Source organism: Thamnophis sirtalis, unplaced genomic scaffold (genome assembly GCF_051295495.1).
Source record: "Thamnophis sirtalis isolate CommonGarterSnake01/CBP01778 unplaced genomic scaffold, rThaSir2_p1.2 scaffold_2, whole genome shotgun sequence".
NCBI classification, from domain to species: Eukaryota; Metazoa; Chordata; class Lepidosauria; order Squamata; family Natricidae; genus Thamnophis; species Thamnophis sirtalis.
This window is the reverse complement of record NW_028261382.1, coordinates 41,992,413-42,061,588: the sequence shown is the minus strand read 5'-3', so window position 1 is coordinate 42,061,588 and position 69,176 is coordinate 41,992,413. Positions and strand designations below refer to the sequence as shown.

General features: G+C 45.4%; 4 protein-coding genes across 4 annotated transcripts in view; all 4 read left to right on the top strand.

The window, feature by feature from the left end:
• ENTREP3 (endosomal transmembrane epsin interactor 3) overlaps positions 1–15,547 on the top strand; it is a 25,021-nt gene extending 9,474 nt beyond the window's left edge. The window contains exons 6-12 of the mRNA XM_087705129.1: positions 572–732; positions 3,068–3,167; positions 3,880–3,967; positions 5,145–5,666; positions 7,258–7,329; positions 8,439–8,689; positions 13,639–15,547. Of these exons, the coding sequence (XP_087561255.1) occupies positions 572–732; positions 3,068–3,167; positions 3,880–3,967; positions 5,145–5,666; positions 7,258–7,329; positions 8,439–8,689; positions 13,639–13,794 (1,350 nt within the window). The 3' untranslated portion in view covers positions 13,795–15,547. The remainder of the gene's footprint in view (positions 1–571; positions 733–3,067; positions 3,168–3,879; positions 3,968–5,144; positions 5,667–7,257; positions 7,330–8,438; positions 8,690–13,638) is intronic.
• Positions 15,548–26,486: 10,939 nt separating this feature from the next.
• Positions 26,487–43,087, top strand: LOC106551827 (lysosomal acid glucosylceramidase). The gene is made up of 11 exons (XM_087705130.1): positions 26,487–26,549; positions 28,056–28,190; positions 29,754–29,945; positions 31,087–31,233; positions 33,641–33,774; positions 33,985–34,157; positions 35,043–35,280; positions 36,538–36,765; positions 37,966–38,129; positions 40,010–40,135; positions 41,028–43,087. The coding sequence occupies exons 2-11, from the start codon at positions 28,124–28,126 to the stop codon at positions 41,128–41,130; spliced, it is 1,572 nt and encodes a 523-aa protein (XP_087561256.1). The 5' UTR covers positions 26,487–26,549; positions 28,056–28,123; the 3' UTR covers positions 41,131–43,087.
• A 5,965-nt stretch (positions 43,088–49,052) lies between these two features.
• LOC148048682 (lysosomal acid glucosylceramidase-like) lies at positions 49,053–58,012 on the top strand. Its single transcript, XM_087703702.1, has 10 exons — positions 49,053–49,116; positions 49,262–49,456; positions 49,559–49,708; positions 51,021–51,157; positions 52,143–52,315; positions 53,408–53,648; positions 54,731–54,955; positions 56,292–56,455; positions 57,406–57,531; positions 57,904–58,012. The coding sequence occupies exons 1-10, from the start codon at positions 49,053–49,055 to the stop codon at positions 58,010–58,012; spliced, it is 1,584 nt and encodes a 527-aa protein (XP_087559828.1).
• Positions 58,013–64,358: 6,346 nt separating this feature from the next.
• LOC106551828 (lysosomal acid glucosylceramidase-like) overlaps positions 64,359–69,176 on the top strand; it is a 10,908-nt gene continuing 6,090 nt past the window's right edge. The window contains exons 1-5 of the mRNA XM_087703700.1: positions 64,359–64,422; positions 64,558–64,752; positions 64,844–64,993; positions 66,358–66,494; positions 67,927–68,099. Of these exons, the coding sequence (XP_087559826.1) occupies positions 64,359–64,422; positions 64,558–64,752; positions 64,844–64,993; positions 66,358–66,494; positions 67,927–68,099 (719 nt within the window). The remainder of the gene's footprint in view (positions 64,423–64,557; positions 64,753–64,843; positions 64,994–66,357; positions 66,495–67,926; positions 68,100–69,176) is intronic.

Below are 69,176 nucleotides of genomic sequence, written 5' to 3'. Positions count from 1 at the left end.
TATCTACCATCTATCTATCTATCTATCTATCTATCTATCTATCTATCTATCTATCTATCTATCTTCTATCTATCTATCTATCTATCTATATCTATCATATTGGTTTATCTATCTATCCATCCATCCATCCATCCATCCTCTATATCTATCTATCTATCTATCTATCTATCTATCTATCTATCTATCTATCTATCTATCTATCTATCTATCTATCTATCTATCTATCTATCTATCTATCTTATCCTATCCTATCCTATCCTTCTATCTATCTATCTATCTATCTATCTATCTATCTATCTATCTATCTATCTATCTATCTATCTATCTATCTATCTATCTATCTATCATCTATCTGTCTATCATCTATCTATCTATCTATCTATCTATCTATCATTGATCTATCTATCATCTCTAATATCTATCTTACTGAGTCCTTATATGCTATTCTAGCTAAACATCCATAATATTTAGTAACAAATTTTTCCAATCCTCCTGATTTTTTTTTCTTTCTTTCTCACTGTTTCCTGCCGAGTTTCATATTTATTTATCCGGTTTTCTTTCCATTTTTCAGCTTTCTCCACCTCGGTCGAGTTCCGTCACGCTGGACTGTACTTCCCCTCCGGACACTTACTTACAACACATGCTGGATCTGGATGAGTTTGTGCCCCCCGTTCCACCTCCTCCTTACTACCCCCCGGAATATACCTGCAGTTCCGAAACGGATGCTCAGAGGTGAAATGGGCTAAAAATATGGATTGCAGGGCGTGTAAAATACATTTGGGATCAACAACAGGGGAAAAATATTCCAGGCCCTGTAAGAGGATCGGGGAGATTTTGCGGGCAGGGAGAGCTCAATTTGAAGAGAAAGAAAATGTAAGAAGAGGAAAGAAAGAAAGAGAGGGGCGGGGGGAGAAGAAATGAATGAATTAATAAATGAAAGAAAGAAAAAAAGAAATAGGGAATAAGAAGAGGAAGGAAGAAAGGAGAGTGAATGAGGAAGGAAGGAAGGAATGAAAAAAGAAAGTAAGAAATAGGGAAGAAGAAGAGAAGGAAGGAAGGAGAGTAAGCAAGGAAGGAAAAAAAGAATGAATGAATGAAAGAAAGAAATAGGGAAGAAGAGGAAGGAAGGTGAGCAAGGGAGGAAGGAAGGAAGAGAGAAAGAAAGGAGAAATGAATGAATGAATGAATAAATGAAAGAAAGAAATAGTGAAGAAGAAGAAGAAGAGGAAGGAAGGAGAATGAGCAAAGAAGGAAGAAAAAAGAAAAATGAAAGAATGAAAGAAATAGGGAAGAAGAAGAGGAAGGAGGGTGAGCAAGGAAGGAAGGAGGGTGAGCAAGGAAGGAAGGAAGAGAGAAAGGAGAAATGAATGATTAAATGAAAGAAAGAAAGAAAATAGTGAAGAAGAAGAGGAAGGAAGGGGAATAAGCAAAGAAGGAAGAAAAAAGAAAAATGAAAGAATGAAAGAAAGAAATAGGGGAAAAGAAGAGGAATGAAGGTGAGCAAGGAAGGAAGGAAGAGAGAAAGGAGAAATGAATGATTAAATGAAAGAAAGAAAGAAATAGTGAAGAAGAAGAGGAAGGAAGGGGAATAAGCAAAGAAGGAAGAAAAAAGAAAAATGAAAGAATGAAAGAAAGAAATAGGGGAAAAGAAGAGGAATGAAGGTGAGCAAGGAAGGAAGGAAGAGAGAAAGGAGAAATGAATGATTAAATGAAAGAAAGAAAGAAATAGTGAAGAAGAAGAGGAAGGAAGGGGAATAAGCAAAGAAGGAAGAAAAAAGAAAAATGAAAGAATGAAAGAAAGAAATAGGGGAAAAGAAGAGGAATGAAGGTGAGCAAGGAAGGAAGGAAGAGAGAAAGGAGAAATGAATGATTAAATGAAAGAAAGAAAGAAATAGTGAAGAAGAAGAGGAAGGAAGGGGAATAAGCAAAGAAGGAAGAAAAAAGAAAAATGAAAGAATGAAAGAAAGAAATAGGGGAAAAGAAGAGGAATGAAGGTGAGCAAGGAAGGAAGGAAGAGAGAAAGGAGAAATGAATGATTAAATGAAAGAAAGAAAGAAATAGTGAAGAAGAAGAGGAAGGAAGGGGAATAAGCAAAGAAGGAAGAAAAAAGAAAAATGAAAGAATGAAAGAAAGAAATAGGGGAAAAGAAGAGGAATGAAGGTGAGCAAGGAAGGAAGGAAGAGAGAAAGGAGAAATGAATGATTAAATGAAAGAAAGAAAGAAATAGTGAAGAAGAAGAGGAAGGAAGGGGAATAAGCAAAGAAGGAAGAAAAAAGAAAAATGAAAGAATGAAAGAAAGAAATAGGGGAAAAGAAGAGGAATGAAGGTGAGCAAGGAAGGAAGGAAGAGAGAAAGGAGAAATGAATGAATGAATAAATGAAAGAAAGAAATAGTGAAGAAGAAGAGGAAGGAAGGAGAATGAGCAAGCAAGGAAGGAAGAGAGAAATAAAGAAATAAAAAAGGGTGGGTGGGTGGGAGGAAGGAAAGAAAGAAAAAGAAAGAAATGAATGAAAGAAAGAGATAAAGAAAAAAGAAAGAAAGGAGGGTGGGAGGAAAGAAAGAAAAAGAAAGAAAGATGTAAACAATAAACCCTCCTTCATACAGGTAGTTCTCAACTTACAACAGTTCATTCAAAATTACAACAGTGGTAAAATGGGGCAAAAACTCCTCTGACAATCGTCTTGCTTAGCAACGGAAACATTGGGCTCGATGGTGGTGGTCATATATCGAGGATTGCTTATTAATTCATTGCCCAAACAACCTGTTTTCTGGGCTGCAAAATACGCCCTGCATTGGAAGCTCATTTCAATCAGCCAGTTTCCTGTGTGAAACTTCCCAATGAGATCAAAACATAAGCTTGAGTTATAACTGTCGTAACTTTGAACCGTTGCTAAGGGCCCGGGCGTAATTCGAGAACTTGCCTGTAAAATGGGGAAAGGCTGTGGAACTTACCTGTAAAATGAAATTTTGGGAAGCGGGTTTTAACTCTTCATTCCTTGTCGCAGTTTATTGGTTTAGCAATCCGTTTAACGGAGAATCTCTTCTTTCTTCTTTAATTGTGGTGTAGCATTACCTACAATGGCTCCATGGACAGCCCCATTCCCCTCTATCCCACCGACTTCCCTCCAAGTTATGAAGCTGTTATGGGGCTCCGTGGGGACAGCCAGGTACGGCCGTTTTGAGGTGTTGTTTTTTTTCCAATCAACGGGAGGAGAGAGCACCATGAAGCAGGTGCAAAGGGCGCATGTTGTGGTCCTGCGGAGCTGGCGGCAGAGTCAGACAGTGAGGAGGGTTGGGGAGGAACCTGGGCCAGTCCTGGGGTCTGAGGAAGGCTCTGAGGAGGGCTCTGTGTCAGAGGCAGAGAGGGGGCCAGAGCCGTCTGACAGTTATCAGCTGCCTTCAGAATCAGACATTAGTGAGGCGGAAGAACAGCTGGAGCCTGTTCCCAGTGTGCGCATGCACAGAGTTGCCGGACAGCTAAAGAACAGGGGTCGACTTGGGAGGAAGGCCACAGGTGGACGATGAATTCCCCACCTCCCAGAGGAAATAAAAGAGGAGCGACAGGGGAGTGGAGTTTGCAGGAAACAATTTATTCGTTCGGTCGTTAGATTTATTTCAGGAGTGTGAAGATCTGTCCGTGAATCTCAGAAACTCTGTGCCCAGAGTCTTTCCTTGCACAGCGCCACTTTTGGGAAATATTTATATGGCGTGCAGGCTGAAGAGGTATATAAGTCTTAAATGCTATTCCTAAGGCTATAAGAATAGATCCTGTGTTCAGTTGTTAGCTAGGCCCATTGTGGAGCCTCCAAAGACAGTAGCATATATCTTAAAAACTTCACGGTCGTTCTGTGAAGCTAAATGAAATCCCTGTCTCCGCAGGTAACGCTGTTTGACTCACAATTTACGGAAACATCGCATGGGCCGTGTTCCTGCAACCAAGTCCCTTCCGTTGTGCTCAGTGGTGAAGGTAAATACACACACAAACACACTTGTTTTAACGCACAATTTGAAAAAGTACTTTTGGAGTAGCTTTTCCTCCACAAACTCCCTCGCAGGACAAAAGAAGCATGTTCTAATTAAAGGTAAAGCTTCCCCTCGCACATACGTGCTAGTCGTTCCCGACTCTAGGGGGCGGTGCTCGTCTCCGTTTTAAAGCTGGAGAGCCAGCGCTGTCCGAAGACGTCTCCGGGGTCATGTGGCCGGCATGACTCAACTCCCGAAGCCGCACGGAACGCTGTTCCCTTCCCACCAAAGGTGGCTCCTATTTTTCTACTCGCATTTTTTACGGGCTTTCGAACTGCTAGGTTGGCAGAAGCTGGGACAAGGAATGGGAGCTTACTCTGTTACGCGGTGCTGGGGATTCGAACTGCCAAACTGCTGACCTTTTCTGATCGACAAAGCTCAGCGTCTTAGCCCCTGAGCGACCACGTCCTTCTTCTTCTAATTAGAGGATTGAAAAAAAACCCTCTAAATTTGCATTTAGTACACGGATCAAACTAGTTTAATGCCAATTCCCAGAAGTCTCTTCATGTTTCCACACCACCCTGGGGGTGGGGGACAGTCAGAAAGCAGCACAATAGTGGAATAGTCTCCCATCCTCAACTTATGGACCGCAATTGAGCCCCAGATTTCCCGTTGCTAAGTGAGATGGTTGTTAAGTGCATTTCGCCCCCCATATTACGACCTTCCTAGGCAGGTCGTAGATAGAGGTGGCGCTCTCGCCTCACAATCCGGAGGCCGTGTCTTTGATCCTAGGTAGAGGCAGTATTTCTCTCTCTCTGGGCACAATGAGAATATTACCTGCTGAACAAAACTCCATGCTCACAACAGGGGAGGGCATCCGGCCAGTAAAAAACTCTGTTAGCTCAATTCAGTTGCCCAGATTTCACCCCTGCAAGGATGAGGATGACAATCCAGCCCATAATATTTTGCCAACTTTAGAATATTGTTCCACGTTATTTAAAAAAAATGGCGTGAGACATATATACTCCATTTTATACGTACAAAACGAACTTAAAGCTTTCTAACAATATGTAGATCCACTTTTCTTTTTTAAAAAGGAAGAAGATCCATCCTAATCCATTAAACCGTATTTAAGTCACTCCCGGCGGCTCGTCTTCATTTTCGCTCTCGTTTCTCAACAGCGATTTCCGTGGATAGCAACTCGCTCATCATGTCGGAGATCGTCGACATTCCCGGGGACAGCAGTCCCTCCGAGGATTCGTGCCTGCTGGAAGGGAGCGGATCGGCCTGCTCGGTGGATTACGTCCTATTCCGCTCCATCCAGCGCAGCCGAGCGGATTACTGCCTGAGCGTCGACTGCGGGCACTGCGGGCTTCACCCGCAGGGCCCATTCGAAGACATCCCGCCGATGCGTCTGCGGGGCGAGCGCTCCTTCTCCTGCTCCACGCCCGGCACGGTGTATGACGGCCTGCTGGAGGTCAACAGTGCTCAGACCCACAGCTGCCACCGCCTGGAGGGTCTCGGCCACAACGTGGGTCCCTGTTTTCCCGAAGTCCGGATGAAGCCCAAGATGGCGGTATCGGCACGCAAAGAGCCCAGGCGGCCACGGCGGAGCAGCGAAACGTCTTGCCAGTCACCCGTCATCCGATGTCCCCTGCTGCGGTCCCACAGTGACCCTGGGATGGCTGTGTCCAGGGAGGCCGGTAGGTAGAACAGGGAGATGAGAGTTGGAAGGGACGAGGGAGGTCTTCTAGCCCAACCCACTGCAAGGCAGGCAGGCAGGCAGGCAGGCAGGCAGGCAGGCAGGCAGGCAGGCAGGCAGGCAGGCAGGCAGGAAGGAAGGAAGGAAGGAAGGAAGGAAGGAAGGAAGGAAGGAAGGAAGGAGTTAGAAGGGACCTTGAAGTTCTTCTAGTCTAACCTCCTGCAAATAAAGGAGGGAGGGAGGGAGGGAGGGAGGGAAGGAAGGAAGGAAGGAGTTGGAAGGTACCTTGGAGGTCTTCTAGTCTAACCTCCTGCGAAGGAAGGAAGGAAGGAAGGAGTTGGAAGGGACCTTGAAGTTCTTCTAGTCTAACCTCCTGCAAATAAAGGAGGGAGGGAGGGAGGGAGGGAGGGAGGGAAGGAAGGAAGGAAGGAAGGAAGGAAGGAAGGAAGGAGTTGGAAGGTACCTTGGAGGTCTTCTAGTCTAACCTCCTGCGAAGGAAGGAAGGAAGGAAGGAAGGAAGGAAGGAAGGAAGGAAGGAAGGAAGGAAGGAAGGAAGGAAGGAAGGAGTGAGTTGGAAGGGACCTTGAAGTTCTTCTAGTCTAACCTCCTGCAAATAAAGGAGGGAGGGAGGGAAGGAAGGAAGGAAGGAAGGAAGGAAGGAAGGAAGGAAGGAAGGAAGGAAGGAGTTGGAAGGTACCTTGGAGGTCTTCTAGTCTAACCTCCAGCAAAGGAAGGAAGGAATAACAGAATGAAAGAGTTGGAAGAGACCTTGGAGGTCTTCTACTCCAACCCCTGCTCAAGTAGGAGACCATATCAAATTACAGACCAATGTAATTTCTTCTGCCAATCTCTTCTTGAAAACCCCAGGTGATGGAGAAGGAAGGAAGGAAGGAAGGAAGGAAGGAAGGAAGGAAGGAAGGAAGGAAGGAAGGAAGGAAGGAGTTGGAAGGGACCTTGAAGTTCTTCTAGTCTAACCTCCTGCAAATAAAGGAGGGAAGGAAGTAAGGAAGGAGTTTGGAGGTACCTTGGAGGTCTTCTAGTCTAACCTCCAGCAAAGGAAGGAAGGAAGGAATAACAGAATAAACAAGTTGGAAGGGACCTTGGAGATCTTCTACTCCAACCCCTGCTCAAGTAGGAGACCATATCAAATTACAGACCAATGTAATTTCTTCTGCCAATCTCTTCTTGAAAACCCCAGGTGATGGAGAAGGAAGGAAGGAAGGAAGGAAGGAAGGAAGGAAGGAAGGAAGGAAGGAAATAACAGAATTGGAAGGGACCTTGGAGGTCTTCTAGTCCCACCCCTGCTCTGGCAGGAAGCCCTCTAACATTGCAGACAAATGCTGGTCCAATCTCCCCAGTGTTGGTGTACCCACAACTTCTGGAGACAAGCCACAGAAAAGTGGCCAACGCCTTTCCTGAACTGAACACAGGCCGAGGGAGCCACGGGGCCACGTAATGGCATTCTCTCTCACCTGACCATCGTTCCTGCCCCAAATCAAATCTTCTACCTTTTCAGGGTGTAACAAAAGCCCCAGATTTTCATTCTTTCCCTCCTGTCCTCCTCCTCCCCCCCACTCCCTTCCACCCCACAGAAACCGATGACCAGGAAGTATTTTGCACAAAAGGGTCTGGAGACGACGCTTCCAATTCCTCAGCGGAAACAGGTGAGGCCTCTGTGGTGATTTCATATTGTTGTGGCTGGCCAGCAGATTCGGAGAGTGAGGAGGGTTGGGGAGGAACCTGGGCCAGTCCTTTAGTCTGGGGGAGGCTCAGATGAGGGCTCTGTGTCGGAGGCAGAGAGCGGGACAGAGCCGTCCGACAGTTCTCAGCTGCCTTCGGAGTCAGGCATCAGTGAGGCAGAAGAACAGCTGGAGCCTGTTCCCAGTGTGCGCATGCGGAGAGTTGCCAGACGAAGGGAAGAGCTAAAGAACAGGGGTCGACTTGGGAGTTAAGGCCACAGGTGGACGGTGAATGGCCCCTCCCAGAGGGAATAAAAGAGGAGCGAAAGGGGAGTGGAGTTTGCAGGAGTCTATTAGTTCCCTTAATGGGTTCAGGACTCTCCGAGACTCCTGGCCAAGTTTTGCAGAGATCGGCCTGGCAGCTCTCCAAGCCTGATAAGGTCTGTGACCGTAAATCCTCCCTCGAAAGACTTTGCTGGATGGGAAGGAGCAGAATTAAATTAATCGAAGGGGTTTTGTAAGTTTGTACGTTTCCCTGAAAGTTTTCTTGAAAATTGTAATTGTAAGTTTCCCTGAAAGTTTTCTTGCAAATTGCAATTGTAAGTTTTCCTGAAAGTTTTCTTGCAAATTGCAATTGTAAGTTTTCCTGAAAACTTTCCTGAAAATTGTAAGTTTTCTTGAAAACTGTAATTATAAGTTTTCCTGAAAATTGTAAAACAATGATGGCTTCTGGCGAAACCATCCGAAATTGCGGCCGCAAGACCGCAGGGTACTACAAGAAGCTGTTTTGTGGAGGGGGGGGGGGCTGTTGTGAGTTGGCACTGTTTGAGCCGAGGTGGCGCAGTGGTTAAAATGCAGCACTGCAGGCTACTGCTACATCAGCAGTTCAGCGGTTCAAATCTCACCGGCTCAGGGTTGACTCAGCCTTCCATCCTTCTGAGGTGGGTAAAATGAGGACCCAGATTGTTGGGGGCGATATGCTGACTCTCTGTAAACCGCTTAGAGAGGGCTGAAAGCCCTATGAAGCGGTATATAAGTCTACTGCTATTGCTATTGCTGTTTGATCGCAACCCCCCCCCTCTCTCTCTTCGCAGGGCTGTGTTCGGAAATGTGCCCCTCGCACCCTTCGCTCTGCGACCCCCTCTTGCTGGCTCACGGGGCCGGCAAATCCAAGTTAGACCTGCCCGCCAAGGTGTCCCAAGACCTCTCGAAGACTATCACGCGGTCCCTGGGGGACCTCAAGGCGTGCCGGGGGTCTCGTGGGCTGATGGCCCGTTTCCTGCACCGCTCCAAGCGGAACCTGACGTTGCCGGGCGTGGAAATGAGTTCTCGCGGGAACAAGCAGGTACCTTTATGGGACAGTTACGGGACAGTTTGGGGCAATGAGGGTTTCCCCACATTCAGGTTTAATGTAGTAGGAAAAAGAAAGGATTTTAAAAATGGTTTGGGGTTTCTTTTTTTTCAAGAAGAGCCATTTGTCTGAAATGGGATAGGGTTTCCTGCTTGGGCAGGGGGCTGGACTAGAAGACCTCCAAGGTCCCTTCCAACTCTGTTATTCCCTTATTCTGCTATACTTTTTTCTCCCTTCCTTTTTTCCCCCTAGGGGTTGGACTAGAAGACCTCCAAGGTCCCTTCCAACTCTGTTATTCCCTTATTCTGCTATACTTTTTTCTCCCTTCCTTTTTTTTCCCCTAGGGGTTGGACTAGAAGACCTCCAAGGTCCCTTCCAACTCTGTTATTCCCTTATTCTGCTATACTTTTTTCTCCCTTCCTTTTTTTCCCCTAGGGGTTGGACTAGAAGACCTCCAAGGTCCCTTCCAACTCTGTTATTCCCTTATTCTGCTATACTTTTTTCTCCCTTCCTTTTTTCCCCTAGGGGTTGGACTAGAAGACCTCCAAGGTCCCTTCCAACTCTGTTATTCCCTTATTCTGCTATACTTTTTGCCTGCCATCCTTCCTTCTCCTTCCCTTCCCTTTCCTTCCTTCCTTCCTTCCTTCCTTCCTTCATTCCTTCCTTCCTTCCTTCCTTCCTCCCTCCCTCCCTCCCTCCCTCCCTCCCTCCCTCTTTCTTTCTTTCTTTCTTTCTTTCTTTCTTTCTTTCTTCTTTCCCATCACTGGGGGTTTTCAAGAAGAGATCGGACAACCCCTTATCCAGAATGCTACAAGGTTTCCTGCTTGAGCAGGGGGCTGGACTAGAAGACCTCTAAAGTCTCCTTCCAATCCAATTAACCTATCCTTCTGTTAATTAACTGCTTGCCTCCAGAGGTCGTGGGTGCTTCATCCACTGGAGTTTGTTTGTTTTTTTAAAAAAAGAAATTAGACAGCTTTTTGTCCAAGATGAGATAGGACTTCCTGCTTGAGCAGAGGGTTGGACTAGAGAACCTCGCGGGTCCCTTCTGCTCAGTTTGATTTTGTGGGGGGAAAAAATCTTGATTCATCCCCAAATGATGGCCAGTTCCTAATTTCCGGGAAGAGAATGTCAATGCCATCCTTGCCTCAATGCAGGGAATTTTCAGCAAATGGAATAGCCGGTGTCAATTACATAATTAGCATTATATGTATGTAATTATAACAGCCTAAATTGGTTTAAAGACTGCAGAGGCACCTTCATTCCCCTGTGTTAATTCCTATCCCTTTAATGTGTTATTTACATGAAAAAAATGGGCATAAGAACTGACTTCCCTCCAAGGAAGGAGGAAGTTAATAGTTTGTTGAATACGGCAGGAAATCAACACCGTGGATTTAATTGCTTTGCCAGAGAATTCGGTGGGAAGCTGGGAAAAGGCCTGAATCTGATGGGAATGAGGCATTACCAAACCTTTAATTTTAAACATTTCCCTTCCAGTGGCGGGTTTCAAATAATTTTGGAAGCTCTTCTATAGGTGTGGCCTGCTTTCTGGGTCCACTGGTGGAACCTCTTCTAACCGGTTCGTTAGATTTGACGAACCGGTTCTACCGAATAGGTGCAAACTGGTAGGAATCCACCTCTGTTCCCTTCCCTTCTTTCCCTCTTCTCCTTCCTCTGCTCGTCTCCTATTTTTCCTTCCTTCCTCTCTTCCTCCCTCTCATTATTTCTTTCCCTCCCTCTTTTCCTCTTATTTCCTTCCTCTGCTTGTCTATTTCCCCTCCCTCCCCTTTATTCTTCCTCCTTCCCTCCCCTCCTCCCTTTCCTTCATCCAACCAACCAATCCATCTTTCCTTCCTTCCCCTCCATCCCTCCCCTCCTTCCTTCCTCTTTCTCCTGCCATTCCTTTCCTTCCTTCTCCTCTCTCCTGTCATCCCTTTTCCTTCCTTTCTTCTTTCCTTCTTTCCCCTCCGTCCCTCCTTTTTCCTCTCCTTCCTTTTTGCTCTCTCTCCTCCCTCTTTTCCTTCCTTCCCCTCTCACTCCATTCCTCTTCTTTTCCTTCCTTCCTTTCCCTTTCTCCAGCCATCCCTTTTCCCTTCCTTCCTTTCTTTTTTCCTTCTTTCTCCTCCGTCCCTCTTTTTTCCTCTCCCTCCTTTTTGCTCTCTCTCCTCCCTCTTTTCCTTCCTTCCTTTCCCTTTCTCCTGCCATCCCTTTTCCGCCTTCCTTCCTTTCTTCTTTCCTTCTTTCCACTCTGTCCCTCCTTTTTTCCTTTCTCCCTCCCTTTTTTGCTTTCTCTCCTCCCTTCCTTTTCCTTCCTTCCCCTTACTCCATTCCTCTTCTCTTTTCCTTCCTTCCTTCCTCCCTCCCTTTTCCCCCTCCCTCTTCTTTTTTTCCTCCCTCCCTTTTTTCTTCCTTCCCTTGTTTCCTTTCCCCCGCCCTCCCTTTTTGCTCCTGATGAATGAAAACAGCAATGGAAACAAAAAAGGAAAAAAAGTAGTGAACATAAAGACAATAATTAAAGAAAGCAATTTGCCCTCAATCCAGTTTGTTCTATTGAGGCTGGAATGTTCCTTGCTTAACTAATTGCGATAGCTAATTAACACCTAATTACCCAGGGCCGCAGGAAATGAGAGGAAGACACAGGATTTAAATGATTGGAGTTTTACACGCCTTTCCTCCTGGTTGAAATTCAGGAGATGTTTGAGAAACTCTGTGTTTTTCACGGCGTCCGTCTCTAAAATAATTATTTGGTCTAAATTCTCCATCTTTGGAATTCTTTTCTCACCCACATCAGGTCAGTTCAGATGACCTGATCTTGGGTGTGTTCAGAAGCCATGGGTAGAAGGCAGTATTGCCTTTCCTTCCTTCCTTCCTTCCTTCCTTCCTTCCTTCCTTCCTTCCTTCCTTCCTTCCTTCCTTCCTTCCTTCCTTCCCTCCCTCCTTTCCTCCTTTCTTCCTTCCTCTTTCTTTCTTTCCTTCCCTCCCTCTTTCCTTCCTTCCTTCCTTCCTTCTTCCCTCCTTCCTTCGACTTTCCCAGACTTAAGAATGTAGCAGCGTGAAAGCTTCCAGTGTTAATATGGCTTCTAAAGCTGACACCTCCCTCCCTCCCTCCTTCCTTCTCTCCTTCCCTCTCTCCCTCCTTCCTTCCTCAATCCCTCCCTCCCTCCTATAATAAAATAAACAATAAAATGGACTTTAAAGATAGTCAAGATGGATAGGTTTATCTCGCCTCAGATAAAAGACAACTTCACCGCAAGATAATTATAATGGGGAGTAATTAACACTGGAATTAATTATCAGATTCCTGCAGTCGTGACCATGAGCTGTTTGCTTTGAGTGACAGTACAGACAATAGACAAACAATGCCTGCTGGGTCATCATTTCAAAGATATTTTCTTACTTAAACAGAGGGGGAAAAAATGATTTCAAGCGGGCAACGAAGCTGTGGGAACAGGAGTGACTTATGATTTCCTTCAGGCTTCCCCAGTGACTTTTCTTGTGGGAAGCTGCTGGCAGGAAGTACTGTAAATCAGTTGACTGTAGCAAGGGCAGGGATGCTAAAGTAGACGGCACTCTGCTAAAATATCCGTTGTAACCGATTTATTTTCAGTTGCCAACGAGAATAAAATACAAAAGAGACAAACAAAATTCGAACACTACCCCACCCCCCAAAAAAACCGAGTACAAAGAAAAATTCAAATGTTGAATAAATCTGATATTGAACATATTGAAGGCTGATAGATTAGATAGATAGAAAGATAGAAAGAAAGATTAGATAGATAGATAGATAGATAGATAGATAGATAGATAGATAGATGAGATGATAGATCGATATGAGATGATTGATAGATGATAGATAGAGAGATAGATAACTAGGATAGATAGATAGATAGATAGATAGATAGATAGATAGATGGATGGATGGATGGATGGATGGATGGATGGATGGATGGATGGATGGATAGATAGATAGATAGCAATAGCAGTTAGACATATACCGCTTCATAGGGCTTTCAGCCCTCTCTAAGCGGTTTACAGAGTCAGCCTCTTGCCCCCCAACAACAATCCGGGTCCTCAGTACTTCCTGCCAGATAGATAGATAGATAGATGATAGATAGATGATAGATAGATGATAGATAGATGATAGATCGATATGAGATGATTGATAGATGATAGATAGATAGATAACTAGGATAGATAGATAGATAGATGATAGATAGATGATAGATAGATAGATAGATAGATAGATGATAGATAGATGATAGATAGATGATAGATAGATGATAGATCGATATGAGATGATTGATAGATGATAGATAGATAGATAACTAGGATAGATAGATAGATAGATAGATAGATAGATAGATAGATAGATAGATGATAGATGAGATGATAGATCGATATGATAGATGATAGATATAGATGATAGATATAGATGATAGATGATAGATCGATATGATAGATGATAGATAGATATGATAGATGATAGATATAGATGATATAGATAGATGATAGAGATGATAGATAGATCAATATGATAGATGATAGATATAGATATAAAATAGATATAAATAAGAAAGATAAGAATAAATAGAAGAGAGAGAGAGAAAATAGATATAGATAGGTAGGCAGGCAGGTAGGTATGTAGATAGATATAGATAGAAGAGAGATAATAATAGAGAGAGATAGAAAATGGAGGGAGGGAGGGACAGAGAGAGAGAGAGAGAGAGAGAGAGAGAGAGAGAGAGAGAGAGAGAGAGAGAGAGAGAGAGAGAGAGAGAGAGAATTGTGATTGTGATTGTAGGTTGAGCATTACCTATGCTACCAAATTGTGCTTCCTATCCTGGGTACTCTTGGTTATTTTTCCTCATCCAAATCCCCCCTCTTTTTCTCTCTACTTATGACCTATCATTCTGAGCCGTTCTCAAGCGATTCCTTGGGTTTTTCAGGTGTTGAGGCTGGGGAGTCCGTCCAACGGCATCCATCTGCAGAGCTGCGGAGATCTGAACTCAACCTCCCCCTTACGGCGTCTGCTGTCCGGTCGCCGGCTGGACCAAAGACGTCCCTGCAGCCTGAGTGGACTTCTGCGAGAAAGCAATCTCTAAAAACCGGCTCCGATGCTTGCCCTCTGCGGAAGAGGAGTTGGAGTGAAAAACCCGCCATGATATGGGACATCTGGCGAATGTCCTTGCCGTACAATGTCCAGGAATGGCTCAACAGGTCGACCGACACTGTTGTTTGGGAATTATTCCGCCTCGCTCAGGATACATGCGAAACCAAAGCGGGGAGTGTCGTGCTCCTGCACGGCGATTCTCCAAAAATTCTTCAGCGGGGAACCACAAAACTTGAGTGGGGTCAAGGAAGGAGGGCTTGCTTGGCTGATGGCCCCCTGAAAGGACAGACACACTGACCCACGCTACCTAACACGACAATCGACACTCGCTTTTTAAGGGCTCTACCGACTCTCCTTCTGGAGTTCTGGTTATCCTCGTACGGAGATAATCTGGCGAGCTGATCTTAAACGAGCGATCCCTTTGAACGAGTTTCTTACGTCTCAATGGGAAAGACGGATCCAAAAGCTTGGATGCACCATTGAACCCATAATCCTTTCGTTTTATCCCAGATTCACTGCCTCTGAGAAGTTGTTCCTGTTATCCACGATACGTCTGCGGTGTCACGCTGCTCGTTTCCTTGTGCATTTGTCTCTCGCATTTGTCCCCTTTTTGTGGATACCTCACTTTAGCTCTGTGCCTTTTTGGGGTGCTTCCCTCGGAGAGGCCATCATGAACTGGGAGGGGACCCATTTGAATTCTGGGGAAGGGGCTAGAGGAGACGTCACAAAAGCAGGCTGTGATTCCCACTCGGCATCCCAAAATAGTTCGGGTCACGGTTTGAGGATACTCGTTTTCCTACAATAGACTGCTCCTCCCATTGGAGGCTTCACAGAGCCCTTAGAGTAAGAAATTATGACAATTCCAGGGCCTCGACCACTCCCTTGGAGTTAGTGGTACAGGTAGTCCTCAACTTATGACCACAATGGGGCCCCCAAATTTCTTTTGCTAAGCGAGACAGTTGCTGAGCGAGTTTTGCCCATTTTACAACCTTTCTTACAACAGTTGTTAATGTAGGAACATGGTTGTTAAGTGAATTCGGCTTCCCCATTGACTTGTTGGAAGGTCACAAAAGGGGTCGTGTGACCCCCGAGGCACTGCGTCCGTCGTAAGCCCAAGTCAGTCATCAAGAGTCTGAATTTTGATCATGCAACCACGGACATGCTGTGACGGTTTTTAAGTGTGAAATCGGTCCCAAGTCACTTTTTTCAGTACCGTTGTAACTTCGGTCGCTAAATGAGCTGTTGTAAGTTGGGGACTACCCGTAGTAAGAAATTTACGACAATTCTGGGGCCCAGAAGCTTCCTCGGATGAGAAAGAGTCAGCGGTAGTTCTAATCTCTCACTATTGCAAAATTCACATATTCCTAACATTTTGATTTCCCCCCCCAAATTTTTTTCCTGCCGTTGGACACGTCCACTTGTTACCCCCAAACCCAGTTTGGGCTCCCAGTTTTCGGAAGGCGCATGCGGTAAGATCTCGCCGACACCTTTCCCGACTTTCTCAATCTGGGGTGGCAGGGGGAGTTGGGGTGGTGGTGGTTGAGGATTGCCAACTCTCTCCCACCCCACCAGTGCCTCTGCTCTTTAACCAAGCCTGCATGTACAGAGATGCACCCCTTATAAAATCTCTCCGACATTTGGAAAGACGGAGGGTTCTCCGCACAGGGGAACAGTTGGAAACCTTCCTTGGCCGCGGCGGTTTTTGAGATGCACAAATGTCTCACTTGAGAACGAACAAATAAAGCCATATCTTAAATCGAGGATGAGAGTTGGTGACTGGGGGTGAGGGCTGCATGCTCCTTTGTTGTTGTTGTTATTATTATTATTATTTCTTCTTCTAATTCTTCTTCTTCTTCTCCTCCTCCTCCTCCATTATTATTATTATTTCTTCTTCTTCTTCTCCTCCTCCTCCTTGCTAAGAAGTGTCTTTTTCTCCTTGCTCAGAAGTTGTTTCTTCTTCTTCTTCTTCTTCTTCTTCTTCTTCTTCTTCTTCTTCTTCTTCTCCTCCTCCTCTATTATTTCTTCTTCTTCTTCTTCTTCTTCTTCTTCTTCTTCTTCTTCTTCTTCTTCTTCTTCTTCTTCTTCTTCTCCTCCTCCTCCTCCTTTATTATTTTTTCTTCTCCTCCTCCTCCTCATTATTTCTTCTTCTTCTCCTCCTCCTTCTCGCTCTCCTCTTCCTCTTCTCTTTTCTTCTTGTCCCCTCCTCCTCTTTCCTTCTCCTTCCTCTCCCTCTGCTCCTGCTCCTGCTCCTCCCCTCCTCTCCCTCTTTTCTTCTTGTCCTCCTCCTCCTCCTCCTCCTCATTATTTCTTCTTCTCCTCCTCCTCCTCCTCCTCCTTCTCGCTCTCCTCTTCCTCTTCTCTTTTCTTCTTGTCCCCTCCTCCTCTTTCCTTCTCCTTCCTCTCCCTCTCCTCCTGCTCCTCCCCCTCCTCTCCCTCTTTTCTTCTTGTCCTCCTCCTCCTCCCCTCCCCCTCCCCCTCTCTCCTTCTTGGAAATATATTTGTCACGTTTTTAGAAGAAAGAGGCAAAGATAAAACATAAGAAATCATTGGAGGCCACAGAAGGGAGAGAACAGGAAAGAATGGAAAAAGAAAGCAAAGCAGGAAGGAAGGAAGGAAAAGAAAGGGGGAGAAGGAGGGTGGGAGGTTTTTTCAAAAAAAAGAAGAAGAAAAGGGGAGGAGGGAAGGGAGCTGAGAAAAAGGAAAGAGAGAAAAAGAAAGAAAGGAAAAAAAGAAAAAGGGACAGAGGGAAATAAGAAAGAAGAAAGGGAGGAAGGAAGAGGAAAGGAGCTGAGAGAAAGAAAAAAAGAAAGAAAAAAGGGAGTGAGGGAAATAATGAAAAAGGGAAGGACGGAAGGGGAAGGGAGGTGAGAAAGAAAGGAAAGAAAAAAACAGAGAGAAGGAGGGAGATAAGAAAGAAAAAAGGGAGGAAGGGAAAGAAAGTGAAGAGAGACGAGAGAGAAAGGAGATAGGAAGGAAGGACCAGCACCTTGGTCACTAAACAAAGCCGTCATTAAGTGACACTGCAACCGTGCTTATGGTCCTACCTCACTTTTGCTTTACAGAAAGTTTTTCCATGCGCGGTTTGGTCGCCAAGTTATTTTTTTTGTTCTGTTTTTAAGGGTTAAAAAATTTTTTTTACAGTTTTTCCCCCATCTCCGTTGTAACTCTGAACGGTCGCTAAGCAAGCCGGTGGCTAAATGAAGGGCTCTCTGAATCAACCACGCTGTGCCAATGGAAACGTTCTCGCCACGCCGGAAGAAGCACCGTTGGAAAAATGAAACGCCAGGATTGCAGTCCTGGAGAGCCGAGGAGGAAAATCAGCTCCATCAAAGTTTCACAATTAATCCGGGATTACTCGTAAATTGTTATTTGTAGGTGTTTCGTACAAATAACGCCCTTTTCTAGGGCACACGTTGGTGACACGGGGAATCTTCGGAGCCTGGCACGTAAATAAAAGAGATATTTCCCCGCAGTAGCCCACGGGGACGCCTGCCACCTGCCAATCACCTGGTTCTGATTTCCTGATCTTACACAACACGCCGACAAGGCAGCCCAAACACCATTCCCAGCTGATGGCTTATACAAGTCCTTGCACACTTTGACACTACAGTTCTTCTCCTCCTCCTCCTTTATTATTATTATTTCTTCTTCTTCTTCTTCTCCTCTTCCTCCTCCTCCTCCTCTATTATTTTTCTTCTTCTCTCCTCCTCCTCCTCCTTTATTATTATCATTTCTTTTTCTTCTCCTCCTCCTCCTCCTCCTTTATTATTATTATTATTATTTCTTCTTCTTCTCCTCCTCTTCCTCCTTTATTATTATTATTTTTCTTCTTCTCCTCCTCCTTTATTATCATTTCTTCTTCTTCTTCTCCTCCTCCTTTATTATTTCTTCTTCTTGTTCTTGTTCTTCTTCTTTTCTCCTCTTCCTCCTTTATTATTATCATTTCTTCTTCTTCTTCTCCTCCTCCTCCTCCTCCTTTATTATTATTATTTCTTCTTCTTCTCCTCCTCTTCCTCCTTTATTATTATTATTTTTCTTCTCCTCCTCCTCCTCCTTTATTATCATTTCTTCTTCTTCTCCTCCTCCTTTATTATTTCTTCTTCTTGTTCTTGTTCTTCTTCTTCTTTTCTCCTCCTCTTCCTCCTTTATTATTATCATTTCTTCTTCTTCTTCTCCTCCTCCTCCTCCTCCTCCTTTATTATTATTTTTCTTCTCCTCCTCCTTTATTATTTCTTCTTCAAAAGAAATAACAGAAGGAGAATAATAACAGAAGGAGAAGGAAGGAAGGAGTCAAATGGGGGAGAGAAGAAAAAAGAATGGAAGAAGAGGAAGGAAGGAAGGAGACAAGGGAGGGAGGGAGGGAAGGAAGGGAGGGAAGGAAGGAAGAACATAACAGGAGAGGAGGAGGAAGGAAGGAGAGGAGGAAGGAAGAAAAAATGGAAGAGGAAGGAAGGAAGGAGTCAGATGGGGAAGGAACGAAGAAAAAAGAACAGAAGGAGAAGGAAGGAAGGAGTCAAATGGGGGAGAGAAGAAAAAAGAATGGAAGAAGAGGAAGGAAGGAAGGAGTCAGACGGAGGAAAAAAGAATAGCAGATTAACTGTTACAACTTCCTGTGTTTGTACATTCACAACTTCTCACTGTCTGTCAAACCACAAAAATCGAGATTTCTTCCATTTGATTACAATCGCTTTCTCCAACCGGAAACCTCAACAGCGACGCCTTTCTTTCAAACCACAAGGACACACAATTGCAGCCTCTTTCTTTCCTCCCTTCTTCTTTTCTTTTTCTCTTTTTCTTTCTTTCTCTCCCTCTCCCCCTCTCTTTTCCCTTCCCCTCTCCCACTTCTTCTTTTAGGTGACAGATTAACAGAGTTGGAAGGGACCTTGTGGGTCATCCAAACCAACCCCCACCCAAGCCTGCCTGCCTTGCCTTCTCCCCCTCCCTCCCTCTTTCTTTCATTCATTTCTCCTTTCTTTCTTTCTTTCTTTCTTTCTTTCTTTCTTTCTTTCTTTCTTTCTTTCTTTCTTTCTTTCTTTCTTCTTTCCAGCCCCCCCTGGTTGATCAAAGGGGCTTTCCTACCCCCCCCCCTTATTGGCAACCCGACCCTTCCCCTTTTTCCCACGTTTTTTTTGCAACCAAAGAAGGGAAAAGTTGGTGCCAACTTTCGTGCAACAACACGCGCGTCTTTTCCACACCCACTTCCCAGTCTCCGCCCCCCCTTTGCACGAGGCCTCCCACGTGACCGCCGATCAGCTGACTTCCCTTCCCCCCCCCCTGCTTCCCCCACCCCCATCCTCCTGCAGGGCAGGGGACCGGCGGCCAAGGCGCTAGTCCCTGCGAATCAGAGAGGGGTACGTTGCGGAGGCGGGTTTTAAAACAACAACCGGGCGGAGGAGAAAAGCGGTGTGGAGGTTGGGGGTCGCCCGTCTTTAGGTTACAGTCGTACTAGCGGTTTGCGTTGGGCTTCTGTGTGGTTAGAATGCGGAGGGGGGGGAGGGAGGAGTTCTCTTGCACTAAGGAGCCCCTTACTACACCTCCCTCCCTTCCCTTCCTTCCTTCCTTCCTTCTCCCTCTCCCCCTTCTGCTTCATCCCACCTTCCTTCCCTCTCTCCCCCTTCTGCTTCTTCCTTCCTTCCTTCCTTCCTTCCTTCTCCCTCTCCCCCTTCTCCTTCTTCCTTCCTTCTCCCCCTTCCCCTCCTTCTTTCCTTCCTTCCTTCCTTCCTTCCTTCTCCCTCTCCCCGTTTGCTCCTTCCTTCCTTCTCCCTCTTTCCTTCTGCTTCTTCCCTCCTTCCTTCCTTCCTTCTTTCCTTCTTTCCTTCCTTCCTTCCTTCTCCCTCTCCCCTTTCTGCTTCTTTCTTCCTTCTTCCCCTTCCCCTCCTTCTTTCCTTTCTTTCTTCCTTCCTTCCTTCCTTCCTTCCTTCCTTCCTTCCTTCTCCCTCTCGCCCTTCTGCTTCTTCCTTCCTTCTCCCACTCCTTCTCCTCCTTCCTTCCTTCTCCCCCTTCCCCTCCTTCTTTCCTTCCTTCCTTCCTTCCTTCCTTTTCCCTCTCCCCTTCTGCTTCTTCCTTCCTTCCTTCCTTCCTTCTCCCTCTCCCCTTCTGCTTCTTCCTTCCTTCTCCCCCTTCCCCTCCTTCTTTCCTTTCTTCCTTCCTTCCTTCCTTCCTTCTCCCTCTCCCCTTCTGCTTCTTCCTTCCTTCCCCCTCTCCCCCTTCTGCTTCTTCCCTCCTTCCTTCCTTCCCCCTCTCCCCCTTCTGCTCCTTCCTTTCTTCCTTCCTTCCTTCCTTCCTTCCTTCCTTCCCCTTCCCCTCCTTCCTTCCTTTTTAGATGACAGGTTAATAGAGTTGGAAGGAACCTTGTAGATTCAAACCAACCCCCACCTAAGCCTGCCTGCCTGCCTTGCCTTCTCCCCCTCCCTCTTTCTTTCTTCCTTTTTCTTTCTTTCTCTCTTTCCCTCTTTCTTTTTTTCTTTCTTTTTCTCTCTTTTCTCTTTCTTTCTTTTTCTTTTCTTTTTCTTTTTTCTTCTTTCTCTTTCTTTCTCTTTCTCTCCCTCTCGCTCTTTCTTTCTTTCTCTTTCTCCCTCTCCCTCTCCCCCCCTCTCTTTCTTTCTTTCCTTCAGTAAGGATTCCACCATTTGTAGAAATCATGAAATTTAGCTGCAGATGGAGAGAAAAAGTGTTGTTGGGCTCTTCGCTGCCTCCTCCTGGTTGAGTGAAGAATTGCTGTTTGCTTCTGGTAGCCCCCTTCTGACCCCAGGAAGCAATTTCTTTTTTCTTTAAAAGGTAAATATTTAGCCCACCTTTATAACTCAGGACAATGAACATATGTAATACACCTTCCTGCTCTTGAATCTTTTCTCCCACCACAACAACCCTGTGAGGTGGGTTCGGCTGAGAAGGATTGGCTCAAAAGTCCTTAGGTGGGACTAGAACTCCCAGTCTCCTGGTGATTGGCCCAAAGTCACCCAGCTGGCTTTTGTGCCTAAGGCGGGACTAGAACTCCCAGTCTCCTGGTGATTGGCCCAAAGTCACCCAGCTGGCTTTTGTGCCTAAGGCGGGACTAGAACTCCCAGTCTCCTGGTGATTGGCCCAAAGTCACCCAGCTGGCTTTTGTGCCTAAGGCGGGACTAGAACTCCCAGTCTCCTGGTGATTGGCCCAAAGTCACCCAGTTGACTTTCGTGCCTAAGGCGGGACTAGAACTCCCTTTCTCCTGGTGATTGGCCGAAAGTCACCCAGTTGGCTTTCGTGTCTAAGGCGGGACTAGAACTCCCCGTCTCCTGGTGATTAGCCCAAAGTCCCCCAGTTGACTTTCGTGCCTAAGGCGGGACTAGAACTCCCAGTCTCCTGGTGATTGGCCCAAAGTCACCCAGTTGGCTTTCGTGCCTAAGGCAGGACTAGAACTCCCAGTCTCCTGGTGATTGGCCCAAAGTCACCCAGTTGGCTTTCGTGCCTAAGGCGGGACTAGAACTCCCAGTCTCCTGGTGATTGGCCCAAAGTCACCCAGTTGCCTTTCTGTGCCTAAGGCGCGACTAGAACTCCCAGTCTCCTGGTGATTGGCCCAAAGTCACCCAGCTGGCTTTCGTGCTTAAGGCGCGACTAGAACTCCCCGTCTCCTGGTGATTGGCCCAAAGTCACCCAGCTGCCTTTCGTGCCTAAGGCAGGACTAGAACTCCCTTTCTCCTGGTGATTGACCCAAAGTCCCCCAGCTGCCTTTCGTGCCTAAGGCAGGACTAGAACTCTCCATCTCCTGGTGATTGGCCCAAAGTCACCTAGCTGCCTTTCGTGCCTAAGGCAGGACTAGAACTCCCTTTCTCCTGGTGATTGGCCCAAAGTCACCCAGTTGACCTTCGTGCCTAAGGCGGGACTAGAACTCTCCATCTCCCTGGTGATTGGCCCAAAGTCACCCAGCTGCCTTTCGTGCCTAAGGCGGGACTAGAACTCCCTTTCTTCTGGTGATTGGCCCAAAGTCACCCAGTTGGCTTTCGTGCCTAAGGCGGGACTAGAACTCTCCGTCTCCTGGTGATTGGCCCAAAGTCACCTAACTGCCTTTCGTGCCTAAGGCGGGACTAGAACTCCCAGTCTCCTGGTGATTGGCCCAAAGTCACCCAGCCAGTTTTCATGCTTAAGGTGGGACTAGAACTCCCAGTCTCCTGGTGATTGACCCAAAGTCACCCAGCTGGCTTTCGTGCCTAAGGCAGGACTAGAACTCCCAGTCTCCTGGTTTTTAGCTTCTAGTGCCTTCATCACTAGACCAAACTGAGTTGCTTATTTCTTTTGTTTTTGCAAGAAAAGGCATGAATTGGGAAATATACAAGGAACACCTGGGCTAGGCGTAGTAGTCCTAGAGTAGGGATTAAGGGACTAGTCCTCTTGATCTCCCTTTGCATCACCCTGTCACATCAGCTCTAACCCAGCTCTTGCAATTGGACGGCTATCAGAACCACGCGGGGCCTTGAGATGCCCTGCGGGAATCTCGCCCGAACACGCTGAACCTGGGCACGGTGGGGTCAACAGGGTGCCAACGCTGAACGCCCAGTGGAGAGGACGGGCGCAAAACGGGAGTTGTCAGAACGATACGGAACAGGCTTAGAACCGGCTTTGCGCCCCCAGCTCGGTGGTAGAGCCGGATTTTGATTGTTCCGCAAAACGAGGAAACGGGGACGTTGGAGGCCAGGTTCCTGTTTTGGTGCTTGGCCAAGTTGACAACTGCTGAATCGGGGTATAATCATGTGCCAAGGAGTTCCTTTTGAGATGCTGCAATGATTTGATCCCATCGTAGGATTTAAACCCTTCCAAATCCTTTTCGCAATTGACCGATGGGGGATTATGGCAATGCCGGCAACGTTGTTATTATGGGTTTCTGGCCCAGTCAGCCCAAGGATCGGGGAGAGGCAGATATTGCCGTTGAATGGTGTTAAAGGCCCCATCGCAGGATTTCAGCTGATCTGAGTCTGGTTGCCTATGGCAATTGACCGTTGGGATTGTGTCAATGCCACTGGTGTTCGATTGCTATGATTGTGGCCCATCACAACTGTCGGGCGGATGTTTCGACTGGATTTGGCGTTTCTTTTTCTTCGATCAAGGCCTTCCCAAGGATCTGGGAGGGGCCAAATGTGGATATTAAAGAATTAAAGACTATTAACGCGTCATTGCAGGCTGTCAGCTCTTCCGAGTCCAGCTGCCTTTGGCAATTGACCGATGGGGATTATGTCAATGCCAACAGCATTATGATTATGGTTCCTGGCATAGTCAGGTGTTTAGACTGGATTTGGCATTTTTATCACTCGATCAAGTCCTTCGCAAGGATCAGGGAGAGGAGTTGTAGTTCTAGTTCTTCTTCTTCTTCTTCTTCTTCTTCTTCTTTCTTTCTTTCTTTCTTTCTTTCTTTCTTTCTTTCTTTCTTTCTTTCTTTCTGTTATAATTTTGCACCAGTGAGGTTAAAACCAATTTTGTTGTATTTAAGTACAATGACAATAAAGATTATACTTCTCCTCCTCCTCCTCCCCTCTTGCTCTTCTCCTCCTTCTCCTTCTACCCCTCTTTCTTCTTTCTTCTCTCCTTTCTTTTTCTCCTTCATCTCTCTTCCTCCTCTTCTCCTCCTCCTCTTTCTTCTTTCTTCTCCTATCCTTCTTCCTTCTCCTCCTTCCTCTTTCCTCCTCCTCCTCTTTCTTCTCCCTCTCCTTCTCCTCCTCCTTCCTCTCTCCTCCTCCTCCCTCCTCTCCTCCTCTTTCTTCTTCTCCCTCTTCTTCTTTTCTCCTTCCTTTCCTCTTCCTATTCTTCTTTCTTCTCCCTCTCCTTCTTTCTCCTCCTCCTCCTCCTTTTTCTTCTTCTCCCTCTTCTACTTTTCTCCTCCTTCCTTTCCTCCTCCTCCTCCTCCTCTTTTCCCCTCTCCAACCAAAAGGAAAGTCTTCCCCATTTTAGGCCATGTAACTATGTAAACTTCCTCATCCGAAAGTTTGAAGGCACCTGGCCAAACCATAACTGCTCCCCAGGAATGAGATCAGCCTCACCCATAATATTTGAGGGTTGCTTTCTTCCTTCCCAGGCTGAGTAAGAGTAAAAAATTGGCCCTTTCGGCAAAGAACTCGTTGTTCTTTCTGTACTATCATACGCCTGGTTCCTCCCTTGGGGCTAGAGAGACAGAGAGAGAGAGAAGAGAGAGAGAGAGAAGAGAGAGAGACAGACAGAGAGAGAGAGAGAAGAGAGACAGAGAGAGACACAGAGAGAGAAGAGAGACAGAGAGACAGAGACAGAGAGAGAGAAGAGACGGAGAGAGGAGAGAGACAGAGAGAGAGACAGAGAGAGAGAGGAGACAGACAGAGACAGAGAGAGAGGAGAGAGAGAGAGAGGAGAGAGACAGAGAGACAGACAGAGAGAGAGGAGAGAGGAGAGAGAGAGACAGAGAGAGAAGAGAGAGGAGAGAGAAGAGAGAGAGGAGAGGAGAGAGAGACAGAGAGAGAGAGAGAGAGAGAGAGAGAGAGAAACCAACTTGCTGGTTTTTCCTGCAACAATTCTCTATCTCTGACCAAAACCTCATTGCCTGCTACAGCTTGTGCCAGCTCCTGCCCGTAAGATACGCGCCTTTTACTCAGTGGCGCTGCTTCTCCAAGGCTGCAAGGAATGGGTCGGTTAGGGTGTGTGCAGGGTTCAAACCTCTGGCGCTGGGCAGTCAGCATCCAGCGAATCAAGGTGGAGAGGCGAAAACACCGTAGGCCTTGAATGACATCCACAAAAGGGACTGGAATATCCGTCGGTAACCAAAGCATTTCAGTGAGCCGTGCTTGATTTTGCGACCTGTTTTTTTTGGGGGGTGGGGGGTGCTTGCTACCGTTGTTAAGCGAACCACTCAGGGGTCGTATTCACTCCCCTTCTCTGTCCGTGCGTGCGCTTTGGCTAAAAAAAGAGAGCACTTAAATGGCGTAGAGAGGGAAAGCGCGTGTGCAGAATATATTCTTTTTTACATTCGTCGTTCTTATATATTTGTCATTCCGTTTACAGGGTTTATAACACAACATTTGGGGTGCTTTGATTACCATCCCTTGTCTGTTTTGACACCATCTTCTTTCCCCTTTCTTTTCTCCCTCCCTCCCTTCTCTACTTTCTTCCTTCCTCCTTTCCCTTCCTTCCTTCCTTCCCTTACCTCTCCACTACTCCTCTCTTCCCCTTCCTACCCTCTCTCCTTCTCCCATCTTCCTCTCCTTTCCTCCCTCTTCCTTCTCTCCCCTTTCCTCTCCTCTCCTGCTCTCTTCCTTTCTTTCTTCCCTTGCCTTTCCCCTACTCCTCTCTTCTTCCTCTTCCCCTTCCTACCCTCTCTCCTCCTCCTTCTCCCTTCCATCTTCCTCTCCTCACCTCTATCTTCTCTTCCCTTTCCTCTCCTGCTCTCTTCCTTTCTTTCTTCCCTTGCCTTTCCCCTACTCCTCTCTTCCTCTTCCTCTTCCCCTTCCTGCCCTCTCTCCTTCTCATTCTCCTTCCATCTTCCTTTCCTTCCTCTTCTTTCTCTCCACTCTCCTCTCCTGCTCTCTTCCCTTCCTTCTTCCCTTGCCTCTCCCCTACTCCTCTCTTCCTCTTCCCCTTCCTATCCTCTCTCCTTCTTCCTTCCATCTTCCTTTCCTTTCCTCCCTCTTCCTTCTCTTCCCTCTCCTCTCCTCTCTTTCTTTCCTTCTTCTCTTGCCTTTCCCCTACTCCTCTCTTCTTTCTCTTCCCTTCCTGCTGTTTCTCCTTCTCTCCTTCTCTCTTCCATCTTCCTCTCTCCTCTATCTTCCTTCTCTCCCCTTTCCTCTCCTGCTCTCTTCCTTTCCTTCTTCCCTTGCCTCTCCCCTACTCCTCTCTTTCTCTTCCTCTTCCCTTCCTATCCTCTCTCCTCTCCCTTCCATCTTCCTTTCCTTTCCTCCCTCTTCCTTCTCTTCCCTCTCCTCTCCTCTCTTTCTTTCCTTCTTCCCTTGCCTTTCCCTACTCCTCTCTTCTTCCTCTTCCCCTTCCTGCCCTCTCTCCTTCTCATTCTCCCTTCCATCTTCCTTTTCTCCCTCTTCTTTCTCTCCACTCTCCTCTCCTGCTCTCTTCCCTTCCTTCCCTTGCCTCTCCCCTACTTCTCTCTTCCCCTTCCTATCCTCTCTCCTTCTCCCTTCCATCTTCCTTTCCTTTCCTCCCTCTTCCTTCTCTTCCCTCTCCTCTCCTCTCCTCTCTTTCTTTCCTTCTTCCCTTGCCTTTCCCCTACTCCTCTCTTCTTTCTCTTCCCCTTCCTGCCCTTTCTCCTTCTCTCCTTCTCTCTTCCATCTTCCTCTCCTCCTCTATCTTCCTTCTCTCCCCTTTCCTCTCCTGCTCTCTTCCTTTCCCTTCTTCCCTTGCCTCTCCCCTACTCCTCTCTTCTTCCTCTTCCCCTTCCTGCCCTCTCTCCTTCTCCTTTCTCCCTTCCATCTTCCTTTCTCTTCCTTTCCTCTTCCCTCCTTCCTCCCTCTCTCCTTCCTCATTCTCCCTTCCTCTTCCTTTCCTCCTCTTCCTTTCCTCCTCCCTCTCCTTTCCTCTCCTCTTACTCCTCTCTTCCCCTTCCCCTTCTCCCCACATTCTTTGTCACCAAAAGAACAGTTTGCCAGTCCGGCGACCTGTATATTCCCCGAGTCAACCAGGTGGCATCGAATTTATGCGGTGTAACCTGTTTCCTAGGTATTTATTATTATTTCCTCATCCTTTCAGGTGAGCGTCAGCCTCCACGCCGAGCTGCTAAAAAAGACAACAATTTCATCCCGGCTTCCCAGGTGAGAGCAGCTGGATTTGGGTATCGGGAGCTGTTCTTTTAAAAAATATATATTTCCAATATATTTGGCATCATCCCATTGAAAAGTGGCATGATATTTAAACGAACCTCAACGATGAGAAACGTCGGCTGAGGATGGCATCCTTTTATTCATGAATTTCTTGGAATCGAGGCGGCGCGAAGGACGTCCAGAATGGAGTTGTTGTTGTTGTTGTTGTTATTTTGTATTGTTTTCGTAAAGGAGGCCTCTTTCAAAAAAGAATTGGAGTGGGGGGAAAATGGATGGATGATAACTTTTCTCTCCATCTCCCCTCTTCTCTTCTCCTTCTTTCTGTCTCTCCCTTCCTCTCATCTTTTCTTCATTCCTCCCCTTCTTCCTCTCCTTCTTTTCTCTCCCCTCCTTTTCTTCTTTCCTCTCTTCTTCTCTTCTTTCCTCCCCTCCCTCCTCGTCTTCTTTCCTTCTTTCCTCTCCCCTCCTTTTCTTCTTCCTCTCTTCTTTCCTTCTTTCCTCCCTCCCTTCCTCTGCTCTTCTTATTTCCTCTCTTCTCATCTTTCTTCTTTCCTCTTCTCCCTTCTCTTCTTTTCTTCTTTCCTCCCTTCTTTTACTTTCATCTTTTCCCCTCTCTCTTTCCCTCTCCTTCTTTTCTCTTCTCTCCTTTTCTTCTTTCCTTTCTTCTTTCCCTTCTTTCCTCCCCTCCCTCCTCTTCTTCTTTCCTTCTTTCCTCTCCCCTCCTTTTCTTCTTTCTTCTTTCCTCCCCTCCCTTTTCTGCTTTTCTTATTTCCTCTCTTCTCGTCTTTCTTCTTTCCTCTCCTCCTCTTCTTCTTTTCTTCTTTCCTCCCTTCTCTTCTTTTTTCTTTCATCTCTTCCCCTCTCTTCCCCTCTCCTCTCTTTCTTTCCTCCTCTCCTTTTTCTTTCTTTCTTTCTTCTGTCCTCCTTTCCTCCCTTCCCTCCTCTTCTTCTTTCCTTCTTTCCTCTCCCCTCCTTTTCTTCTTTCCTTCTTTCCTCCCCTCCCTTCTCTGCTCTTCTTATTTCCTCTCTTCTCATCTTTCTTCTTTCCTCTCCTCCCTTCTCTTTCTTTTTTCTTTCATCTCCTCTCTCCTTTCTCTCCTTCTTTCCTCTTCTCCTTTTCTTCTTTCCTCCCCTCCCCTCCCCTTTTCTTTTTTCTTTTCTTTCTCTTTCTCCTTTCTATTTTAAAACTTTCTATTTTATCTCAAAACAGCTCAATAAAGTTTAATAATTTTGTTTTTAAAAAAAGGGAATTTTGAACAGGGTGTTCATGCAATCTAAAAACAACCATACAAGTAGCGATGTTTAAAATTGCTTGGCGATTCCTTTCCCCCAGATTTGGGTTATTTGCTGCGGGATAAATCACTTGTCCTTGTGAATATTTAAGGCTCGGGTTAGGAAAGTCTGCGGACGATGTAAAAATTTTATTTCGGTTTGCTACTTGATTTGAATAGGTAGCTTAAGCTATTTAAAAATCGGAATTTCCTGTCCTTGTTTCAGGAGTTTCGCAGCTTCGAAGGAGGGTGGAGGGGATCCCTGATCCCTGATTCTGCAATACTGGGGGGATTATGGCGTCGGTGACAATCTATGTTCTCGTTTTGGTCTTCATTTTGGCTGTAGCCAAGACATCAACAGGTGAGTTTTGGGGGAAATTTCCTTTTGTCTTCTTACAAATTTCTTTCACCCTGCGTGCAGCTTCATCCTATTTGGCTTTTTGTGAGGGTTTTTATTTGGCTGGGTTTAAAAAAGGAAACCAGGGGGGGGGGAGAGTTTGCGGTAAATCTCCGCGGCGGTAGAACCTCCCTGTGGAAAGGCAGTCTACCTTTAAAGGAAGGATTTCAGCTGCTGCTGTGGTGGGGCCATTCCCGAGACAGGCTGCCCTTGTTTGTAAACTAAAAAACACGAGGGGAAAGAAGGTGGATCCTTCATTTAATCCAGAAATTCCTGCCTTTTTTAAAATTTTATTTTGATGAGGGATGTTGCGTGGAAGGCGAAGGGATTTGGTTTTCTCTTTCACAATTTAAGATTAGCCGGGTGTGGTAAGAAAGAATCGGAATTCAAGCACAGCTATTTGCCCTTTTTAAAAAAGAGGGAAAGAGAGAGATGGTAGGTAGGTAGATAGATAAGATAGATAGATAGATAGATAGATAGATAGATAGATAAGATAGATAGATAGATAGATAGATAGATAGATAGATAGATAGATAGATAGAGATAGATAGAGAAGGATAGATAGAGAAGGATAGATAGATAGATGATAGATAGATAGATAGATAGATAGATAGATAGATAGATAGATAGAGATAGATAGATAGATAGATAGATAGATAGAGATAAATAGATGATAGAAAGATAGATAATGGATAGATAGATAGATAGATAGATGATAGATAGATAGATAAATAAGTTAGATAATAGAAAGACAGATAACAGATATAGAGATAGAAAGATGGATATCACATAGATAGATAGAAATATAGATGATAGATAGCTAGATAAATAAGTTAGATAATAGAAAGATAGATAATATAGAGATAGAAAGATAGATAACAGATAGAAAGATAAATAGCTAGATAAATAAGTTAGATAATAGATAGATAACAGATGTAGAGATAGAAAGATAGATAATAGATAGATAGAAAGATAGATGATATAGATAGATAAATGTTAGATAATAGATAATATAGAGATAGAAAGATAGATAATAGATAGAAAGATAATGATAGATAGATAAATAAGCTAGATAATAGATGATAGAGATAAATAATAGAGAGAGAAAGATAATAGCTAGAGAGAGATAGAAAAAATAGATAAGATAGAGATAGATAGTTAATAGATGATAGAGATAGATAGATAAAAGATAGAGATAGAAAAAGATAATAGAGAGAGAGAAAGAGAGAGAGAAGATAGAAAGATAGAGAATAGAGAGATAGAATTAGAGAGATAGATAAGAGAGAGAGAGTTAGAAAGATAGACAATAGATAGATAGGGATAGAGAAATAGAGAGAGATAGTAGAGAGAGAGGTATAGAAAGATAGATAATAGAGAGAGAGAGAGTAATTCTGCACCGTTGTAACTTTGAACCGTCACTAAAATGAACTGTTGTACATCAAGGCCCCCTACCTGTATATTCTTCATGCATCCCACCCATATATTCTAGACAGATTTTCCTAAAAACGGTTCCCCTTCTCCATTCAGGAAGCAGAGCCTGCAATCGGAAGTATTTTGGCGTGGACGCAATTGTGTGTGTTTGTAACAGTACCTATTGCGATACCCAGGATCCTGTCCATCTCCCTCCCTTGGGTCAGTTCGTCGTGTACGAAAGCAGCAAATCCGGGAACCGACTGGAACGCAGAGAAGGTCATTTCCAGAACAAAACGACCAATCCAGGTATCTCTCCCTCGGCTGTGTCAGGACTACAAGTCCCATCTCCCCAAGTCCCAAGGGGCCGGCCAACTGCGGAAGGAAGCGGAGAGACAATTCCACCTTCTGGAGGAGACGGGCGGTGTTTATTATTATTATTCTTGCTGTTGTTATTTCAAGTTTAATGAATAAAAGAAATAACAACAACAACAATAATTTAAACTGTTACGTTTTTCCAGTCCCAGACTGTGAATTGAATTGAACATTAACCAATAATAATAATGATAATGATAATAATGATGAAACTGTTGATCACATACTCAGCTGCTGTAAAAAAAATAACGCAGACTGATTATAAATTGCGGCACAATTCAGTAGCACAAATGATCCATTGGAATTTGTGCAAAAATTATAATATTAAAACAGCAACAAACTGGTTGGGAACATCAGCCTGAAAAAGTCACCGAAAATCAGATGGTCAAGATCTTGTGGGATTTCCGTATACAAACCGACAAAATACTGGCGCATAATACACCAGACATCACACTGGTTGAGAAAAACAAGGTCACAATCATCATAGACATCGCAATACCCGGTGATAGCAGGGTCGACGAGAAGGAACATGAAAAAAATCGCAAGATACCAGGACTTAAAAATCGAAATTCAACGACTATGGCACAAACCAGCAGTGGTAATTCCAGTGGTAATTGGCACACTGGGTGCTATTCCAAAAGCACCGGAATTACATTTAAAACAGTTAAAAATTGACAAAATCCCCACCAGTCAAATGCAAAAAGCCGCACTGCTTGGATCTGCACGCATATTACGAAAATACGTTACGACGTCCTAGGCCCCTGGGTGGGGCTCGACTAGTAACCAATGCCAAATCCGGCGAAACAACTGGCCGCTGTGATACAATTGTATAATAATAATAATAATGATTATTATTATTATTAACCACATAATAATAATAACTTGAACTGTTAATTTTTTACCAGTCTCAGACTGAATCGAATTGAAGATTAACTAACAATCATAATTCCACTACATGCTTCCAGCTGTAATATTCTACCTGTGGTTTTTTTAATTTTATGTATTAATTTATAAAACGTACAGGCCACCTGTTTCCCCTGTGTGACTCTTCCTTCCCCATCCTTCCTTTTCTTAGGCATCCTCCTGATTTTGGAGTCGGCCCAGCGGTATCAGAGTATAAAAGGATTTGGGGGCTCTGTCACTGATTCTGCCTCCATCAACATCCTGGCTTTGTCGCCGAATGCCCAGAGAAATTTACTACGCTCTTACTTCTCGGAGGAAGGTAAACGTCACGGCGAGGGGTTTAGGGACTAAGGAGGGATCTGGAAGGAATTGCGCTCGGAAGGGAATCAAGGTGGGCGTGCATTTTGTGCTAGGTGATAGCTACGTGATAGATGATAGATAGATAGATAGATAGATAGATAGATAGATAGATAGATAGATAGATAGATAGATGATAGATAGATAGATGATAGATAGATAGATAGATAGATAGATAGATAGATGATAGATAGATGATTGATAGATAGATAGATAGATAGATAGATGATAGATAGATAGATAGATAGATAGATAGATAGATGATAGATAGATAGATAGATGATAGATAGATAGATAGATAGATAGATAGATAGATAGATAGATAGATGATAGATAGATAGATAGATGATAGATAGATAGATAGATAGATAGATGATAGATAGATAGATAGATAGATAGATAGATGATAGATAGATAGATGATATAGATAGATAGATAGATAGATAGATAGATGATAGATAGATAGATGATAGATAGATAGATGATAGATAGATAGATGATAGATAGATAGATAGATAGATAGATGATAGATAGATAGATAGATAGATGATAGATAGATAGATAGATAGATAGATAGATGATAGATAGATAGATAGATAGATAGATAGATAGATAGATAGATTAGATAGATAGATAGATTAGATAGATAGATAGATGATAGATAGATAGATAGATAGATAGATAGATAGATAGATGATAGATAGATAGATAGATGATAGATAGATAGATAGATAGATTAGATAGATAGATAGATAGATAGATAGATAGATAGATGATAGATAGATTAGATAGATAGATAGATAGATAGATGATTGATAGATAGATAGATAGATAGATAGATAGATAGATAGATAGATAGATAGATAGATAGATAGATAGATTAGATAGATAGCCGCCCGGAGTCCTACGGGATTGGGTGGCATACAAATCTATTAAATTACTAAATTACTAGATGATGGGTGTGTGTGTGTGTGAGAGAGAGAGAGACAGACAGACAGATGGGGCGGGGAGAGAGAGAGATTGCCTGGATTGGACAAATTGGGATTGCAAGAACAAGAATTTAAAGAGAATATAGCAATAGCAATAGCAGTAGACTTATATATCGCTTCATAGGGCTTTCAGCCCTCTCTAAGCGGTTTACAGAGAGTCAGCATATTGCCCCCACAGTCTGGGTCCTCATTTTACCCACCTCGGAAGGATGGAAGGCTGAGTCAACCCTGAGCCGGTGAGATTTGAACCGCTGAACTGCTGATCTAGCAGTAGCCTGCAGTGCTGCATTTAACCACTGCGCCACCTCGGCTCTCATGGTCTCTCTCTCATATGACTCATGGTTAAATGCGTCAGAACTGCAATCCATTTTCTCCTCTTATTTTTGTTTTTAATTTAAAAGGGTGGAGGGTAGCATGTTCCTCTTTCATAATGGGGACCCATTTCAGGAAACGCGGCAGCCACGCAAAGGCATAAACATCAGCTTCCATGTTCATAATTAACAAACCTCAAATTACTTCCCTGTCCTTCCATTGCCACAGTCGCAGAAGGCAGAATTGCTGCATTGTGCCCATCGCGGAAACTCACGTTGCTGAGACTTGCTGAGAACTAGGCACTTAAGATTGCCTTTTTGGGGGGTGCCAGTTAGCACAGACACCTAGTCCTTGACTTAGAACCACAATCGAGCCCAATATTTCTGGGAGGTGTTTTTTGTTCAGGGAGGTCTGCCCCAATTTACGACCTTTCTTGCCACTGTTCCGACCGAGGCTTCCTAAGAGGATGAAGCCAACTCCTTGTTGTCCCGACAAAACCCCCTTTTATTAATTGATTGTGAATTCTGCTCATTCACATCCAGCAAAGTTTTTAAAGGGAGGATTTACGGTCACAGACCTTATCAGGCTTGGAGAGCTGCCAGGCCGATCTCTGCAAAACTTGGCCAGGAGTCTCGGAGAGTCCCGAACCAATTAAGCGAACTAATGGTCTCCTGCAAACTCCACTCCCCTGTCGCTCCTCTTTTATTCCCTCTGGGAGGGGCCACTCACCGTCCACCTGTGGGCGAGGCAGGGCAAGGATACTGTAAAATCTCCTTTCCCTCCCCACTAACCTCTTTCCCAGCTTCGTTCTCCTGTGCAGGGCAACAGAAGGAGACCCAGCTGGGACAATTCACTGGGATTCGGGAGGCAGAGAATAGATGCGGGCGGGGCCAGCCACAGTCGATATTTGCCGGTTCTCCGAACTGCTCAAAATTTCCGCTACTGGTTCGCCAGAACTGGTCAGAACCGGCTGAATCTGGTCTGATTGCATACAAGCTATTGTGGTCACATCTCTCTCTCTCTCTCACACACACACACACTGACTGTCTGCCTATTGACACACTGCAGGGATCGAATACAATCTCGTGCGTATGCCGATGGCGAGTTGTGATTTCTCTATCCGGCCGTACACTTACGACGATTTCCCGTGCGACTACGAGTTGAAGAATTTCAGCCTAGTTTTAGAAGACCTCCAAATGAAAGTAAGCTTTAACACACACACACTACGAGTTGAAGAATTTCAGCCTAGTTTTAGAAGACCTCCAAATGAAAGTAAGCTTTAACACACACACACACACACACTGAAAAGTGGGGAGTATTGGCAGAGAGATAGGAGGGATGACTCTGGGCGACCATTGTTGGTCCTTGTTGAACCCCCACCCCACCCCACCTCCCACTCCTTCTCCCCACAGATCCCCATTGTGCATCGGGCCAAGGCTATGTCAAGGAAGCCCATCTCCCTCATGGCAAGTCCATGGACTGCTCCGATTTGGATGAAAAGCAACGAGGACTGGAAGGGGGAAGGTTGGCTGAAAGGGCAGGCGGGAGATTCCATCCACAAAACCTGGGCTTCCTACTTTGTCAGGTACAAAAACGGGCAGACAGGTGTCTTTGTTGTGGGGGAACACTGCCCTCTGCAGGCAGCGAAGGGTATCGGCACCTCTGTCAAGTCCCTTGCGGCAGTCGAACATAGTTTTTGAAATGAAGAAATCGTTTTTGAAATTAAAAGTCGCATTTTGAAATTTAAAAAAAGGGTTTGAAATTTAAAAAAAGGGTTTGAAATGAAGAAATCGTTTTTGAAATGAAGAAAATCGTTTTTGAAATTAAAAATAGTTTTTGAAATGAAAAAAGTTTTTGAAATTGAAAAAAAGTTTTTGAAATTGAAAAATAGTTTTTGGAATTAAAAATACTTTTTAAAATTGAAAAATAGTTTTTGAAATTAAAAATAGTTTTTTTTGAAATTGAAAAATAGTTTTTAAAATTGGAAAATAGTTTTTAAAATTGAGAAATAGTTTTTGAAAATAAAAATAGTTTTTTTTTTGAAATTGAAAAATAGTTTTTAAAATTGGAAAATAGTTTTTGAAATTGACAAATAGTTTTTGAAATTAAGAAATAGTTTTTGAAATTAAAAAATAGTTTTTGAAATTAAAAAGTTTGAAATTATAAAATAGTTTTTGAATAAATTGAAAAATAGTGTTTTTGAAATTAAAAAATAGTTTTTGAAATTATAAAATAGTTTTTGAATAAAAAATAGTTTATGAAATTAAGAAATAGCTTTTGAAATTAAGAAATAGCTTTTGAAATTAAGAAATAGCTTTTGAAACTAAGAAATAGCTTTTGAAATTAAGAAATATATACTTTTAAAAATTAAAATATATACATATTGGATGGTTATACCGTGGGAGTTGATATCAGTCCAGTTTCGCCAATTTAAAGGTGAACAACGGTGTCTCTGTTTCCCTCGGCCAAGGTTCCTCGACGAATACGCCAAGCAGAATTTAACCTTCTGGGCTATCACTGCTCAAAACGAGCCTTCTTCTGGATATGTGAAAAATTATCCTTTCCAGACTCTGGGCTTCACCCCGGAATCACAACGCGACTTCATTGCCCTGGATCTCGGCCCCGCCCTGGCACGCAGTTCCCACAAAGATATCCGGTTAATTATCTTAGACGACAACCGAATCCATCTCCCTCGATGGGCCAAAGTGGTGAGTGGAAGACTTAAAACTTCGAAAACTTTTTTTTAAAAAAAAAAACCCAGACAATTATTTTTAAGAAAACAAGCAGCTAGTCCCTAAGGATGGGAATATGAGTTGGAGGGAAGTGGACAATCCGGAATTCTAGAGCAAGAAATCAAATAGAATCGTTCTTAAACCATAAGAGTCTCAGACCAGGAACAAGGCGGATAAACCATTAGGAAAACTACATTGTGTTCCATTTTAATTTTCCGGATCCATTTCCGTGACGCTTTCGAGTGGCGGGGTGGCCTAAAGGTGGAGTTCTCGCCCCACAACCCCAGAGGCTGTGAGTCCAATCCTTGGGGAGAGGCAGGTATTTCTGTCTCTGGGCACGATGAGAATATTTCTGCTGAGCAAAACTCCGCTCTGGCGACACGGAAAGGCATCGGGCCAGTAAAAGACTCAGCTCCATTTTTTTCGTTAAAAAGAAGATGATGAATTTCCATGACGCTTTGGTTTTTCAAGATTATCTGGCATTGCCTCTTTCCGTTAAGGTTCAGGGTCACAATAAGGAAGGTGAGGTTTGGGGGGAATCTCTTGATGGCCTCCTGTCCGACAGCCGACAGGTCTGAGATCTTTCAAACTTTTTAAGAGTAGGAATGTGAGATTTCCAAACAGATTGGATTCCACCTTGAGAAGTGGAAGATGGAGAGACTTTAACGGCAAGAATTCCCCAGCCAGCATGCTACCTGGGGAATTCTGGGCGTTAAAGTCCACCATCTTAAAGCATATTGGCTTGGGAATTCTGGGAGTTGAAGTCCACCCATCTTAAACCCTGCTGCCTGGGGAAGTCTGGGAGTTGAAGTCCTCCCTCTTAAAGCATGCTGGCTGAGGAATTCTGGGTGTTGAAGCCCACCCCTCTTAAAGCAGGCTGGCTGGGGAATTCTGGGAGTTGAAGCCCACCCCTCTTAAAGCATGCTGGCTGGGAAATTCTGGGAATTGAAGTCCTCTCCTCTTAAAGCATGCTGGCTGGGGAATTCTGGGAGTTGAAGTACACCCCTCTTAAAGCATGCTGGCTGGGAAATTCTGGGAGTTGAATCCCACTCCTCTTAAAGCACACTGCCTGGGGAATTCTGGGACTTGAAGCCACCAAACCAAGGTTGAAAAACACTTAACTAGAACCAGTCTCCTAACTGGGTTAGAAGTAGCGATTCCTGCAGGGGTTGGGCTGGATGACCTCTGCATTTCCTCCCGATTCTGATCCTTCCCCCCCCCCCCCTTTTCAAGGTTTTGAGCGGGGAGAGCCAAGCCTATCGCTACATTCATGGCATCGGCCTCCACTGGTATATGGATTTCATCAGCCCCGTCAAGGGCACGTTGGAAGCCACCCAGCGTATCTTCCCTGACTATTTCCTGATTGCCACAGAAGCCTGCGCTGGCTCTTACTTTTGGGAGCAGGATGTGATCCTGGGATCCTGGGATCGAGGGGAGGACTACAGCCATAGCATCTTGGAGGTATCGGATGGGGTGGGTGGAAGGGAAGAAAAAGAAGAGAAAGAAAGAAGAGGAAAAAGAGAAGGAATGGGGAAGGGGAGAGAGGGAAGAAAGTCAGGGGGAGGGAGGGAAAAAAGAACAAGAGAGGCAGTGGGAGGAAGGGAAGAATCTGAAGGAACAATGGAAGAAAGGAAGGAAGAGAGAAAGGAGAGAAAAAGAAGAGGGGAAGGAGGCAGGAGAAAACAGAACGAGAGAGTGGGAGAAAGAGAAGCGAAGGGTCAGAAGGAATAATGGAAGGAAGGAAGAGAAAAGGAAGAGGGAAGGGAGGGAGGAGAAAAACAAGAGGGGCAGTGGGAGGAAGAGAAAGGAAGGGTCAATGGAAGGAAGAGAGAAAAGAGAAAAGAAAAAGGGAAGAGGAAGGAAGGAAGGAGGATGGTAGAGGAAGGAAAGAGAGGCAGGGAAGGAGAGATGCAAGAAGGAAAACAGGAAGGGGGAAGAAGGAGGAAGAAGAGCAGAGGGAAGGAGCGAAAGGAAGTATAGAAGGAATTGTAGGGGAAGAGGAAGAAAGGAGAGATAGGAAGGAAGGAAGGAAGGGAAAAGGAAGTAGGATGGATGGATGGATGATGGAGGGAGTGAGGGAGGGTGGAAGGGAAGGAAGGAAAGAGAAAAGGAAGGGAAGACGGATGGATAGATGATGGAGGAAGTGAGGGAGAGTAGAAGGGAAGGGAAGAAGGAAGGAAGGGAAAGGGAAGAAGGATGGAGGGAGTGAAGGAGGGTGGAAGCGAAGGAAGGAAGGAAGGTAAGGATGAATGGATAGATGATGGAGGAAGTGAGGGAGAGTAGAAGAGAAGGAAGGCAGGAAGGGAAAGGGAAGAAGGATGGAGTGAGTGAAGGAGTGAGGGAGGGTGGAAGGGAAGAAGGAAGGCAGGAAAAGAGAAGGACGGATGGATGATGAGTTGAAGGAGTGAGGGAGGGTGGAAGGGAAGGAAGGGAGGAAGAAAGGAAGGGGGAATTATAGAGGAAGAGAAGAAGAATAAAGGAGAGATGGAAAGGAAGGAAGGAAGGGAGAGCAGGTAGTGAGAGAAAGAAAAGAGAAGAAGGAAGGCTAGGCAATTGAAGGAAGGAAGAAAAGAGAAGAAGAGGAAGGGAGTGAAGTTAAACCTTAGAAGGCCCTTCCCCTTCCTCGTTAGAGACCCTGATTCTTCCCCGTCTTCTCTCTAGAACCTGAATAACCACGTCGTCGGTTGGATCGACTGGAACCTGGCCCTGGATTTACAAGGAGGCCCCAACTGGGTGAAGAACTACGTCGACAGCCCGATCATTGTGGACCAGAGCAGCGACATCTTCTACAAGCAGCCCATGTTCTATCACCTGGGGCACTTCAGGTGTAACCGGCGGGGCCAGGGTGGGGATTACTGACCATGGTTAGGAGTAGCGGCGAAACTTCGGATGAGATTCTTGACCTCCTTGGTTCTGTAGAAGACCACCAGGGGAAGCTGGGTGGGAGGAACGCAACTAAGGATCAACCATCTCTACCTGATGAAAATTGAGTCTAAATCTGGTGAAATCCAACTTGGATGGAAGGATGGGGGGTAGAAAGGGCCCTCTTTGTAGGTTCTGGGGGATATTTTAAGGTTTAAGTCAACCCTCAATCACAGAAGCTCTTAACCGAATTGTAAGGTCAATTGGCTAACCTTAAGCTCAACCAATTAACCTGAAGCTCAAGTGGGAATCCTGAACTCAGCCATCTCACCTTAAACTCAACTACCTAAGCTTAGGATCAATACGCCAATCTTAAGGGTCAATCAGCCCACCTTAACTTAACTTGACTAACTTAAGCTCAACTGATTAAGCTTAAGCTCAACCAACTAAACTCAATGAGCCAATCCTAAATCCAACCAGCCAACATAACATTAAACCCTAAACTCAATTGGCCAACCTTAAGCTCAGCTGACTAACCTTAGACCCAACTCGCCAATCTTAAGAACAACAAGCCAATCTTAAGTTCAACTGGCCAAACTTAAGCTCAGCCAACTAACCTTAAACTCAACCAGCCGACCTTAAACTCAACCAATTAGTCTTAAAATCAACGAGCCAACCTTCGGTTGAATTGACTAACCAATTGGCCAACCTTAAACTCAACAAGTTAATCTTAAGCTCAACTGACTAATCTGAAGTTCAAATGATTAACCTTCAGCTCAATTAACCTTAAACTCAACTGACCAACCTTGAGCTCAATTGACTAACCTTAGGCGGAACTGGCCAACCTTAAGCTCAACAAGCCAATCTTAAGTTCAACCGGCCAACCTGAAACTCAACTGACTAGTCTGACGCTCAATTGATTAACCTTAAGCACAACTAACTAACCTTAAATTCATCCAACCAAGTTTAAGGTCAACTGACTAACCCTTAAGATCAACTGGCCAACCTCAAGCTCAATTGAGTAACCTTAAGCACAACTAACTAACCTTAAACTCATCCAACCAAGCTTAAGATCAACTGTCTAACTCTTAAGGTCAACTGGCCAACCTCAAGCTCAATTGACTAACCTTAAGCACAACTAACTAACCTTAAACTCATCCGACCAACCTTAAGATCAACTGACTAACCCTTAAGGTCAACTGGTCAAGCTCAATTGATTAACCTTAAGCACAACTAACTAATCTTAAACTCATCCAAACAACCTTAAGATCAACTGACTAACCCTTAAGGTCAACTGGCCAAGCTCAATTGATTAACCTTAAGCACAACTAACTAACCTTCAACTCATCGACCAACCTTAAGATCAACTGACTAACCCTTAAGGTCAACTGGTCAAGCTCAATTGATTAACCTTAAGCACAACTAACTAACCTTAAACTCATCCAACCAACCTTAAGATCAACTGGCTAACCCTTAAGGTCAACTGGTCAAGCTCAATTGATTAACCTTAAGCACAACTAACTAACCTTAAACTCATCCGGCCAACCTTAAGATCAACTGACTAACCCTTAAGGTCAACTTAAGTTGACCTTAAGAGTTAGTCAGTTGAGGTTCCTCAAGCTCAATTGGGTAACCATAAACTCAACTGCCCAACTTTAAGCTCAACCAACTAACCACCCTACAGGATTGTCACTTTGTGGGGAAAGTGAAGGGGAGTGTTAAGACACAATTTTTCAAGGAACCACATGTCCCCATTTTGTGCTCAGGATTTCTAAATCAGGGTGGATCTCCTCGCCACCCCTGGTGGGATCTCTTCATCCCCTCCTTTTTTCTCCCTACTTAGCAAGTTCATTGTTGAAGGATCCCAGCGCATTGGGCTGACGATGGTTAAACGTGGCTTTCGTTGCAACCTGGAACATGTTGCGGTGATTCGTCCCGACGGATCGGCTGTGGTGGTGGTCCTTAATCGGTAAGTGCCAGCATTCCAAACGGCTGTGCTTTCAAAGAGCCAAGTTACTAGTTCTCATGAAGCCATCTTTTTTTTTTTCCTTTTTCAAACACCTCCAAGGTTCACATCACTAAGTTAGCATATGGCGTGAACAAAAATGTGTCCCATTTTTCCAATTTGAGTGTGTTGACCTCCGGACTCAAAATGAGGCTCTTTATCGGGGAGGGGGCATATAAATGTAATAAAGGCAGTTTTATAGAGCCCCCATTTCGTTTTGTCTGAATTTTTAGTCTTTCACACTGAACCGGGTGTCAAAAGTCTCTAAGCCACCCTGGCATTCGGGTGAGAAATTATTCTTTATAAACTTTGCAGGAGTTAGCAACAACAAAACAAATTGCGATAAATATGTTGGAGTAAAAGACAATGAGGGAAGCGGTGGCTCAGGGGCTAAGACGCTGAGCTTGTCGATCGTAAAGATCGGCAGTTCGGCGGTTCGAATCCCCAGCGCCGCGTAACGGAGTGAGCTCCCGTGACTTGTCTCAGCTGCCATTCGAAAGCACGTTAAAGAAATGCGAGTAGAAAAATAGGAACCACCTTTGGTGGGAAGGGAACAGCGTTCCGTGCGGCTTCGGGAATGGAGTCATGCCGGCCATGTGACCCCGGAGACGTCTTCGGACAGCGCTGGCTCTTCGGCTTTGAAACGGAGATGAGCACCGCCCCCTAGAGTCAGGAACGAGTAGCACCTCTGCGCGAAGGGAGCCTTTACCTTAAAAGAAAATAAGTTACTATGGTGTGCACCGTTTTGTGATTGTGTTTCTGCTTCTCCCCTTCTTATTCCTCCCTTCTTTTCCTCCTCCTCTCCTTTTCCATCTCTTCTCCCTCCCTTCTTTTCCCGTCTCTTTTCTCGACACAGGTCTTCGTTCAATCTCACCTTCGGAATTTACGATTCGGTTGGTGTTATTTCAGCCCAAATCCCTGCCAACTCCATCCAGACGTATCTCTGGCGCCGTCAGTGAAGAAGGGAGTATCGTACTGGGTACCAGAAGAAAAATTAGCTGAGCCACTGGGGGAATCATTTACTAACCTTCTTGGGAGCCAAGATGGTGGTTCAGCCCCAGTGGATTATGTCCTTCTAGGACAGAAACCTTGACAATGATTGAAGAAGCAAGAGATTTTGATGCTTGCTGGGATGAACAAACCATGATTCTTGAAGTGTCTATCAATAGATGGTTCAAATTAACCGAAATCAAGGTGTTCCTTCCAATTGATCTGGCTGGGAATTCCTTGGCCAAGATTGTTGGCTTCCGCACCGTGTGTTTGCCCAGTCCTTTGGAAGTGCACTTCATTAAGCCACGAATCCTGGCTTACATGCCACAGGGGCTTGTTTTCCCCAACAACCAAGCCACAATTACGACTTTTCACCTTGAACCTGAATGAGATCAGCTGAGTCCTATCTCGTTCCAGATTCGTAGCTCATTCGTGGTTAGCATTTCAAATTAAGCAGCTGGGATAATAGTTTTATCTGTTTTGTTTTGTTTTTCATTCTCCCGTCTTCAATTAACGGACAGCGTGACGCTGATGTTTAGCTGATTATATTTATTAAAACCTGCCTTTGTTCTAGTTTCAGATTACTTGCCCTGCCCAAGGGAGAATTAATTATTATTAATTAATAATATTGGTTCGTTCTGCACTCAGCCAGATGTTCAAACTGGATTTGGCATTTTTATTTCCCCCCCCCTCGAGTCCTTTCCAAGGACCTTGGACAGCCAGATGTGAAGGTGTTCTGAAGGTGTTACGACTCCCCCCACAGGATGAGCCGAGCAGCCTTTCGCAATTGACAGATGGGGGGGGGATTGTGTCAATGCCGGCGATGTTCAATTGTTATTATAGTTCATTGCGCAGATGTTTAGACTGGAGTGGGCATTCGTGTCCCCCCCTAGCCAGTCCTTCCCAAGCATCTGGGATAGGCACAGAGGTGGGTTCCTACTAGTTCCCACCAGTTCGGTAGAACCGGTTCGTCAAATCTACCGAACCGGTTAGAAGAGGTTCCACCAGTGGACCCGGAAAGCAGGCCACGTCTACAGAAGAGGTTCCAAAAATTTTTTGAAACCCACCACTGACATGCACACACACACACACAGACTCACACAGAAAGAGAAAGAGAAAGAAAGAAAGAAAAAAAGAAAGAAAAAGTGAGAGAGAGATGAAAGGAAAAAGGGACAGAGAGACGGGAAGGAAAGAGAGAGAGAGAGAGAGAGAACACATGGCCGGCAAGCCACTCCCACCAGGTCACATGGCTGGCAAGCCACTCCCACAAAGGAGGCCACACCCACAGAGTAGGTTCGAATTTTTTTTTGAAACCCACCACTGGATAGGCAGATGTTTTTTATGGAATCCTATCAAAGAGAGATGCAAGCTGTCAGCTCTTCCGAGCCAAGCGGCCTTTCGCAATTGACTGATGGGCGGGGATTTTGTCAATGCCCCCGGGGTTCAATTATAATTAGTTCGTCATACAGTCAGTCAGGCCAGTTTAGCCCGGATTTGGCCTTTTACTGAGCTCTTCCCAAGGATAGGCTGATGTTTAATAACATTACAGATCATTTTGCAGGCTGGGAGCAGTTCCGAGCCAAGCTTCCTGTTTGCAATTGACTGATGGGGTTGATTTTGTCAATGCCGACGGCATTCAAGTGGCGCTCCAGAGCTACCTCTCTTGCAACGAGCTTCCTTTTATCGTTTGCACATGGAGTCTCTCCCGCCTTCTACGCTTAGCTGCCTGGAATCGAACCAACTTCTGTTTTCCTCTCTGGAGCCAACATTCACAACTTTCTTCCCGGCAACGTAGCTTTCGAACCCGTCTGAAGATGGGACGACTTGGGAGTCGCGCAGATCGCATCGGATCTGTGACGCGTCGTGATTTAGAACTAATACCTCTTCGGGGCAAAACAACAATAAAAATAAATCGGTTTAACATCCTCCTTTTGTTCTGCCTTATTTTATCTTGTAGCACAAGCCGCTCAAGGTGATTGATTGATTGATTGATTGATTGATTGATTGATTATATTTCTATGCCGCCCTTTTCCCCTGAAGGGGACTCATGGCGGCTCACAATTCAAATCAGGGAAGGGGGTACAGACAAAAAAATAAAACATAACAATACATAATTTAAAAACACACAACAGTCATACCATTCGAGACGGGGGCAACAGCTCTTTAGCCCCAGGCCTGTCGGAACAGCCAGGTTTTAAGGGCTTTGCGGAAGGCCTGGAGGGTGGTGAGGGTTCGAATCTCCACGGGGAGTTCGTTCCAGAGGGTCGGAGCGGCCACAGAGAAGGCTCTCCTCCGGGTAGTCGCCAGTCGACACTGGCCGGCGGATGGAATTCGGAGGAGGCCTAATCTGTGGGATCTAATCGGTCTAGTGGAGGTGATTGGCAGCAGGCGGTCTCTCAAGTACCCAGGTCCAATAGGTAGAATGGATAATTTTCCCAAGCCTCTTGGGAAGAAGTTATGGAACTTCTTCCATAATGTATATTTTCTTGTCTAGCCTAATATATACCCCTCCCTCCCTCCACCCTTCCCCCCCAACCCCCCTCCTCCTTCCCCCCCCCCGACTTCCCAGAACCCGTACACGGTATGGATTTTTAACAAACACAGCCTAAAATCTATTGAGAAAAAAGAAATAAAGAAATTAACGACATCTCTACATTGACCTTAGCTTCTTCTTGCCGAGCTAACTTTAAACAGTTTAAATCATTTCTGATCTTAAGCATAGGCTAACTGGAATTTCTTGGTCCCCTATTTATTTTGTATATAGTCAATCCGTTTTTCCCAGTCTCGTTTATATCTCTCATTTGAATGGTCTTTAAGAGATGCCGATATTTTAGCCATCTCGGCTAAGTTTGTGACTTTCAATGTCCATTCTTGGATTGTAGGCAAGTCTTCCTTCTTCCAGTATTGCGCCACCAACAGTCTTGCTGCCGTTATTAGGTGCAGAATCAAGTAAAGTCAGTACTTATACCTAGTAAGAATAACTGAGGAGTAAATGGTATGAATGTTGTGTTTTCTTTTAATTATGTGTTGTCGTATATGTAAAAGTCTGTTTCCCCTTTCCCTTTCGGATGTGAGCCGCCCTGAGTCCCCCCAGGGAAAAGGGCGGCATACAAATAAACTCCTGAATCTGAATCTGAAAATTTGTATGAAATTGCCGGATGTTGAGGTCACTTCAGAAGAGATGAGCGTTTGTTTTTGGCGTCGATCCCAAATTGCTGTGCGTTTAACAAAAAAACCCTAAGCTATAAATTTCTGAGTCATCACTTCAGACCACGCCAAAGATTTATTTCCGTCTCAAGCGAAATTAACTGCTCCGTGTAAGTCACTTAAGTAAAAAATTGGCATGCAATTTCGAAAAAGTGATTTCGAAGGAACACACAAGGAACAAGCTATCATCTATCTATCTATCATCTATCTATCCATCCATCCATCCATCCATCCATCCACCCAGTGGTGGGTTTCAAGAATTGTTCGAACCTACTCTGTGGGTGTGGCCTCCTTTGTGGGAGTGGCTTGCCACCCATGTGACCGGATATGAAGATGCCGACGACACTTGTCAGAACCACCTTAAATGACCTCACACACAGCGCTGGCCTGCATAAGAATATGATGTAAACTTGTTTTTTAAAAGGCATCTTTGGCTTGCGTTAAAACAACTTCAATACACGCAATGTTCTGATTGCACCACAAACGCAGTAGTCATCCTTACCTTTCACAGAGGCACTGAGTTTTATAAATAGGAGCATGATAGTGTAGAATAATCATATCCAAGGACCAGTGGTGGGTTTCAAAAAAATTTGGAAGCTCTTCTGTAGGTGTGGCCTGCTTTCCGGGTCCACTGGTGGAACCTCTTCTAACCGATTCGGTGGATTTGATGAACCGGTTCTACCGAATAGGTGCGAACTGGTAGGAACCCGTCTGTCTGTCTGTCTGTCTGTCTGTCTATCTATCTATCTATCGTCTATATCTATCTATCATCTATCTATCTATCATCTATATCTATCTATCTATCTATCTATCTATCTATCTATCTATCTATCTATCATCTATCTATCTATCTATCTATCATCTATCTATCATCTATCTCTATCTATCTATCTATCTATCTATCTATCATCTATCTATCTATCATCTATATCTATCTATCTATCTATCTATCTATCTATCTATCTATCATCTATCTCTATCTACCTACCTATCTATCTATCTATCTATCAATCTATCAATCTATCTATCTATCTATCTATCTATCATCTATCATATCTATCTATCTATCTATCTATCTATCTATCTATCTATCTATCTATCTATCTATCTATCTATCATCTATCATCTATCTATCTATCATCTATCTATCTATCTATCTATCATCTATCATCTATCTATCATCTATCTATCAATCAATCAATCAATCTATCTATCTATCTATCTATCTATCTATCTATCATCTATCTATCATCTATCTATCATCTATCATCTATCATCTATCATCTATCTATCTATCTCTATCTATCTATCTATCATCTATCTATCTATCTATCTATCATCTATCTATCTATCTATCTATCTATCTATCATCTATCTATCATCTATATCTATCTATCTATCTATCTATCTATCTATCTATCTATCTATCTATCTATCTATCTATCTATCTATCTATCTATCTATCTAAAAAGGCTGTATATGTTCTGGAACGCCTGGAGCAATTTCAACCAAACTTGGTACACAGATGACTTACTCTCTGGAAACAAATACTGTGGGTTAAGATACCCCTAACACCCCTCGGGGTGTGTGTTCTGTTAAGATACAGAAACAGTGCCTTAAAATGGCTTCTAACGTACAGCGCTGTGGAGTTGCCATAGTTATGGCTTCACCGTACTCCACAAGGGAGCAACCTCTCTAGTAAGGGGGAAAATCCAACATTAGAAATTGCGTTTGGTCCAGACATTTTCCCCCTTATAAATAAAGACTTGCCGTGATGGAAAAAAAAGAATGCTGGATTTCATAAGGACTAGCACCCTAAAGCCAAGGATTTGGTGCAGCGATGTAATCCTCTGAAGCCTGCTACTGGTTCGGTGAGCCTGCTCTCGAGGTGCCCCCACGCAGCGCTAAAAAAGGAACATTTTGAAGCCTTCCGAGTCGGCAAAGGTAAATAGAACAGCAGGGGACGGGGGGAAATCCGTCGTGCCACGCTATTTTTGATTAATTGGAAAGCAGGAAATCTGACGCTTCTAGCGAATATAAATCATGCGTCACAGCTGATTGCCGTACAGCTGATCGTTGGAAATACTGTTTCTTCTGAACCAGTAGCGTTGTTTTTTTTTTTTAAACTACCGGTTCCGGCAAAACCGCTCCAAACCGGTAGGATTTCAGCCCTGGTTTTGTGGCCCGCAGAGCGAAGAGATGGTTGTTGAAAATAGACTTGTTCCTCAAGTGAGGTTAATTAAATGCAACACGTCTCCAAGAAGTGGCTTTTGGTGTACAGGATGTTGGTTAGGGAATTCTGCGAACACTTAACGAGCAATTTTCAAAGGTGATGAGCAAAGGAAATATAAAAGTCCCAGCGTCCTTTTGAAGAAGTGTTCAACTCCATTTTAAGGACAAGGCGTATTTCTTCCCAGTGTTCCCGTACCATTAAACCTGCGGGAGATTTATAGTCCCTTGTGAGGAGCAGATGCCTGGAGTGCTTTTGGGCAATCTCAAGTCATTTCCTTTTCTGGTTCTTCATTCCATTGTGGTTGCTTTAACATTTCTTTCCTGGAGGTCTGACTTCGCTCAGTTTTTTAATAATAATAATAATTGACATTTGAAGGAAGTTTCTTAATTGCTAATGTTCTAGCCAAGCCAGCTCTCATATTAGATGAATGCCATACATATTTTTTTGTGTGCCAGAGCTGCCAAACTTCCTTCCCAGCACAGAGGATTTGAGCCAGTAGCTGAGATCTCCTGATTCTTCTTCAGTTCTCCCTGGAAAACAAGCATCAGCTTTCCAAGCTCTGGGGGAAAAAAAAAAAGGCATTTGATAAGGTAGGAATACAACGTACAAACCCGTGTTTGTTACAGTGCCAGGGAAGGAGGTGGGGGGCGTTGCAGGATGGGAGAATGGAGAGGAAAAAATGATTTCAAGATCGCGGAATGGGGTGGGGGGAAAGGGATTTCAGAATGGGAAAAAATTCAGAAGGTTGCAAATTAGGGGGAAACGTATTTCAGGATTGTGGAATGGGAGGGGGGAAACAGGATCAGCGAGAGGGGGGAAAAAGAAGTGTGGCCAGGATTACAAATTGGGGGGGGAAAGTATTTCGGGAATGTGGGATAGTGATTTTAAAGAGAAAGGAAAAAGTTCCCCTCGCACATAATATGTGCCAGTCGTTCCCGACTCTAGGGGGCACTGCTCACCTCCGTTTCAAAGCCGAAGAGCCAGCGCTGCCCGAAGACGTCTCCGTGGTCATGTGGCCGGCATGACTCAACGCCGAGGGCGCACGGAAGGCTGTTCCCTTCCCACCAAAGGTGGCTCCTAATTTTCTACTTGCATTTTTACCTGCTTTTGAACTGCTAGGTTGGCAGAAGCTGGGACAAGTCATGGGAGCTCCCTCCGTTATGCGGTGCTGGGGATTTGATTTAAAAAAAAAAAACAGCCTGAAAAAAGCCTTGAAAATGGGCTGAAAAAAGCTTTAAAAATTGCCCCCAAAAGCCTCAAAAATGGGCTGAAAAAGCCTCAAAAATGGGCTGAAAAAAGCTTTGAAACCTCAAATGGGCTGAAAGAAGCCTCAACAATGGGCTGAAAAAAGCTTTACAAATCGGCCCAAAAGGCCTCAAAAATGGGCTGAAAAAAGCCTCAAAAATGGGCTGAAAAAAGCTTTTAAAATTGGCCAAAAAAGCCTCAACAATGGGCTGAAAAAGCTTTGAAAATGGGCTGAAAAAAGCCTAAAAAATGGGCTGAAAAAAGCTTTAAAAATTGGCCAAAAAAACCCTCAAAAATGGGCTGAAAAAAGCTTTGAAAATGGGCTGGAAAAAGCCTCAAAAATGGGCTGGAAAAAGCTTTGAAAATGGGCTGAAAAAAGCCTCAAAATGGGATGAAAAAAGCTTTGAAAATGGGCTGAAAAAAGCCTCAAAAATGGTCTGAAAAAAGTCTCAAAATGGGCTGAAAAAAGTCTCGAAAATGGGCTGAAAAAAGCCTCGAAAATGGGCTGAAAAAAGCCTTGAAAATGGGCTGAAAAAAGTCTCAAAAATGGTTTGGAAAAAGCCTCGAAAATGGGCTGAAAAAAGCCTTGAAAATGGGCTGAAAAAAGTCTCAAAAATGGGCTGAAAAAAGTCTCAAAAATGGGCTGAAAAAAGCCTCAAAAATGGTCTGAAAAAAGTCTCAAAATGGGCTGAAAAAAGTCTCGAAAATGGGCTGAAAAAAGCCTCAAAAATGGGCTGAAAAAAGCCTTGAAAATGGGCTGAAAAAAGTCTCAAAAATGGGCTGGAAAAAGCCTCAAAAATGGTCTGGAAAAAGTCTCAAAAATGGGCTCAAAAAAGCCTCAAAAATGGTCTGGAAAAAGTCTCAAAAATGGGCTGGGAAAAAGCCTCGAAAATGGTCTGGAAAAAGCCTCGAAAATGGGCTGAAAAAAAGTCTCGAAAATGGGCTGAAAAAAGTCTCGAAAATGGGCTGAAAAAAGTCTCGAAAATGGGCTTTAAAAAAGTTGTGTTCCCTCTATGTCGAACTCCAGCCTTATGGCACAATCAGGGGAGGTGTTGGGGGCAGGGGCTACGTTTTGCAAGATATATATGGGGGGGTGGGAGATTTAGGATTTGGGCTGCAAGAGTCCTACATGAATAAATTAAGAGCTTTGCCAATGATGTCCCCCTCCCTTCTCTAAATTTTGCAGGTTGATGTTTCAAGAGTGCTATGCAGAAACTGGATGCTTTGGCTGTGCTGTTCCTCGTCTTCCTAGGGCTGGTCGAGGCCGGAGGTCAGTGGGGAAGCCTTTGGGAAGTCTCCTGTGGGTGGAGCCGGAAGGAAAAGTGGGCAGGGCTCCATTGTCCTGGTGGGCGGGGGGCGGGGTCTAAATTCACCCCCTTTTCTCCATCTCCTGCCCATTTTTGCCCGCTCTCTAGCACGCCAGCCCTGCAGTCCTAAATTCCTTGGCCAAAATGCCATGGTGTGCGTTTGCAACGCCACGTACTGCGACACGGTGGAACCGCTCTCCCTCCCGGAGGTCGGCAACTTTGTCAAGTACACAACCAGCAAGGAGGGCCAACGCTTGGAGCGGAGCGAAGGGCAAATAGGAAATGCCAGCTCAGGAACTTCAGGTAAACCTGGGGGGGAAAGGGGAGGGGGTTGGACTAGATGACCTCCAAGGCTCCCTTTCCAACTCAGTCATGTTGTTCCTTGTGTTCATTCTTGTCTCTCAGGTGGGATATTCTACACCTACGACCCCTCCGTTCAGCACCAATACGTCAAAGGCTTCGGCGGGTCGCTCACCGACTCTGCGGCTATCAACGTCCTGCGTTTGTCTTACGGAGCCCAAAACCGCCTTCTCCGCTCTTATTTCTCGGACGAAGGTGAGAAAATTGGGAACGACCGCCTGATGAAATCAAGCTAGGGACAGCTGTGTTCTGACCCAAAACCTTCCTTAGAAAGCAAGAAGCAGAGTCTTGCTCTCTGCAAAACCTCTTTTATTTACACGCCTGTGAATTCCTTTCATTCGCAGTCCGCAAGTCTTTAGCAAACAGTCTTTCCGAGGAATCTTTATCCACACGCACCTTATCTCGCTTGGAGACGTGCCAGATAACTAGTTTCCAAATGCAGGGCAAGGCAAAAACTTGGCACAGAGTCTCTTATAGTCACAAACAGAACTTTCCACTCTTGAACCGACCGATGGCATTATTATTATTATTATTATTATTATTAGAGGTTTTTATTATTAACATTTGTAGGCTGCCCTTTTCCCTGAGGGGACTCAGGGCGGCTCACAGAAAACCAAGGGAGGGGGAATACAACATTAAGACGACAACATATAATAAAATCAACACCATACATTCAGTATTCGGGCGGGGTAACGGTCCTTATCCCCAGGCCTTATTATTATTATTATTATTATTATTATTGGTGGACTTAAGTTTTGTATTGTGGTGCAGTGGCTCAGTGACACTGAGCTTGTCGATCAGAAAGGTCGGCAGTTTGGCGGTTCAAATCCCCAGCGCCGCGTAACGGAGTGAGCTCCCGTTCCTTTCCCAGCTTCTGCCGATCTTGCAGTCCGAAAGCACGTAAAATGTTTTTCAGCCCATTTTTGAGGCTTTGGGGGCAATTTTTAAAACTTTTTTCAGCCCATGTTTGAGGCTTTTTTCAGCCCATTTTTGAGAGGTTTTTTGGGCCAATTTTTAAAGCTTTTTTCAGCCCATTTTAAAGGCTTTTTTCAGGCTGGTTTTTTAAAAAAAAAATCGAATCCCTAGCGCCGCGTTAACGGAGTGAGCTCCCGTCACTTGTCCCAGCTTCTGCCAACCTAACAGTTCGAAAGCAGGTAAAAAATGCAAGTAGAAAAATAGGAACCACCTTTGTTGGGAAGGGAACAGCGTTCCGTGCGCCTTCGGGAGTTGAGTCATGCCGGCCACATGACCCCGGAGACGTCTTCGGACAGCGCTGGCTGTTCGGCTTTGAAATGGAGGTGAGCAGCGCCCCCTAGAGTCGGGAACGAGTAGCACATCTATGCGAGGGGAACCTTTTCCTTTTAAGTTTTGTATCCCTTTTTCTCTTCTTTTTCTGACTGTAAAAATTAGGCGACCAGAATATTTCTCTTTCTCTCTCTTCCTCTCTCTCTCTCTCTCTCTCTCTCTCTCTTCTCTCTCTTTTCTCTCTCTCTCTCTCCTTCTGCAGGAATTGAGTACAATTTGCTGCGCTGGCCCATTGGCTGCTCCGACTTTTCCACGCAGCCCTACAGTTACGGTGACCGATGCGTGGATGACTTCGAACTGAAGTGTTTTGAGCTGGCCCCCGAAGACACCAAGCTTAGGGTGAGTTAGGCTAGACTTAACACCCCCCCCCCACACACACTGAGGGGCTTCCAGATTGAGTTGCAGCCTCGTTCCTGCTACCAATATGAGCTGTGGTGTCCTTGATGCAGAGGAGAAGGAGAAGAAGAGGAAGAAGAGGAGGAATGAAGGAAGAGGGGGGAGGAGAAGGAGGAGAAGAAGAAGAGGAAGAAAAGGAGAGGGGAGGAGGGGAGGAGGAGGAAGAGGGGGAGGAGGAGAAGAAGAGGAGGAGGAAGAGGAGCAGGAGAAGGAGAAGAAGGAAGAAGATGAGGAAGAGGGGGTGGAGAAGAAGAAGGAAGAAGATGAGGAAGAAAAGAAGAGAGGAAAGGGAAGGAGGAAGAGGGGGAGGAGAAGGAGGAGGACTGTGGAATCCCAGTGATTGCTGAGCTTGGTTATTTCCTTGAAGATGTTTCATTACCCAACTAGATAATATCATCAGTGTTAGAAGGGAGAGGGGTTCAGGGAGTAAATGAGAAGGGAGGGAGGAGTGTTGGGTCCTTGGTGCTCTCTGAGCTTGGTGGTTTCCTTGCAGACGTTTCATTACCCAACTAGGGAACATCATCAGTCTTAAGAAGGGAGGGAGGTTGGTGTGTCTTCCCTGATTGGTTGAGGCTCGAATCAGAACAGGCAGAAAACCAGCACAACACACCCATAAACGGCAACAGGCGGTCGGTCACAAGACACAGTGAAAATCCCTCATTCCATCCCAGTTTCAACTTCTCCTTTACAGTCGTTTGCCTAACAGCCGCCATGAAAAATGTCGATCCGGCGGGTCGGTAACCCGTTTTATGACTGCTACAACTTAACGACTGCAATGGGCAAGCTCCAGGGCAGTCGTAACTCGAGAACTACCTGCAGAGTGCCAAGATTAACACGGTCAAAAGTCCATCAACCCGCAAGGAGGTTGTGTAAAAGTTCGGGGGTTGATCAGGCGATCCCCGGAGACCGATGTCGTTTCTCTCTGCAGATCCCCCTGCTCCATCGTATCATGGCCCATGCGGAGAGGCCCCTCTCCCTGGTCGGCAGCCCTTGGACCAGTCCTGGCTGGCTTAGGGTAAACAACAAGCTTGAAGGGAAATCCAGGATAAAGGGAAAACCAGGCGACCGTTACCACAAGACCTGGGCCCGCTATTTTATCAGGTAATAAGCAGAGATGAGCTGCTGCCATTCGTACCAGTTCGCCTGAATCGGTTGTTTCAATTCTGTGCGGTTCGGAGAACCAGCAAATCAGACCACTGGCTGGCCGCGCCCCTGCCCATTTTTCAAGCTGTTATTCGCTGTTTTTTTTGAGTAAAATCCGACCTGAAAATGGCCAAGAAAATGGGGGCATTTTTTCAGGCCACTTTCAAGATGGTTTGGGGGCCATTTTCTGGGCTAGTTTCTGCTCAGTTTCTGGGCCATTTTCGGGCCAGTTTTGGGGAGAATTTTGGCTGGGAAAATGGCCTGTTTTTTAACTGTTCTCAAGTTATTTTTCTGACTGTTTTCAGGCCGGTTTTTTGGACCATATTCAGGCTGTTTTTTGGCCCACTTTTGGCCGAAAAAGAGCCTGAAAACAACCTGAAAAACTACCTGTTTTTTGGCTGTTTCTGGGCCAATTTCTGGTCATTTTCTGGCTGGTTTTCGAACTGATTTTGGCCTGAAAAAAATGGCCCAAAAAACCAGCCTTAAAATGCCAAAAAAAACAATATGAAAACTGGCTGTTTTCTGGGCCATTTTCAGGCCGGTTTTTGGGTTGATTTTGGCCTGAAAAATGGCTGGGAAAAATGGCCTGAAAAAAGTTAAAAAAAAAACATTTGGGGCCATTTGGGGGGCTATTTTCAGGCTGTTTTTCAAGCTGTTTTCAGGCTGTTTTTTCAGGTCGTTTTTCAGCCCATTTTTCTGTCGAAAAAAACAGCCTGAAAACAGCCAAAAGAATCAGCCAAAAAACAAGAGAACTTGGCTGGAGAATTGTGGGTGCCGAAGCCCACCCATTTCTCCCATCCTTGCCCATCAGTTCGTCTAAGCCAAACTGGAGTGTAAATCTCTGGGAGATTTAACTCAAACCTGTGGATTTATTTCGATTTCTTTGCCGATTCCGATGGGATATATTCCCCCTTTCGGTCAGCCAGAGGGCTGGGAAACAGAGGTTTTCGTAAATACAAGGGGTTTTGAAATTTTTTTCTGTTTTGTTTTGAGGGCAAAAATGCCGCCGGCTGAATTAACACGATTGCAACCTTCTCTATTTGAATCTAGGTTCCTAGATGAGTACGCTAAAAACAATATAACTTTCTGGGCAGTAAGCGCTCAGAATGAACCACGCAGTTTGCTTTGGCTCTTTTATAAAGACTTCCCGGTTAATATGTTCTCACCGCAACATCAACGCGACTTTATCATTAAGGACTTGGGGCCTGCCCTCGCCGCCAGCTGCCACCCAGATGTTCACCTCATCATCCTGGATGACCAGAGGTCGTATTTGCCAAACTGGGCCAACCAGGTAGGTCTTTGGACCCATAGGGCGTATCTACCCGACGACGGGCGGTCCTGGATTTACGACCAGATTTTCCACTGCCGAGCTAAGCTACGATTGAGTGAGCCGCACCCCCGTTTTACAAATTCATCCTTGGGAGTTAAGTGAATCGTCACAGCAATTGTCGTTAAGCGAAACCTGCAGCCGTTAAGCAAGTCCAACTCTCTCCCCCCCCATTGATTTTGCTTGTCATAAAATGGCGACAATCACCTGACCACCACCACCCCCCAGGGGTGAAAGTCCTTTCATTCACAGTCTGAAAGGCTTAGCAGAGGAATGTTTATCCACACGCACCTTATCTCACATGGCAAGCTGCCAGATAGCTAGTTTCAGAACACAGGACAAGGGGAAACTTGGCAAAGAGTCTCTTATAATCCCAAACACAACTTTCCACTCTTGACGCAACCGAAGGGCCGAATTGTTTCCTGCAAAAAGACCCCTCCCCGTTCGCTCCTCTTTTTGCTTCCCCTGGGAGGGGCCAATCACCTCCAAGGGGTGGCTTTACTCACAAGCCGACCCTGATTTCTTAGCTGTTCTCGTCTTCCGGCAGCTCTGCGCAGGCGCACGCTGGGAACAGGCTCCAGCTGTTCTTCTGCCTCGCTGCTGTCCAGCTCCCTCTCTGCCTCCGACGCAGAGCCCTCGTCTGAGTCTTCCTCAGCCCCCATGTTCCTCCCCAACCTCCTCGCTGTCCGATTCTACTGCCAGCTCTGCTAGCTGCTGGCGGCCCACAACAGTAGCCCTCGGCTTACGATCACAATCGAGCCGAAAGTCCTTGAGACTGGTTCCCTTCATTTTGCCTCGTTTGACGACTTTTCTTGCCCCAGTCATTAAGCAAATCGTTGCCGGGGTGAAGTCAGTCGGATGGTCATTAAGTGAATCAGCCTTCCCCCTTTGACTTTGGTTTGTCGGGAAGGTCGCGAAAGGGGGTGCTGCGGCCGTCGTAAATCCCTTTTCTCAGTGCGATTGTAACTTTGGTCACTAAATGGGCTGTCGTAAGTGAAAGGCTGGGTGTATTGAGGCTCCTCTTCCTTCCCTCCGTCCCCTGACAGGTGATTGGCAATAGTAGCGCAGCGGCCTTCGTATCCGGCATTGGCGTCCATTGGTACATTGACTTCCTCGTCCCAGCTGGGCCTACTCTGGACGTTACGCATCGCCTGTACCCCGATTTCTTTCTGCTCTACACAGAAGCTTGCAATGGTTTTATGTACTGGGATGTGAGGGTCGCCCTGGGAAGCTGGGAGAGAGGCACCTATTACAGCAGAAGTATCCTGTCGGTAAGGGGAACCCTTGCTATGACCCAAATATTGATTTCTTCAACGGTAAGATAAGAGTGGCCGGAATGGACGAGGGATTGAAAAGTCTGCGCAGTTTCGTGGACTTCAAAGGACGCCGGAGCGTCTTCGGAAGAAGCTGAGCCAGTAGCCCAAAACTCTGCCTTAAAGAGGGGTGGGCTTGAGGATAGCAGAATAACAGAGCTGGAAGGGACCGTGGAGGTCTTCTAGCCCAGCCCCGTGTTCAGGAAGGAAGGGAAGGGAGGAGGGGAGGGAGGGAGGAAGAAAGGAAGAGAGGGAGGGAGAAAGGATGGAAGGGTGGAAGGGTGGACAGAAGGAAGAAAGAATAACAGAGATGGAAGGGACCGTGGAGGTCTTCTAGTCCAATCCTGTGTTCAAGAAGGAAGGGAAGGAGGAGGGGAGGGAGGGATGAAGGATGAAAGGATGGACAGAAGGAAGGAGGAATAACAGTGTTGGAAGGGACCGTGGAGGTCTTCTAGTCCAATCCTGTGTTCAAGAAGGAAGGGAAGGAAGGAAGGAGGGGAGGGAGGGAGGAAGAAAGGGAGAGCGGGAGGGAGAAAGGATGGAAGGATGGACAGAAGGAAGGAGGAATAACAGTGTTGGAAGGGACCGTGGAGGTCTTCTAGTCCAGCCCCGTGTTCAGGAAGGGAAGGAAGGAGGGGAGGGAGGGAGGGAGGGAGGAAGAAAGGGCGAGAGGGAGGGAGAAAGGATGAAAGGATGGAAAGATGGACTGAAGGAAGGAAGGAAGAGTAACAGTGTTGGAAGGGACCGTGGAGATCTTCTAGTCCAGCCCCGTGTTCAGGAAGGAAGGGAAGGGAGGAGGGGAGGGAGGGAGGGAGGAAGAAAGGGAGAGAGGGAGGGAGAAAGGATGAAAGGACGGAAGGAAGAATAACAGTCTTGGAAGGGACCTTGGAGGTCTTCTAGTCCAACCCCTACTCAGGAAGGGAGGGAGGGAGGAAAGAAGGAAGCAAAAGAAGGAAGCAAAAGAAGGAAGCAAAGGGAGGAAGGATAACAGAATAACAGAGTTGGAAGGGACCTCAGAGGTCTTCTAGTCCAACCCCCTGCTCAAGCAGGAAGTCCTATCCCATTTCAGACAAATGGACACCCAATCTCTTCTTCACCCAACTTCTTGAGGCAGGTTTGGATCTTCAGAGAACCTTCCCTCTCTAGTTCTCCGGGAGTCCGAGAAAGACAGGGGTCTGAAGCTCGATTCTTTCGGGTTTCGCTCCACCCAGAAATGTCGCTCTCCCACTCCCACCCCCACCCCCGGAATGCAAAGGGAACCGATAAAACCTCCTGATCCTTTTGGCCTCTGCAGAATCTCAACCACTTCGTCACCGGGTGGATCGACTGGAACTTGGCCCTCGACATGGAAGGGGGCCCCTGTTGGATAGACAACTTTGTCGATAGCCCCATCATTGTCAACCCCTTCAAGGATGAGTTCTACAAGCAGCCCATGTTTTACCACCTGGGGCATTTCAGGTAAACGCAGCCGAGACGGTTTTTGCACGGCGCGGAGGAAGCGGTGGGGCGAGAAAAAGAATAATTCTATAATGCTACAACGTGGTCTCGCCCAGTGACAGGGAGTTCCGCAGGCTGCCGAGGAAGCGATTGGAGGGAAAGGGGGGGGGTCAGTTTTATAACCGATGGCTCTTAGTAGATTAAGCAGCGCTTTTCAAGTACCCAAGTTCTGATTATTTGACGGTTGTGTGCGGACCAGTCGTAAGCCACATTTCTCCGTGCCGATGTAACTCTGGTCACTGAATGAGTCGTTTGTAAGTGGAGGACTAGCCGAACTGATCTCTCTGTGGTGACTTCGGCTAACATCTCTCTTCTCTCTTCAGCAAATTCTTTTTTTTTTTAATTTTATTTATCAATTTCCTATATACATTCACAATTATATGGTCTCATGACTGTTATTAATAATATGTATTTATAACATTTTTTTCCCTACAGTTGACAATATACTTGAAATTGCTTTCTTACCATCCCATAAATCCATCTTATCTTACAACGGTCCTACTTCTTCCCTCCCTCCCTCTTTCCTTCCCTCATTTCTTCTCTCCTACTCTCCTTCCTTCCCTCCTTCCTTCCCTCCCTCCTTCCCCCTTCCCTCCCTCCTTTCTTCTCTCCTTTTCTCCTTCCTTCCTTCCTTCTTTCCTTCCCTCCTTTCTTCTCTCCTTCTCTCCTTCCCTTCCCCCTTCCTTTCCTCCTTCCTTCCCCCTTCCTTCTCTCCTACATTCCCTCCTTCCTTCCCTCCTTTCTTCTCTCCTTCTCTCCTTCCTTCCCTCCTTCCTTCCCTCCTTTCTTCTCTCCTTCTCTCCTTCCTTCCCTCCTTCCTTCCCTCCTTTCTTCTCTCCTTCTCTCCTTCCTTCCCTCCTTCCTTCCTTCCCTCCTTCCTTCCCCCTTTCTTCTCTTTCTTCTCTCTTCAGCAAATTCATCCCCGAAGGCTCCGTTCGCGTTGCTCTGACCTCCCCCTGCTTGTTTGACAGCTGTCAGTTAAAGGCCTCAGCTTTTCTGCGACCCGACGGCACGGCGGTGGTCGTGGTGTTGAACGAGTAAGTGGAGAGGACCCGGTGGAAAAGGGCCCCCCAAATTGGGAATATTTGTGGGCTAGGAGATTCCTCGCGTGAAGTTTGAGGAATGGAAAAAGAGAGGCTGCCTTGGGAGCAATTAGATAAGAGGCAGAGTAGCCCAGAACTGCATAACAGTCAGAGAAAGAGATTTGGAAGAAACTTTCCCTAGTTTCCCAGTCTGTAAAACAGGCAGCGAGAGATTTGTACTTCCAGACTTGCAAAATTAACGTTCGCTTTCCAGATACGAGACAGACCCCAGGCGAGTTAATTCTACTTTATTGTCAGAATCTTACAATTCTGAGAGCATAAATGTCACACCTTTCCTTTGACCGGAATTTAATCTTCTCGTTTCAGCTGGTTTGTCGATATTTCTTTCACTATCTCGGACTGTCAGGTGGGTTACCTCAAGGACCGCGCGAGAGCTCACTCCATCCAAACCTACCTGTGGCGGAGGCACCTTTGAGGTCCTGAGATGCGGAAGGAGATTTGCTTCTTGTTCAGGAATAGCGGGCTCTTCCCTGCGGGAGCCCGCTATTCCTGAACAAGAAGCGAATTTCCTTCCCCGAGTTTGACTTTGAAGAAGCTGCCTCAGCTAAACCAGTGGGATGTCAGCCTGGTTGATCCACACAAGGACTATCACAACAGCTGTCTGATGATGCTCAGTCTCCAATCCCTTGGACACGGTCTGTGGAGCTAAGAGCATATCGACGATGCTCAATGAGGCTCCTTGCCAAGCATGGGAGTACCGTAACTTTCTTAATTAAAGACATCTGTCTGCAGCCTGATTTAAGAGCCACCCCTGAACCATGTTCCTCTTCTGGTCTCCTGTTGTAGTGTGTCATTCCTTCTACTTGTGATTCCCAAAACCTTGACTTTTGGACTGTTTGACGAATCTGACTTGGCTCTCTGAACTTAGGACTGGATTGAGACTGTTGTTCTGCGCACTCCTGTTGAGAACAAAGCTAATTTAATTTACTGATTGCTGTTTCTTCCCTTGTCTGCTGCTATCTGCTCAACCTTGAGTAAATGGATTTCCTGGCCTAGCAACTCTGTGTGTGTGTGTGTGTCTCCTCACACTTACAACGCGGTTGTTAAGTGAATCACTGCAAATGGTTGTAAGGCGAGGATGTGAAAGGGATGCACAGCAAGGGTGGAAAAGTGACAACATCACTTCTAATCCGAGGATTGATTTTGTCTCACTTTAATCGTGAGCGAATCCAAACTTTTAACTTTGGTCATATAAACCCACTTTGAATTCCTTCCTTTTAGTCGTCACGATCTTTGAATCCCTTCAAATAAACTTCCTGGAGTCCCTTAATTTCAAATAATGTCCTAAACTTCTCTGTTCTTTTTTTTTTTTCCCTTTGTCCCTTCTCATAAAATTCTTCAAAGCTTTAATAAGCTTCTTTCCTAAATGCAATCTAGGGAAAATGCACACCTTGCTCTTCTGGTTTCCATTCTGCCTACCCGTTGGATTATTAAGGCAGCAGACGGTTTCATTTGTATATTTAATGTAGTATCTTTTTTCCATATCAGTGGGAAATCAGAAGGTGTCAAAAGGGGATCACATGACCCCAGGATGCTGCCACCATCATAAATACAAGTCAGTGGCCAAACATCTGAATTTTGATCACCTGATCATGGGGTAGAAAAGTTCCAGTGTTTTGTTGTAAATATGTTTTATTTTATTTCATTTCGTAGAATCACATATATACTGTGCATAACCGGGGCATATAACATTGAACAATAAACACAGCCCACCCTCTTGTCAACAATACCCCCCCAAAATACAAACCCAATACACCACTTCGACCCACCATACACCCTTTCTTTCACCCCCCTCCAACTTTCGTTCTTCCCTCCAACGTTCCCCTCTATCCTACTTCCCTTCCCCCTCTATCACTCCTCTCTCCCAATACACTCCCTCCCTTCCTTCTCACCCTCCCTCCAATCCTTTCTCTCACCCTCTCTACCCCTCTTTCTTCTATCCCTCTACTCCTCCCTTCGGTGTATCTCTGCTATCTATCAATATATTCAGCTTGTCTTATTTTAACACTAGAATTAAAGAGCAACAGTATACAAGTGCAATCGTGTTATTTTAAAATGTAACATGTACTATATTTCCCCCCTCCCCCCTAAGACCCCACCTCCCTTCCCTCCCCCCGACTTCCCAGAGCCCGTATTTTCCAGTGCTTTGAATGGTCACTAAAGGTTGTTGTAAGTTCAAGGACTACCTGAATATGGTTAGCTCCCTCTAGTGTCCAACCTTCAAACTGTCATCTTATCAGTTTTTTTTTTTTAAAGAATTGAAAAGAACAGCAGTTTCTTCCCAGAATTTTTCTTACCATTAACTTCAAAATCTTTTTTTCGAATCCATCTGGTCTCTTTACACCTTTCCAAAATCTCCCTTTTTCCAATTGCTTTTTTTTTTTAAAGGTTTTTAAATCTTTAAACTTGGATTTAAAACATTTTGCCTTTGCTAAATGGCTAATGGAAGAAAACTCACCGGGTAGAATGAAACGTGGGACGTGTTAAAAAGTTCCTAACTTTCAAAAAGCTGTTAAACAAGGTTCCACCACAAAACCGCGGTCGAGTAAAGCGCGTGTCACTAAAGCGCGGTGACAAAACCGCGCCGTCAAAACCGCGTGACAACAGCGTGCCGACAACAGCGCGCCGATAGAAGCGCGCTGTAACATAACCCTAAAAATAACCCTAAACCTAACCCTAAACCTAACTAAACCTAACCCTAAACCTAACCCTAAACCTAACCCTAAACCTAACCCTAAACCTAACCCTAAACCTAACCCTAAACCTAACCCTAAACCTAACCCTAAACCTAACCCTAAACCTAACCCTAAACCTTACCTTAAGTTAAATCGCGCTTGTGTCGGCGCGCTGTTGTTCGGCGCGGTGTTGTCGCGCGCTTTTGACATCGCGGTTTTAGCGCCGCGGTGTTGTCGGCGCGCTTTTGACTTTCGCGGTTATGTCGTGCCACGGTTAAACAAGACTTCGCAAAAATTTCTAGGAAAGGAAATTTGCAAAGCATACACTGTCGTTTTGAAATTTGTCGCTCCTGTTTTGAGGAAGATGGGAGCATTAAACCTGCTGGATACAATTGACAATTGTGGTCTTGTGCGAGGAGCAACTGCCCGGAGCATTTTTGGGGTGATCTCAAGACTTCTCTTTATCCGCTTCTTCGTTCCTGTGGAATTGTTCTTCAGTTCTCTGGAAGTCTAACTTCCTTTAGTTCCATCCAGGTAATAATTGACATTCTATGGAAGTGTCTTAATTGTCATTTTTCTGGACCAGCCAGTCAGGTCTCCCAGCTGTCGTCTTAGACGAGACACGCGTCATCATTTTTGATGCCGGAGCCGTTGGCTTCCTTCCCAGCTATACAAGAATTGAGCCAGGAGCTACAATCGCCTGATTCTTATTCTCCGCGCCCTGGGAACTTAACATCAACCTTTCCGAGTGCCGAAATAAAAGCGTTCGACGGGTAAGTTGATAACCTACTATTCTGCGTTTGTTACGGTCGCCAGGAAAAGGATGGGGGGCAGTTTTAGGATCGTAGAACGGAGGGAGAATGTGATTTCACATTCAAGATCACAGAACGGGGGGAAAGGAATCTCAGAATGGGGAAAATGTGGTTTCTGGTTGCAAATAACGGGGGGCGGGGGGTAGTATCTCAGGATTGTGGAACGGGGGAAACAATGACTTCAGGATCGCAGAAAGTGTGACCAGGATTACAAATCAGGGGAAAAAGCATTTCGGGAATGTGGGACCAAGTGATTTTAGGGTGGTGGAATAAGGACTTGTGCGGCTAAACCGTCGTATACATGAATCAGGGAAGCCGCCCGAGGTATCTGAAGTGGTGTTAGGGTTTCCTACACCCTAAGCAGGGGGCTGGTCTAGAAGACCTTCAAGGTCCCTTCCAAACTCTGTTATTCTGTTCGATTTTGGAACTGCCCTCAGAGAAAAGAGGAAAGGTCACGGCTATTGTAGAATTTTATTTTATTTTTTGTATCCCTTCCCTTTTTACTGTGAGCCGCCCCGAGTCTCTCGGGAATAGGGCGGCATACAAACTTAATCAAATCAAGTCAAATCAAATCAAATCAATGAAAGAGCTATTAAGGAGGGAGAGATTTTCTCCCCAGTCCAAAAATTGATGGGAAAGTGAAAAAGACGCTCCATCAAATACCAGATTGATGCTATTCCGTATAAGATGGAGGGACAGAAACTTTCAAGATCGATGTTAACCCTTCGAGGTAGGCCAGGTCAACAAACAGACACAGGAATGCCCTTTTTTTAAAATGTTTGTGCATACCATTTGTCGGAAATGGTGTACGGTCTCCTGCTCGAGCACAGGGCTGGACTAGAGGACCTCCGAGGCCCCTTCCAACTCTATTATTATTATTCCATGTTCCATATCGATCGTGGTGTAAAACCTCTGGCAAGAAGGACCAACATTTTATTTTTTTTAATGTCTTTGTTTTTACGAGCATCGGAAGGGCTGTTTGTTGTAGATTTGGATGGAGGATGAACATCTTGGAGACAAAACAGAACTGGGGGAAGTGACGCTGTAGGAAGCGGGCTCCCCAAATCCCTGTCGTTAAGTGAGACATTTGTTCGTGGATGTTTCCCCCCCCCAATACACAAATTTTCTTGCCACATTTGTGAAGTGAAACCATGCAACCGTTCAGTTACCGACGTGGTGGTTAAGGGGATCTGGCATCCCCATTGAGCCGAGGTGGCGCAGTGGTTAAATGCAGCACTGCAGGCTACTTCAGCTGACTGCAGTTCGGCTGTTCAAATCTCACCGGCTCAGGGTTGACTCAGCTTTCCATCTTTCCGAGGTGGGTAAAATGAGGACCCGGATTGTTGTTGGGGGCAATATGCCGACTCTGTAAACCGCTTAGAGAGGGCTGAAAGCCCTATGAAGCGGTATATAAGTCTAACTGCTATTGTTATTGCTATTGTCTGGGCTCGTTCAGAAAGTCACCACATGGGACGGACACTGCGGCCATCATAAATACGAGATGGTGGCCAACATCTGGTTTTTGATCACGTGACCATGGGGATGCTGTGACGGTCATAATTGAAGTAAATAAATAAAGTAAATAAAATAAGTAATAAAACAAATAATATAAAATAAATAAAATAAATAATAAAATAATAAATAAAATAAAGAATAGAATAGAATATAATAAAATAAATAAAATAAAAAATAGAATAGAATAAAATAAAATAAAATAATTAAAATAAAATACAAAATAGAATAGAATAAATTAAATTAAATAAATTAAATAAATTAAATAAATTAAATAAATTAAATAAATTAAATAAATTAAATAAATTAAATAAATTAAATAAATTAAATAAATTAAATAAATTAAATAAATCAAATAAATCAAATAAATCAAATAAATTAAATAAATTAAATAATAAATTAATTAAATTAATTAAATTAATTAAATTAATTAAATTAATTAAATTAATTAAATTAATTAAATTAATTAAATTAATTAAATTAATTAATAAATAAAATAAATAAAATAAATAAAATAAATAAAATAAATAAAATAATAAATAAAATAAATAAAATAAATAAAATAAATAAATAAAATAAATAAAAATAAATAAAAAATAAATAAATAATAAAATAAATAAATAAAATAAATAAATAAAATAAAAAATAAAATAAATAAAAAATAAAATAAAATAAATAAAATAAAATAAAAAATAAAATAAATGTCGAAAATAGTCCTAAGACACTACCTTTTTTTCATCACCCTTACAACTTTGAACGCATAAAATAAAACTTTTAGCTGTGTAAAAATGCGTCGGTAGGAATGTAAATCTGCAGCTAAATCGGTCTGTATTAAAACCACCTTCGCCCACAACTTAATTATCAGTCTACAAGGCCTTATCAACATCTGGCTAGATAGGACGGGAGGAAGGGTGGGGGCCTATCTATTCAGATCTGCCCATCCTGTTTCCTGGTTTGGCACCAGCCAGGGGAGGAGAGGTGAACTAGCGGTGCTCTTCCGAGAATTTCGGGAGGTATCTAGTCTGCCAGAAGTGATATGTTGTTTCTTCACATTGGCAAAAGGCCTTCACAGCCAAAAATGGACCTCGGGAGCCCGTTTTCACTGGCAGAGGGTTGCAGGAGGCTGTCGACGCCGAAAACAGATCTCGGGAGCCCGTTTTCGCTGGCAGACGGTTGCAGGAGGCTGTCGCAGCCGAAAACAGATCTCGGGAGCCCGTTTTCGCTGGCAGAGGGTTGCAGGAGGCTGTCGCAGCCGAAAACAGATCTCGGGAGCCCGTTTTCGCTGGCAGACGGTTGCAGGAGGCTGTCGCAGCCGAAAACAGATCTCGGGAGCCCGTTTTCGCTGGCAGACGGTTGCAGGAGGCTGTCGCAGCCGAAAACAGATCTCGAGAGCCCGTTTTCGCTGGCAGACGGTTGCAGGAGGCTGTCGCAGCCGAAAACAGATCTCGAGAGCCCGTTTTCGCTGGCAGACGGTTGCAGGAGGCTGTCGCAGCCGAAAACAGATTTTGACCTGGGAAAAATAGGCTGAACAAATAGTAGATAAAATCGGTCTATGTTGGACTCTGTGCTGGAGGTGGAGGTGGCGACGTCTCGCAGAAAATAGATTGTGGGAGGGGCAGATTTAGGGCTTGGGCTGCAGAAACCCCGCATGAATAACTTAACAACTTTGCAAATGATGCCCCCCCTCCAAAAATGCATCTTCCCCCCCCCCTTTTACAGGCAAATCTCCCTAAATTTCAAAGGCTGGTGTTTTATCGCTGCTATGCAGTCCGGGGATGCTTTCGCTGTGCTGTTCCTCGTCTTCCTAGGGCTGGTCGAGGCCGGAGGTCAGTGGGGAAGCCTTCGGGAAGTCTTTTGTGGGTGGAGCCGGAAGGAAAAGTGGGCGGGGCTCCGTTGTGCTGGTCGGCAGGGGTCTAAATTCACCTCTTCCCCCCCCCTTGTCCAATTTCGGTTGATTTTAGCCCGCCAGCCCTGCAGTCCTAAACTCCTTGGCGACAATGCCATGGTGTGCGTTTGCAACGCAACGTACTGCGACACGGTGGACCCGCTCTCCCTCCCGGACGTCGGCAACTTCGTCAAGTACACAACCAGCAGGGAGGGACAACGCTTGGAGCGGAGCGAAGGCCAAATAGTAGATACCAGCTCAGGAACTTCAGGTAAACCTGGGGGGAAGGGGGTTGGACTGGATGACCTCCAAGGGTCCCTTCCCAACTCATGTTGTTCGTTCTGTTCGTTGTTGTCTCTCAGGTGGGATTTTCTACACCTACGACCCCTCCGTTCAGCACCAATACGTCAAAGGCTTCGGCGGGGCGCTCACCGACTCGGCGGCCATCAACGTCCTGCGTTTGTCTTACGGAGCCCAAAACCACCTTCTCCGCTCTTATTTCTCGGACGAAGGTGAGAAAATTGGGAATGACCGCTTGATGAAATCTAGCAGCTCGGGGAAAGCTAGCACCCTGAGGCTCTTGTTCTGAGCTAGGCTCTCGGATAAAGCATCAGTCACAATCGTAGTGCCCCGAACCCTCTTTTATTTATTCATACGGCCGCAGCGCTTCACAAACAGCCTGTGAAGATTCGGGCAGATGTCTGCTGGAGTTGCCACAGCCTTTCAAAGGAATGTTGATAAACACCCACCTTTATCTCCCTGGGAAATGCGGCCAGAGACCTCATGGCCCCAATGCAGAGCAAGGCCAAACTTAGCACAGAGTCCAACAGAACTTCTCAAAGCTTGAACCGACCAGACGAACTAATTGCTTCCTGCAAAAACTCCCCTCCCATTCGCTCCTCTTGTATGTCTTATGGAAGCGGCCAATCGTCTCCAAGCCTTACTCCCAAGTCGACCCTGTTTTCTTAACTGTCCTTGCCTTCTGGCAGCTCTGCCCATGGGCACACTGGGAACAGGCTCCTGCTGTTCTTCCGCCTCGCTGATATCAGAGTCCGGAGGCAGAAAATAACTACCAGATGGCCTTGGTCCCCTCTCTGCCTCTGATGCAGAGGCTTCGTCTGAGTCTTCCCCAGACTCCAGGACTGGCCCAGGTTCCTCCACAACCTCCTCACTGTCCGAATCTCTCTTTCTCTCTCTTTCGCTCTCTCTCTCTCTCTGTGTGTCTTTCTCTGTCTCTCTCTCTCTCGGTTTCTCTCTCCTTCTCTTTCTATCTCTCTGTCTCTCTCTGTGTCTCTCTGTCTCTCTCTCTCTGTCTTTCTCTGTCTCTGTCTGTCTTTCTCTGTCTCTCTCTCTCTGTCTTTCTCTGTCTCTCTATCTCTGTCTTTCTCTGTCTCTGTCTCTCTCTGTCTCTGTCTCTGTCTCTGTCTCTCTCTGTCTCTCTCTTTCTTTCTCTCTCTTTCTAACTCTCTCTCTCTGTCTCTCTCTCTTTCTCTTTCTATCTTTCTGTCTCTCTCTGTGTGTGTCTCTCTCTCTTTCTCTTACTATCTCTCTGTCACTGTCTCTCTCTCTCTCTGTCTCTCTGTCTTTCTTTCTCTCTCATTCTATCTCTCTGACTCTGTCTCTGTCTCTGTCTCTCTCTGTCTCTCTCTGTGTCTCTTTCTCTTTCTATCTCTCTGTCTCTGTCTCTCTCTTTCTCTCTCGTTCTATCTCTCTGTCTCTGTCTCTGTCTCTTTCTCTCTCTCTCTCTCTGGTCTCTCTCTCTCTGTGTCTCTCTCTCTTTCTCTCTCTTTCTAACTCTCTCGATCTCTCTCTCTCTTTCTATCTCTCTGTCTCTGTCTCTCTCTCTCTCTCTCTTTCTCTCTCTCCGCTTCTGCAGGAATTGAGTACAATTTGCTGCGCTGGCCCATTGGCTGCTCCGACTTTTCCACGCGGCCCTACAGTTACGGTGACCGATGCGTGGATGACTTCGAACTGAAGTGTTTTGAGCTGGCCCCCGAAGACACCAAGCTTAGGGTGAGTTTGGGCAAATGCTCAGCTTCACGGTGGCATCGAAGGCTGGCTCCCACTTTGTGGCGAGAAATAGTGCTCTCTCTGCACACCAAATAGAGTTGTGGCGTCCTCGGTGGTTTCTGAGCTTGGCTGTTTCCTTGCAGATGTTTCATTACCCAACTAGGTAATATCATCAGTGCTAGAAGGGAGGGAGGTTTAGGGAATAAGTGAGAAGAGGAGAAGGAGAAGAGGAAGAAGAAGAGGAAGAAAAGGAGGGGAGAAGAGGGGATTAGGGGAGAGGAGGAGAAAGAGGAGGAGGAAGAAAGGGAGAAGTAGCAGTAGCAGTAGCAGTTAGACTTATATACCGCTTCATAGGGCTTTCAGCCCTCTCTAAGCAGTTTACAGAGTCAGCATATTGCCCCCAATGAAGGAGAAGAAGGAAGAAGAGGAGGAAGAGAGGGAGGAGAAGGAGAAGAGGAAGAAAAAGAGAGGGGAGGAGGGGAGAGGAGGAGGAAGAAGAGGATGAAGAGGGGGAGGAGAAGGAGAAGAGGAATAAAAGGAGAGGGGAGGAGGAGGAGGAAGGGGGGAGGAAGAGGGAGAGGAGGAGAAGATGTGGAAGAAGAGGAGGAAGAGGAAGAAGGGGGAAGAGGGGGGAGGAGAAGGAGAAGAGGAAGAAAAGGGGAGGGGAGGGGAGGAGAAGAAGGAAGAGGGGGAGGAAAAGGAGAAGAAGGGGAAGAAGAGGAGGAAGAGGAAGAGGAGGAAGGGGGAGGAGAAGGAGAAGAAGAAGAGGAATAAAAGGAGGGGGGAGAGGGGAGGAGGAGGAGGAGGGGAGGAGGAGAAGGAGGAGGAGTGTGGAATCCCAGTGATTGCTCAGCTTGGCTGTTTCCTTGAAGACGTTTCCTTACCCAACTAGATAATATCATCAGTGTTAGAAGGGAGAGGGGTTCAGGGAGTAAATGAGAAGGGAGGGAGGAGTGTTGGGTCCTTGGTGCTCTCTGAGCTTGGTGGTTTCCTTGCAGACGTTTCATTACCCAACTAGGGAACATCATCAGTCTTAAGAAGGGAGGGAGGTTGGTGTGTCTTCCCCGATTGGTCGAGTCTCGAATCAGAACAGGCAGAAAACCAGCCCAACACACCCATAAACGGCAACAGGCGGTTGGGTCACAAGACACGGTGAAAATCCCGCATTCCATCCCAGTTTCAACTTCTCCTTTACAGTCGTTTGCCTAACAGCCGCTGCGAGAAACATCGATCCAGCGGGTCGGTAACCCGTTTTATGACTGCTGCAACTTAACGACTGCGATGGGCAAGCTCCCTGGCAGTCGTAACTCGAGAACTACCCGCAGAGCGCCAAGATTAACACGGTCAAAAGTCCATAAACCCGCAAGGAGGTTGTGTGAAAGGTCGTGGGGTGGATCAGGCGATCCCCGGAGACAGTTGTCGTTTCTCTCCGCAGATCCCCTTGCTCCATCGTATCATGGCCCATGCGGAGAGGCCTATCTCCCTGGTCGGCAGCCCTTGGACCAGTCCTGGCTGGCTAAGGGCCAACAACATGGTTTACGGCAAATCCCGGTTAAAGGGAAATCCAGGGGACCGTTACCACAAGGCCTGGAGTCTCTACTTTATCAGGTAATAACATTTTTTTCCCCCAATCTCGTCTGGTTTAGAAACGGCTTCTTAAACCTTGGCTCCTCCCCTAGCTAAATCCCACCCACTTCAGGGCTCCACCCCCTTTTTTTTAAATGAAAATTTTGGGGAAAAAAACTTTTACAAATATTTACTTCCCTCCCTCCCCCCCCCCAACCCCCTCCCAACCTCCCCCCCCGACTTCCCAGAATATAGATCTTTAACAAAAACATTCTAAAACAAACTTAAAAGTAAGTTAATATCACCTTTCATTTGAGCCTTAACTCCTCCTTGCTAGGCTAGCTCTAAACAGGTTATATCATTCCTTCGTCGAAGTTTACCTGTACACCTTTAGGCCAGCCAGAAAGCTGGGAGATAGGGGCTTCCCTAAATAGGATAGAATAGAATAACAGAGTTGGAAGGGGCCTTGGAGGTCTTCTAGTCCAACCCCCTGCGCCAGGAAACCCTAGACCACTTCAGAGTATATCCAACATCTTCTTAAAAACCTTCTTTTCTGGATGGGATGGGATGGGATGGGATGGGATGGGATGGGATGGGATGGGAAGGAAGGAAGGAAGGAAGGAAGGAAGGAAGGAAGGAAGGAAGGAAGGAAGGAAGGAAGGAAGGAAGGAAGGAAGGAAGGAAGAAGGATGGATTTGGAAGGGACCTTGGAGGGCTTCTAGTCCAACCCCCTACTTAGGCAGGAAACCCTACACCACTTCAGACAAATGGATAATCCAACATCTTCTTAAAAACCTTTTTTTCTGGAAGGGATGGAGGGAAGGAAGGAAAGAAGAAAGGAAGGAAGGAAGGAAGGAAGGATTTGGAAGGGACCTTGGAGGTCATCTAGTCTAACCCCCTGCTTAGGCAGGAAACTCTACACCACTTCAGATAAATGGTTATCCAACATCTTCTTAAAAACCTTTTTTTTCTGGAAGGGAAGAGAAGGGAAGGAAGGAAGGAAGGAAGGAAGGAAGGAAGGAAGGAAGGAAGGAAGGAAGGAAGGAAGGATGGATTTGGAAGAGACCTTGGAGGTCTTCTAGTCCAACCCCCTGCTTAGGCAGGAAACCCTACACCACT

Coding starts and splice junctions, on each gene's coding strand:
- LOC148048682 (XM_087703702.1), top strand. CDS start 49,053: ATGCAGAAACTGGATGCTTTGGCTGTGCTGTTCCTCGTCTTCCTAGGG. Junction 51,158..52,142: donor CCGAAGACACCAAGCTTAGG/GTGAGTTAGGCT, acceptor TTCTCTCTGCAG/ATCCCCCTGCTCCATCGTAT. Junction 56,456..57,405: donor TACCACCTGGGGCATTTCAG/GTAAACGCAGCC, acceptor TTCTCTCTTCAG/CAAATTCATCCCCGAAGGCT.
- LOC106551827 (XM_087705130.1), top strand. CDS start 28,124: ATGGCGTCGGTGACAATCTATGTTCTCGTTTTGGTCTTCATTTTGGCT. Junction 28,191..29,753: donor TGTAGCCAAGACATCAACAG/GTGAGTTTTGGG, acceptor TTCTCCATTCAG/GAAGCAGAGCCTGCAATCGG. Junction 36,766..37,965: donor ACAGCCATAGCATCTTGGAG/GTATCGGATGGG, acceptor TCTTCTCTCTAG/AACCTGAATAACCACGTCGT.